The 60,593-nt window shown below is 44.2% G+C and overlaps 1 pseudogene; it reads left to right on the top strand.

Annotated features, from left to right (window-relative positions):
• The first annotated feature begins 659 nt into the window (after nucleotides 1–659).
• Nucleotides 660–41,335, top strand: LOC143799637 (piwi-like protein 1; annotated as a pseudogene).
• Nucleotides 41,336–60,593: the final 19,258 nt, after the last annotated feature.

The raw sequence follows: 60,593 nt of genomic DNA, 5'->3' as shown, positions 1-60,593 counted from the left end.
TGCCTCTGTTTTTTAATGATACTCACCTTTTTAAACTTCTTTCACCCCATATCCAAAGGACTTTGACTAGTCAAAAAGGCATGCACTAGTCTACCAAAAAAAAAACACCTAAACAATGGTGCCCTCTCGGCCAGCAGGGGGCATACCTCTAAGCCTAACCATATGAACCTAAAACAACTTTGAACGCACCAGACTAATCAAATAATACCTTGATCCCAAGGATCATGTTAGAAATGGTCATAGACCAAGGGTCTGTGCTTGAGAAATAGAGGTATAGAGAATAATATATGCAAAAATTAGTTTATTAGAGTATTAAATATACAAAAACGTACTATAGAGTATAACAATACATGAACAAAAGGTTGTAGCGAAAAACAGCTAAAAGATAGCATGTAAAGATGGCAAAAAAACAATGCTAAAGATAACATGAAAAACAGTTTTGAGCGTCCTACTCTGACTGCAGACCAATAAATGCTAGATAGTCAGAAATGGGGTAACACTCCTAAATGTGCGCAGGATATAAAGTTGAGTGAGCCCCCATAATCATCCCCTAAGTATGATAAGGTGACAGGGAATGTATGACGTAATCTAGGTAACGCAATTACATATGCAATGTGTATAGTAAGAACGTTGTACCGTTACCTTGAGACATGTTCGCAATGAATAGCAGGTACTGCAGGCAGAGAGGAAAGCCTCGACGCGCGTTTCACCTGAGTGGCTTCGTCAGGATTATGATTAATCCTGATTATGATTATGATATCGTGCTATGCTCCTATTCACTTCTCAGAAGGCATTGCAGGTGACGCAACCACCCACAAGTTATGCCCTAGTGCACCTCTATATCCCACATACTAAGGTGCCACCAATCATAGGCCCCACCATAAGCTTGATCCTATGCACATATGCCTCCGGTAATGGTCCAAGTTATCCAGCAGGATATAGCTCTATGCAGGTTACATAATAGGCTTTTCTGAGAAGGCATGTATAAAACAGGAGGGAATCAACCCAAAAAGGTTGGGTGTAAAAAACAGGACCATATATATAGAGAAGGTTTTTGTAACTGATGTTTGCCCATGTTGCTAAATAAATAAATAGTTGGGCTAAAACTAAATTGTCTTATTAAGATACTGTAATGATCCCATTAAAAACGCTTAAAGAGGTTGTCCACTACATTCTACAATGCCCCCATCTATTTAAACCTTGTAAAGAAGTATTTTTGTAAATACTTCTTGTTGTCGTCTGTGACTGTGAGCGGTGCTATCGTTGACTGCTCACTCGGCATCACGTGACTCCGGCTGCAGGCTGCACTGATGTCATGTTAGGCTCCAGAATGCCTTGCATCACCCGGGCATGACCCAGTGACATGCATCCCTCCTGACTGACTGGGCTGCTGCAGCCGGAGTCACATAATGCTGAATGAGCGGTCAGAAATAGTGCCGCTCACAAGCACAGATGACAACAAAAGCTATTTACAAAAATACTTTTTACAAGGTTTAAATAATTGAGGGCTTTATAGAATGTAAAGGACAACATCTTTAAGCTGGAATCCTATATGTTAAGAGTTATATACAAGTAAAAGTGACCAAAGGATTCCTGATTAAATGAAACTGAGAAAGCTTAGATGTTCATTTAGTCCCTTAGAAAACACTGCATCAAGCCAAAAAGCCCATCTGGCTTCTCACTGTAAGATTTTCTAATCCCAATCCCCCAAGCACACTGAAGAGGGGGACAACTTCTATTACCTTAAGCAAGATAGAAATTAATTCAACATTATGTTTTTATATAACATGGCATGCTAACGGTGTGTTCCTGCAGCTTCTGATGTCCCCAAAATGCTCCATGTACCCATGGGTTCAGGGCAGCAACAGGTGATCCTTCAGCAATTTACCCCTCCTAAATGTAACTGATGGTGCATGTGAAATAGAGTTTCTGATATATGGATCATCTTTTAAAATACAATAATATCGCCTTTAGATATACTTCACCTAGTCCACATGGTCATCATATGTCCCTGTTACACGAGTAAGAGACTCATTTGTTGTTCTAGGTTTTGGTTTCAATAAAATTGTCCTATCTTCTGAGCAGGCATGATGGTAAGCTGTGTGACTATGACTGTACACGAGTAACCCCTTTCATGAAACCTCCTTTTTAGCTCTCTACTTTCAACATGGAAGTCCCCCAGACTACAGCTGTCTTTTAGGGATGCATTTTTTCTCTTTGGGTGGTGACTCTCTTGGCGCAATAGATTAGTTGTGGTCCTTGGTTTTCTAAAGATAGATGTATCAAGGGAACCATCATCATCCTTAGTGACTAGAACATCCAGGAAGGAGAGCTTGTCCCCCCAACTTCACATGTGAAAGAGAGACCAATGTCATTGGAGTTCAGATGTAACACAAAGGACTCAAATGATCCATTAATTCCTGCCCATATCACAAACACATCGGCGATACATCTGCCCCAATAGGTGACTTGGGGACACCAGATTGCCTCCTCATCACTGAACACAACTGTGTCCTTACACCGACTCAGGAGCAAATTCGCATAGGCGGGAACACAAAGGCTCCCCATTGTCATGCCCCTGAACTGGTGGTAGTACCATCCATTAAAAATGAAAAACTTATGGCATAAGATGAATTCCAGTAATTTGAGGATAATCCTGTTGTGGGGCTTTAGATGTAGGCCTTTGGTGTTTAAAAAGTATTCCACAGCCTTCATGTTCGACCGATGTGGTATGCTGCTGTACAGCGACTCCACATTGATCAAGACAAGTTTGGCTTCTTTATCAACCACCATATTCTCTAGCTTATTGATAAGATCCATGATGTCAAATAAATTCGAAGGTAATGCAGTCACGAATGAGTTCAATATTTGATCTAAATAAAAGCTGGAGTTCTGGCAGAGGGCATCGATTCTGGATACTATCAGGCTTCCTCACAGAGGGCTTAGTACTTTATGAATTTTGGATAATAAATAGAAGGTGGCAGTCATCAGATGTTTTGGATAATGGAAATTAAACTCTTTTTTATATATATAAGACCCAGTTGTAATGCCTCATCCATAATTTGTAAGACTTTCTGCTCCTGGATTCTTTTTTTGGATCTCATTGGTGGTATGATCCGATAGGATTGAATGGCACATATTATGATATTTATCATTATCCATGATCACAATGTTTCCACCATTATCAGGGGGCTTAATAGTATTCTGGGTGTTTTTCTCCAGACAAAACATTTCATCTCTTTCCTCCTTGGATAAATTTGGATGGGTCCCATTTTTGGGGTTGATTTTAGAAATCTTTTCAGTAACTAATTTGAAAAATTAGCAATCCCACCAAAGTCCCCAGGAAGAGGAATTTTTGTGCTCTCAGTTTTCAAATCGGAAAACGGACCCTCGCCAGTATCCCTTTGTCCTTCATCCCAAAATTTTCACATCAGGTAGATCTTCCAATGTTATGCCCAATTGCTCACACCTTTGTTTATCATTATTGATAAATATTTTTGCCATTTTAGTTTGCATATAAAAAGATCCTTTATCCAGTTGAATGAGTCAAATCCGGTGGTTGGTACGAAAGACAGCCTTGAGCCCAGGACTTTCTTTTCCACCTCTGTGAGGTATATGTTGATAAATTAAATATCTGGTTTGTGTTGTCTTCCTCTCCATCCCAGGTCCAGTTGTGAGTTCTTTCATTTGATAATTTACACAAAAATCTTTCCATTAGATCGAAGAACATTGCATCCCTATTCTCTAATAAAGAAGCCAATGAACAGGCAAATGGTGAAGTAGAGGGCATACGGAAGCCTCCCCCCTTTGTTCATGTTTACCTGCCATCTTTAACTTATATTTGCCCCCAGCCAGTGGGTGCAGCCTCGCTCCATGCACTTGTATTGAGCCGAGGCTGCGCACCGACCGGTGACACGGATGGCCAGTGAGCATGTCCGACTAGAGGGCATGATGTCGCTTCATACAAATGTATGAAGAACAAGGCCGCGCCCACTGGCCGGGGGTATGTATAACTTTTACATACCCTCTTTTCACGCTGGGGGGAGTCATGTGTCACACAGTCACTGCAGACTTATCGGTTTTCCAAAATGCATCAGGCTTATTTAGATGTTCTTTTGCATACTTCTGATGCTGAATTTTAGGGTGAGGATGCAGGAGAGGTTTTCTTTGATGACTCTTCCCTGAAGGCCATATTTGTGCAGGTGAACAGTGTAGCGAAATATATTACTATTTCAGAGTCTGGTAAATATTTCTGAAGGTCTTTTCAGTCAATTGGGGGTTCTTGTTTGCCTCTTTAGCAATCCAGCAAGCAGCTCTCACTAAAATGTAGCTTGGTCTTCCAGACCCTATCTTAACCTCCACTGTTCCTGTTAACTGCAAGTGTATTTTAAGTGTTTTTATGCATTTTTTTCCCATTTTTGTAAAGTAGGTGAAAAATGCTGCAAAAACACTGAAATAATTGACGTGCTGCAGATATTACACTGCTTCAAGTATGCAAGGAAAAAATAATAAGTGCATGAGATTTCAGAAGTCTCATTCACTTTGCTGGTACAGAAAAATGCTGCTTTTGTCATGGTAAAAACGAGTGAAAAATGGCAAAAATGCAGCATGTGAACATATCCTAAGGCATTAAAAGGATTGCTAAACACAGAAAATACACACAAAAAAATTAAATTTCCATCAATTCCTCACATAATCTGTGCATTTTCTTTAATCATATTATATCTCATATCAGAATTAAATCTGAGAAAAACGAAATAAATTTTCTCACTTTGTTTCCGGGGCTCTTCTGTTATGACCCCAATGGCAGAGGGTCTCAGAAATAAATACCAAGTCTGCAAACACAAAAAACCAGCTCATAGGGCAGTGGTAACTGGGCTGACCGTATATCTAATCCTAGCACCACAAATAGCAGCAGCCGGGGAACGTGCCTACGTTGGTTCTAGATGTCTCGCGCCAGCCGGAGAACTAACTAACCCTAGAAGGGAAAAGATAGACCTTTCTTGCCTCCAGAGAAAAGACCCCAAAAGTTGGATACAAGCCCCCAACAAATAATAATGGTGAGGTAAGAAGAAAAGACAAACGTAAGAATGAACTAGGTATTTAGCAAAGAGAGGCCCACTGACTAATAGCAGAATATAGTAAGATGACTTATACGGTCAGCAAAAACCCTATCAAAATTTCCACGCTGGATATTCAAGAACCCCCGAACCGTCTAACGGCCCGGGGGGAGAATACCAGCCCCCTAGAGCTTCCAGCAAAATCAGGAATCACATTTAGTACAAGCTGGACAAAAAATAAGAGCAATGCAAATAACCAAAAGACAAGGAAGCATGTTGTGAATTTGGTTTCTGGGCTCCCCCGGTGGTCACTGGTGGTACTGAACTTGTGTGCTTCATCGCCTCTGTTCACCTGTTTCCATCAGGATGTGGGAGTTGTCTATTTAGCCTTGCTCCTCAGTCATTTCTATGCCGGCCAACAATGTTACCAGAAGCCTTTCTGTTGCATGTTCCTGCTCCTAGACTACTATCAGCTAAGTTGGACTTGTAGTCCTAAGTTTGTTTTGCATTTTTGTTCCAGTTCTCTGTGATTGTTTATTTCTGAGGCTGGGAGCTCTTGTGAGCTGGAATTGCCACTCTGGTGTCATGAGTTGATATTAGAGTCTTAAAGTAATTCCAGGATGGTGTTTTGAAAGGGTTTTCAGCTGACTGTGAAGTTCCCTTTTCTGTCTTCCTACTATCTAGTAAGCGGACCTCAATTTGCTAAACCTATCTTCATACTTCGTATGTCAATTTCCTCTGAAATCACCGACAATATATGTGGGGGCTACTGTCTGCCTTTTGGGGAAAATTTCTCTAGAGGTAAGCCAGGTCTGTATTTTCCTCTGCTAGGGTCAGTCAGTTCTCCGGCTGGCGCTGGGCATCTAGGGATAAAACGTAGGCACGCTACCCGGCCACTGTTATTTGTGCGGTAGGTTTAGCTCACAGTCAGCTCTAGTTCCCATCTTCCAAGAGCTAGTCCTTTTTGTATGCTTTACTACGTTCTCTTGCCATTGAGAACCATGACAGTTTGGCCGGCCGAAGGTTAAAATTATTGGCAGAAGAAAGGAGAGAAAAGAAGTCTGCAGAGAATTTTTTTTTTTTTTTTCTGAGTTTGCTCATTAGTTGATTTACTAGCTTCTCTGCTTACTGCAGCCTTCGTCTCTCTCTCCTTCTAATCCTTGAATGGTTCTGACTTCACCTGATGAAAATGGATCCTCAGGGTTTAGCTACAGGTCTGAACAATCTCGCTATGAAGGTTCAAAGTTTACAGGATTTTGTAATTCATGCTCCTATATCTGAACCTAGAGTACCTTTGCCTGAATTTTTCTCCGGGGATAGATCTCGCTTCCAGAATTTCAAACATAATTGTAAATTATTTTTGTCTCTGAGATCTCGCTCCGCTGGAGATCCTGCACAGCAGGTCAGGATTGTAATATCCTTGCTCCGGGGCGACCCTCAGGATTGGGCATTTGCTTTGGCACCAGGGGATCCTGCGTTGCTCAGTGTGGATGCGTTTTTCCTGGCTTTGGGGTTGCTTTATGAGGAACCTCATTTAGAGATTCAGGCTGAAAAAGCCTTGATGGCCCTGTCTCAAGGGCAAGATGAGGCTGAAATATACTGCCAAAAATTTCGTAAGTGGTCTGTGCTTACTCAGTGGAATGAGTGCGCCCTGGCGGCGAATTTCAGAGAGGGTCTCTCTGATGCCATTAAAGATGTTATGGTGGGGTTCCCTGTGCCTGCAGGTCTGAATGAGTCCATGACAATGGCTATTCAGATTGATCGGCGTTTGCGGGAGCGCAAACCTGTGCACCATTTGGCGGTGTCTACTGAGAGGGCGCCAGAGATTATGCAATGTGATAGAATTCTGTCCAGAAGCGAACAACAGAATTTTAGGCGAAAAAATGGGTTATGCTTCTATTGTGGCGATTCAACTCATGTTATATCAGCATGCTCTAAACGTACTAAGAAGGTTGATAAGTCTGTTTCAATTGGTACTTTACAGTCCAAGTTTATTCTATCTGTGACCCTGATTTGCTCTTTATCGTCTATTACCGCGGACGCCTATGTCGACTCTGGCGCCGCTTTGAGTCTTATGGATTGGTCCTTTGCCAAACGCTGTGGGTTTAATTTAGAGCCTCTGGAAGTTCCTATACCTCTGAAGGGTATTGACTCCACGCCATTGGCTAGTAATAAACCACAATACTGGACACAAGTAACTATGCGTATTAATCCGGATCACCAGGAGATTATTCGCTTCCTTGTGTTGTATAATCTACATGATGTGTTGGTGCTTGGATTGCCATGGCTGCAATCTCATAACCCAGTCCTCGACTGGAAAGCTATGTCTGTGTTAAGCTGGGGATGTCAGGGGACTCATGGGGACGTACCTTTGGTTTCCATTTCGTCATCTATTCCCTCTGAGATTCCGGAATTTTTATCTGATTATCGTGACGTTTTTGAGGAGCCTAAACTTGGTTCACTACCTCCGCACAGAGATTGCGATTGTACAATAGATCTGATTCCGGGCAGTAAGTTTCCAAAGGGTCGTTTATTTAATCTATCTGTGCCTGAACACGCTGCTATGCGGGAATATATTAAGGAGTCCTTGGAAAAGGGACATATTCGTCCTTCGTCATCTCCCTTAGGAGCCGGTTTTTTCTTTGTATCTAAAAAAGATGGCTCTTTGAGGCCGTGTATTGATTATCGGCTTTTGAATAAAATCACGGTTAAATATCAGTATCCTTTGCCACTGCTTACTGATTTGTTTGCTCGAATAAAGGGGGCCAAGTGGTTCTCTAAGATTGATCTTCGTGGGGCGTATAATTTAGTGCGAATTAAGCAGGGGGATGAGTGGAAAACCGCATTTAATACGCCTGAGGGCCATTTTGAGTATTTAGTAATGCCTTTTGGTCTTTCAAATGCCCCTTCAGTCTTTCAGTCTTTTATGCATGACATTTTCCGTGAATATTTGGATAAATTTATGATTGTGTATCTGGATGATATTTTGATTTTTTCGGACGACTGGGACTCTCATGTCCAACAGGTCAGGAGGGTTTTTCAGGTTTTGCGCTCTAATTCCTTGTGTGTAAAGGGTTCTAAGTGCGTTTTTGGGGTTCAAAAGATTTCGTTTTTGGGGTACATTTTTCCCCCCTCTTCCATTGAGATGGACCCTGTCAAGGTTCAGGCTATTTGTGATTGGACGCAGCCCTCTTCTCTTAAGAGCCTTCAGAAGTTTTTGGGCTTTGCTAATTTTTATCGTCGATTTATAACTGGTTTTTCTGATGTTGCTAAACCGTTGACTGATTTGACTAAGAAGGGTGCTGATGTTGCTGATTGGTCCCCTGCTGCTGTGGAGGCCTTTCGGGAGCTTAAGCGCCGCTTTTCTTCCGCCCCTGTATTGCGTCAGCCTGATGTTACTCTTCCTTTTCAGGTTGAGGTCGACGCTTCAGAAATCGGAGCTGGGGCGGTTTTGTCGCAGAAAAGTTCCGACTGCTCCGTGATGAGACCTTGCGCGTTCTTTTCTCGTAAATTTTCGCCCGCTGAGCGAAATTATGATATTGGTAATCGGGAGCTCTTGGCTATGAAGTGGGCTTTTGAGGAGTGGCGTCATTGGCTTGAGGGGGCTAGACATCAGGTGGTGGTATTGACTGACCACAAGAATTTGATTTATCTTGAGTCTGCCAGGCGCCTGAATCCTAGACAGGCGCGCTGGTCGTTATTTTTCTCTCGGTTTAATTTTGTGGTTTCTTACCTACCGGGTTCTAAAAATGTGAAGGCGGATGCCCTTTCTAGGAGTTTTGAGCCTGATTCCCCTGGTAATTCTGAACCTACAGGTATCCTTAAGGATGGAGTGATATTATCTGCTGTTTCGGGTCTTGCAGGAGTTTCAGGCGGATAGACCTGATCGTTGCCCGCCTGGTAGAATGTTTGTTCCTGATGATTGGACCAGTAGAGTCATATCGGAGGTCCATTCTTCTGCGTTAGCTGGTCATCCTGGAATCTTTGGTACCAGGGATTTGGTGGCTAGGTCCTTCTGGTGGCCTTCCCTGTCGCGAGATGTGCGAGGTTTTGTGCAGTCTTGTGATGTTTGTGCTCGGGCCAAGCCTTGTTGTTCTCGGGCTAGTGGATTGTTGTTATCTTTGCCTATTCCGAAGAGGCCTTGGACTCACATCTCCATGGATTTTATTTCTGATCTCCCTGTTTCTCAGAAGATGTCTGTCATCTGGGTGGTGTGTGACCGTTTCTCTAAGATGGTCCATTTGGTTCCCTTGCCTAAATTGCCTTCCTCATCCGAGTTGGTTCCTCTGTTTTTTCAAAATGTGGTTCGCTTGCATGGTATTCCGGAGAATATCGTGTCTGACAGGGGAACCCAATTCGTGTCTAGATTTTGGCGAGCGTTCTGTGCTAGGATGGGCATTGATTTGTCTTTTTCGTCTGCTTTCCATCCTCAGACTAATGGCCAGACCGAGCGAACTAATCAGACCTTGGAGACTTATTTGAGGTGTTTTGTGTCTGCGGATCAGGATGATTGGGTTGCCTTTTTGCCCTTGGCGGAGTTTGCCCTCAATAATCGGGCTAGTTCTGCCACCTTGGTTTCTCCTTTCTTCTGTAATTCGGGGTTTCATCCTCGTTTCTCTTCCGGTCAGGTGGAGTCTTCGGATTGTCCTGGAGTGGATGCTGTGGTGGAGAGGTTGCATCAGATTTGGGGGCATGTGGTGGACGATTTGAAGTTGTCCCAGGAGAAGACTCAGCATTTTGCCAACCGCCGTCGTTGTGTTGGTCCTCGTCTTTGTGTTGGGGACTTGGTGTGGTTGTCTTCTCGTTTTGTCCCTATGAAGGTTTCTTCTCCTAAGTTTAAGCCTCGGTTCATCGGCCCGTACAAGATATTGGAGATTCTTAACCCTGTGTCCTTTCGTTTGGACCTCCCTGCATCTTTTTCTATTCATAATGTCTTCCATCGGTCATTGTTGCGCAGGTATGAGGTACCGGTTGTGCCTTCCGTTGAGCCTCCTGCTCCGGTGTTGGTTGAGGGTGAGTTGGAGTACGTTGTCGAGAAGATCTTGGACTCCCGTGTTTCCAGACGGAGACTTCAGTATCTGGTCAAGTGGAAGGGCTACGGTCAGGAGGATAATTCTTGGGTGACAGCCTCTGATGTTCATGCCTCCGATTTGGTCCGTGCCTTTCATAGGGCTCATCCTGATCGCCCTGGTGGTTCTGGTGAGGGTTCGGTGCCCCCTCCTTGAGGGGGGGGTACTGTTGTGAATTTGGTTTCTGGGCTCCCCCGGTGGTCACTGGTGGTACTGAACTTGTGTGCTTCATCGCCTCTGTTCACCTGTTTCCATCAGGATGTGGGAGTTGTCTATTTAGCCTTGCTCCTCAGTCATTTCTATGCCGGCCAACAATGTTACCAGAAGCCTTTCTGTTGCATGTTCCTGCTCCTAGACTACTATCAGCTAAGTTGGACTTGTAGTCCTAAGTTTGTTTTGCATTTTTGTTCCAGTTCTCTGTGATTGTTTATTTCTGAGGCTGGGAGCTCTTGTGAGCTGGAATTGCCACTCTGGTGTCATGAGTTGATATTAGAGTCTTAAAGTAATTCCAGGATGGTGTTTTGAAAGGGTTTTCAGCTGACTGTGAAGTTCCCTTTTCTGTCTTCCTACTATCTAGTAAGCGGACCTCAATTTGCTAAACCTATCTTCATACTTCGTATGTCAATTTCCTCTGAAATCACCGACAATATATGTGGGGGCTACTGTCTGCCTTTTGGGGAAAATTTCTCTAGAGGTAAGCCAGGTCTGTATTTTCCTCTGCTAGGGTCAGTCAGTTCTCCGGCTGGCGCTGGGCGTCTAGGGATAAAACGTAGGCACGCTACCCGGCCACTGTTATTTGTGCGGTAGGTTTAGCTCACAGTCAGCTCTAGTTCCCATCTTCCAAGAGCTAGTCCTTTTTGTATGCTTTACTACTTTCTCTTGCCATTGAGAACCATGACAGAAGCAGGACTTAGCTTAATTTTGCAAGAACCCGGAACAGCAGACAGTAGCAAACAGAAAGGACTGATTACAACGATGCCAGGCAACAGACTGAGAATTCAGGAAGTTCATATAGCAACACCCCTGGACTAACGACCCAGGTGGGTGCCAAACTAAGGAAAGACAATCCCAGAGTCATATCACTAGTGACCACAAGAGGGAGCCAAAAAAGTCTAATTCACAACACTCTTCCTTTTGGTTTTCAGTGTGGCTGTAAGACAACTGACAACAGCACAAACCTCCCTGCCGGGGCCTGTCTGCAGTAGAACAAATGTTTGCAGAACGTGTGGTCTCTGTACTTTTCACGGATAACACACATACCCATTATAACCAATATCCATTTACCACATATATATGGAGCTATGTACATGTCCGTGTATTTACACATACCGTGGATCCATGTAAATCTCATGGGGAAAGGTCTGTTTTTTACGTGCAGCACGGATAACAAAGGTCAATACAAGTTTATGGGTCCATGTAAAACACATGCAGCACTCGGATGGAATCTGTGTGTGCTGTATGTGTTTAACTTTGTAAAGAATAAGAGAAGCTTTGTAATTTCATTCTTTCTTTATCCATACTGAAAAAACACTGCTGGTACACTGAGTGATGACACACTGATTCAAAACACCAATGACACCGGTGTAACAGGCCAAGCTATCATGATGCTTTGAAGATAAACAGATGTTTTTTTAAATATATTTTCTTAGCACATATTATAAGGAAGTACCTTCAAACTTGGATATGATAATATTCAGTCTACATTATCTCTATTTACTGCACAGCTAAATATTATCTTATCTTGTTTTGAAGCAGCCATTCCGGACTTCAGACAGCCAATATTTAGTTCTGTGATCAACACTTTACTTTATATTTCTACAGTTGTTTGAAATTGCAGAGACAGTTGCTGTATATATATATATATATATATATATATATATATAGGGTTGAGCGACTTTCATTTTTTTAAGATCGAGTCGGGTTTTGTGAAACCCGACTTTGTCCAGAGTCGAGTCGAGTGCAGTCGGCCGATTATCGCTAAAAGTTGGGGATCGACCGAAACACGAAACCCAATGCAAGTCAATGGGGAAGCATAGTCGGCAGTGAGTGGAGGCCAGGAAAACACCTACAGTGCCCATTTTAATGCCAAAAACATCCATTCTTGTTTCTGAAGCTTGTCAATCTTAATTAACTTTATAATAATAGTTGTTCAATGGAACTTGGGGGTCATTTGGCAAATTTGTGGGGGGTAGGGCTGGTTCAAGGTTTTAGTGGGCCCAGGAATCGTGGACTACGTCACGGCGGTGGAGCAGGGAGAGGTAAGTATTTCAACGTTGCAAGTGCTGTGATCCTGAGCAAGCAGGGGGGCACACTTGTTCACATTGGCACTGGCACAGGGCCCCTCAAAGTACAGCGGTGTGTTTGCACGGCGGGGGCGCCTCCCACCAGCAGCGACACTTTTGCGTACTCTGAGGGGCCCTGTGCCAGTGACGTCGCCAACGAGTATGCCCCCCCCACCTGATGAAGGAACCTGCACTTTCATCTGCCCCTTCCTCTTTGTCCCTGTGTAAGGTGGTATAACATGCGGGAAGGAGAACCTTACTTTCAGCAGGGTCAGATTCTGGCTGTGTAGAGTGCAAGGGGAATGTAGTGGTCTAGGTCAATGTACCAGCAGACTCATCTAGCAGTGGCTGGGCAATGGGCAGGATGAGGAGGAAACAGATATAAGGCCAAAGAATAAAGTAGGCTAAATGCAGTTCAAAATTGGTAACAGGACAGGACTAAACAGGCGGCATTGCTTTGTTCAGTGGAGTAGCAAACCCAGGAGCAGCAGACACTGTTTTAAGGGCCCAACCACACTAGTAGGCCAAATGCAGTTTAATATCTGATACTATAGGCCCAAAGCCAGAAGGTTGAAGCTCAGCTTTATTCAGTTGAGGGCAAACACCAGGGAGGGGCAGACACCGTTAGTAGGCCCTAACCACCAATTTTTAAAAACACAGCACTTAATGAGAGCCAGAAGGTTGAAGCTCAGCTTTATTCAGTTGAGGAAAAACACCAGGCAGGGGCAGACACCGTTAGTAGGCCCTAACCACCAATTTTAAAAAACACAGCACTTAATGAGAGCCAGAAGGTTGAAGCTCAGCTTTATTCAGTTGAGGAAAAACACCAGGGAGGGGCAGACACCGTTAGTAGGCCCTAACCACCAATTTTTAAAAACACAGCACTTAATGAGAGCCAGAAGGTTGAAGCTCAGCTTTATTCAGTTGAGGAAAAACACCAGGGAGGGGCAGACACCGTTAGTAGGCCCTAACCACCAATTTTTAAAAACACAGCACTTAATGAGAGCCAGAAGGTTGAAGCTCAGCTTTATTCAGTTGAGGAAAAACACCAGGGAGGGGCAGACACCGTTAGTAGGCCCTAACCACCAATTTTTAAAAACACAGCACTTAATGAGAGCCAGAAGGATGAAGCTCAGCTTTATTCAGTTGAGGACAAACACCAGGCAGGGGCAGACACCGTTAGTAGGCCGTAACCAAAGTTAAAGGCCAAATGCAGTTTAATATCTGATACTATAGGCCCAAAGCCAGAAGGTTGAAGCTCAGCTTTATTCAGTTGAGTAAAAACACCAGGGAGGGGCAGACACCGTTAGTAGGCCCTAACCACCAATTTTTAAAAACACAGCACTTAATGAGAGCCAGGAGGATGAAGCTCAGCTTTATTCAGTTGAGGACAAACACCAGGCAGGGGCAGACACCGTTAGTAGGCCGTAACCAAAGTTGAAGGCCAAATGCAGTTTAATATCTGATACTATAGGCCCAAAGCCAGAAGGTTGAAGCTCAGCTTTATTCAGTTGAGGAAAAACACCAGGCAGGGGCAGACACCATTAGTAGGCCCTAACCACCAATTTTTGAAAACACAGCACTTAATGAGAGCCAGAAGGTTGAAGCTCAGCTTTATTCAGTTGAGGAAAAACACCAGGGAGGGGCAGACACCGTTAGTAGGCCCTAACCACCAATTTTTAAAAACACAGCACTTAATGAAAGCCAGAAGGTTGAAGCTCAGCTTTATTCAGTTGAGGAAAAACACCAGGCAGGGGCAGACACCGTTAGTAGGCCGTAACCAAAGTTGAAGGCCAAATGCAGTTTAATTTCTGATACTATAGGCCGAAAGCCAGAAGGTGGAAGCTCCGATTTAGACAGTGGAGGACAATTTGAATTAGGGACTGCAGACAGACTTAGTAGGCTGTCCCCTGTGGACCATGCATCCAACACATTAACCCATTGCGCCGTAATGGACACGTAATCTTCCGTGGCCATGCCTACAGGTCCATGCGTCTGTTGTCAGGTGCACCTTTGTACTCACAGATTGCCAGAGTGCATGGACAATGCGGTCTTCTACATGCTGGTGGAGGGTTGGGATGGCTTTTCTCGCAAAAGAAGTGTCGACTGGTTAGCTTGTAGCGTGGTACAGCGTAGTCCATCATGGCCTTATTAATAGTAAATAAAATATATAACTAGGTTCTATGAACTTTTAAATAGGTTCCAGGGGTACACGGGCAGCATTGGTGTGGTCAGTGGAGGAGTATTGCAAGTAGGGGCCGCAGACAGGCTCACAAAGGCCTAAAATAACAAACAGTAGGCAGTCATGGCAGTTTGAAATCGGTTACATGGATACACAGGCAGGCAGCATTGTGGTCAGTGGAGGAGTATTGCAAGTAGGGGTCGCAGACAGGCTCACAAAGGCCTAACATAACAAACAGTAGGCAGTCATGGCAGTTTTACATCGGTTACATGGATACACAGGCAGGCACTCCAGGCAGCATTGTGGTTAGTGGAGGAGTATTGCAAGTAGGGGCCGCAGACAGGCTCACAAAGGCCTAAAATAACAAACAGTAGGCAGTCATGGCAGTTTGAAATCGGTTACATGGATACACAGGCAGGCAGCATTGTGGTCAGTGGAGGAGTATTGCAAGTAGGGGCCGCAGACAGGCTCACAAAGGCCTAACATAACAAACAGTAGGCAGTCATGGCAGTTTTACATCGGTTACATGGATACACAGGCAGGCACTCCAGGCAGCATTGTGGTCAGTGGAGGAGTATTGCAAGTAGGGGCCGCAGACAGGCTCACAAAGGCCTAAAACAACAAACAGTAGGCAGTCATGGCAGATTTACATCGGTTACATGGATACACAGGCAGGCACTCCAGGCAGCATTGTGGTCAGTGGAGGAGTATTGCAAGTAGGGGCCGCAGACAGGCTATCAAAGGCCTAAAATAACAAACAATAGGCTCATGGCAGTTTTATATCGGTTACATGGATACACGGGCAGGCAGCATTGTGGTCAGTGGAGGAGTATTGCAAGTAGGGGCCGCAGACAGGCTCACAAAGGCCTAAAATAACAAACAGTAGGCAGTCATGGCAGTTTTACATCGGTTACATGGATACACAGGCAGGCACTCCAGGCAGCATTGTGGTCAGTGGAGGAGTATTGCAAGTAGGGGCCGCAGACAGGCTATCAAAGGCCTAAAATAACAAACAATAGGCTCATGGCAGTTTTATATCGGTTACATGGATACACGGGCAGGCAGCATTGTGGTCAGTGGAGGAGTATTGCAAGTAGGGGCCGCAGACAGGCTCACAAAGGCCTAAAATAACAAACAGTAGGCAGTCATGGCAGTTTTACATCGGTTACATGGATACACAGGCAGGCAGCATTGTGGTCAGTGGAGGAGTATTGCAAGTAGGGGCCGCAGACAGGCTCACAAAGGCCTAACATAACAAACAGTAGGCAGTCATGGCAGTTTTACATCGGTTACATGGATACACAGGCAGGCACTCCAGGCAGCATTGTGGTCAGTGTAGGAGTATTGCAAGTAGGGGCCGCAGACAGGCTATCAAAGGCCTAAAATAACAAACAATAGGCTCATAGCAGTTTTATATCGGTTACATGGATACACGGGCAGGCAGCATTGTGGTCAGTGGAGGAGTATTGCAAATAGGGGCCGCAGACAGGCTCACAAAGGCCTAAAATAACAAACAGTAGGCAGTCATGGCAGTTTGAAATCGGTTACATGGATACACAGGCAGGCAGCATTGTGGTCAGTGGAGGAGTATTGCAAGTAGGGGCCGCAGACAGGCTCACAAAGGCCTAACATAACAAACAGTAGGCAGTCATGGCAGTTTTACATCGGTTACATGGATACACAGGCAGGCAGCATTGTGGTCAGTGGAGGAGTAATGCAAGTAGGGACGGCAGACAGGCTATCAAAGGCATAAAATAACCAACAATAGGCTCATGGCAGTTTTACATCGGTTACATGGATACACAGGCAGGCAGCATTGTGGTCAGTGGAGGAGTATTGCAAGGAGTGTCTGACACAGTTAGTACTCCAAAAAAATAAATAGATGTTAATGTCTCGCAAAACAACTATAAGTAAAAAAAGGGTGGCATGCTTAGTTACAGGGGTGGGCTCATCTGCAGAGTTTATGACAAAGTAATTTGGCAGTAAATTAGTATTTACTGGTGTCAATATAGGACACTGACCCAGACTACTTTAACTAGCATCATGGATGCAAACAAATTGGTATTGTTTGTCAGTGCCAGGCATTGAATGATGTCGGTGCATAGACTAAACATTGGTGGAGCTGTGCGAGATAATTTTGCACGTGGTACAGCACAGTTTGAGCTGGGGGGGGGGAACTCTCTTGTGGCCGGTGGTACCGCCCCAGGGCCCCTCATGTTACAACGGTGTGTCTGACGTTGGGTGCGCACCACCACCGCCAGAGACACTACATTGTACTATGAGGGACCCAGTGGCAATGCCGTCGACCAAAAGCGGGCACACCCGCCTCTTCAGACAATCAGCACTGTAACGGGTGCTTGCGCCAAGTGGCGAGACAACGGCCCCGTGGGGGGATTTTTCCCATTGGGGGAGGTGTAAACATGTCGTATGCTGGACAAACAGCTGCTGCAAATTAACAGATTGGAACACTCAGTAAGACCAGTCCACAAGCAAGACCTTTTTATAGGAAAGCTAGGTGTCAGCCGGGAAAGGTGGGGCAAAATAATTTGAAATCCAGGAGTGGTTCATTTTAATGAAGGTGAGATCATCCACATTTTGGGTAGCCAGACGAGTCCTTTTTTCGGTTAATATTGAACCAGCAGCACTGAATACTCTTTCTGATAGCACACTAGCTGCTGGGCAAGCAAGCTCCTGCAACGCATATTCTGCCAATTCAGGCCAGGTGTCTAATTTTGATGCCCAGTAATCAAATGGGAATGACGGTTGAGGGAGAACATCGATAAGGGAAGAAAAATAGTTAGTAACCATACTGGACAAATGTTGTCTCCTGTCACTTTGAATAGATGCTGCAGTACCTGTCCTGTCTGCGGTCATTGCGAAATCACTCCACAACCTGGTCAGAAAACCCCTCTGTCCAACGCCACTTCTGATCTGTGCACCCCTAACACCTCTGCCATGTAGCCCCCTGCAGCTTGTGTGAGAACCATCACCGGCGCTGTGTGCTGGGAATGCCTGAATCAAACGGTCTACAAGAGTAGCTTGTTTGGTTGCTAAGATTTGTTCGAGGTTCTCATGTGGCATAATATTTTGCAATTTGCCTTTACAGCGAGGGTCAAGGATGCAGGCCAACCAGTAATCGTCATCGCTCATCATTTTAGTAATGCGTGGGTCCTTTTTGAGGATACGTAAGGCATAATCCGCCATGTGGGCCAAAGTTCCTGTTGGCAAATCTGCGGTTGTGCTGGTTTGAGGGGCAGTTACAGGCAAATCTACGTCACTTGTCTCCCTTAAAAAAACAGAACCCGGCCTTGCAACGCCACTAATTTCTGTTGGCCCAGGAGAAGCTTCCTCATTAAAAAAGTACTCATCCCCATCATCCTCCTCCTCCTCTTCGCCCGCTACCGCGTCCTCTACACGGCCCTGACCAGACAATGGCTGACTGTCATCAAGGCTTTCCTCTTCCTCGGCTGCAGACGCCTGCTCCTTTATCTGCGTCAAACTTTGCATCAGCAGACGCATTAGGGGGATGCTCATGCTTATTATGGCGTTGTCTGCACTAACCAGCCGTGTGCATTCCTCAAAACACTGAAGGACTTGACACAGGTCTTGTAGCTTCGACCACTGCACACCTGACAACTCCATGTCTGCCATCCAACTGCCTGCCCGTGTATGTGTATCCTCCCACAAAAACATAACAGCACGTCTCTGTTCGCACAGTCTCTGAAGCATGTGCAGTGTGGAGTTCCACCTTGTTGAAATGTCGATGATTAGGCGATGCTGGGGAAGGTTCAAAGACCGCTGATAGTTCTGCATACAGCTGGAGTGTACGGGCGAACGTCGGATATGCGAGCAAAGTCTGCGCACTTTGAGGAGCAGGTCGGGTAACCCCGGATAACTTTTCAGGAAGCACTGCACCACCAGGTTTAAGGTGTGAGCCAGGCAAGGAATGTGTTTCATTTGGGAAAGGGCTATGGCAGCCATGAAATTCCTTCCGTTATCACTCACAACCTTGCCTGCCTCAAGATGTACAGTGCCCAGCCATGACTGAGTTTCATTCTGCAAGAACTCGGACAGAACTTCCGCGGTGTGTCTGTTGTCGCCCAAACACTTCATTGCCAATACAGCCTGCTGACGCTTGCCACTAGCTGTCCCATAATGGCACACCTGGTGTGCAACAGTGGCAGCTGCGGATGGAGTGGATGTGCGACTGGGGTGTGTGGACGAGCTCTCGCTTCTGCATGAGGAGGAGGAAGAGGAGGAGGGGGGGCGAACGCCTACAGCCAACTCTTTCCTTGACCGTGGACTAGGCAAAACTGTCCCAATATTGCTGTCCCCTGTGGACCCTGCATCCACCACATTCACCCAGTGTGCCGTGATGGACACGTAACGTCCCTGGCCATGCCTACTGGTCCATGCATCTGTTGTCAGGTGCACCTTTGTAGTCACAGACTGCCTGAGTGCATGGACGATGCGGTCTTTAACATGCTGTTGGAGGGCTGGGATGGCTTTTCTAGAAAAGAAGTGCCGACTGGGTAGCTCGTAGCGTGGTACAGCGTAGTCCATCAGCGCTTTGAAAGCTTTGCTTTCAACTAACCGGTAGGGCATCATCTCTAATGAGATTAGTCTAGCAATGTGGGCGTTCAAACCCTGTGTACGCGGATGCGAGGATGATTACTTCCTTTTCCTAACAAGAGTCTCATGTAGGGTGAGCTGGACTGGAGAGCTGGAACTAGCGGTGGTGCCGGTGGACATGGGTGACTGAGAGAGGGTTGGAGATGGTATTCTTGCCGGTGCCCTACATGCAGTGTTTCCTACTACTAACCTGGTTATTCCCTGACTGCTTTGGCCTGGCGACGAAAGCTGCACAGATACTGCAGGTGGTGTGGGAAATGGTCGGCTTACAGGGAGGGAAGGGATGTAGCGTTGCTGACTAGCTTCATTGGCCGAGGGTGCTGCAACCTTTAGGGACGTTTGGTAGTTAGTCCAGGCTTGCAAATGCATGGTGGATAAATGTCTATGCATGCAATTTGTATTTAGACTTTTAAGATTCTGACCTCTGCTTAAGGTTGTTGAACATTTTTGACAGATGACTTTGCGCTGATCATTTGGATGTTGTTTAAAAAAATGCCAGACTGCACTCTTTCTACTATCGGATACCTTTTCAGGCATTGCAGACTGAGCTTCTTTAACCGGATGGCCACGCTGTCCTCCAACTGGTTTTGGTTTTGCCACGCGTTTTTGGCCAGATACGGGCCCGGTAGATGGAACCTGTTGTGATGTTGATGCCTGCTGCGGCTCCTCCTCCTCCGCTTCAGAACTACTGCCGCCTGCACCCTGTTCCCCCAATGGCTGCCAATCGGGGTCCACAACTGGGTCATCTATGACCTCCTCTTCTATGTCGTGTGCGATTTCGTCTGTGTCACCGTGTAAGCCGGTGGTATAGCGTCTGTGACGGGGCACCATAGTCTCCGCTGGGTTTGATTCTGCCTCAGTACACTGCGAGGGCAATGTTCTGGTCTGAGTGAAAGGAACAGCATAGTAATCTGGCTGTGACTGTGCATCTGTGCACTCCATGTCCGATTCAACTTCTAATGGATATGGCCTGTTAACTGTTTCACTGTCTAACCCAGGAACGGTATGTGTAAAGAGCTCCATGGAGTAACCCGTTGTGTCTCCTGACGCATCCTTCTCTCTTGTTCTGGGTGAAGAAGACAAGGAAGCGATTTGTCCCTGACCGGGAGCATCCACTGACGATGCACTGCTCTGACATTTGGCACTTTCCGAGGAGGAGGCGAAAGAGCTAGAGGCAGAGTCAGCAATGAAAGCCAATACTTGTTCCTGCTGCTCCGGCTTCAAAAGTGGTTTTCCTACTCCCAGAAAAGAGAGCGTTCGAGGCCCTGTGTAGCCAGACAAGGAACCTGGCTCAACAACTCGAGACTTAGGTGCTGTACTGCTTTTACCACGACCACCTGATGCTCCACCACCACTACCATCATTACCAGCTGACAATAACCGCCCATGGCCACGACCTCTTCCACTAGACTTCCTCATTGCTTGCAAAACGTAAACAAAGTAACACTATTTGTTACTGTAAAACAACTTATAAGGTGAACTCAAACTTCTGTAGGATTTATATATACCTTTATAGGTGCCTGACACTGAAAGGAAAATCAGGCCCAATGTTACACACTAGGTTTTCTGTGGCCCAATAATTTGAGACAGATGGCACACACAGGCCTAGCACTCAAGCAGAAATGCCAATCTTAATCTCCCACTATTTTTTTTTTTCTGGGAGAATTTATCCTAAAAAAAAAAAAAAAAGGCCCAGTATTACACAGTGTTTTCAGTGGCACACAATGAGAGAGAGATGCCACACACAGCAATGGCACGGAGGCAGACTTGCCAATATTTATCTCCCACTAATTTTTTTTTTGGAAAAGGGAGAATTTAGAAAAAAAAAAAAAAAGGCCCAGTATTACACAGTGTTTTCAGTGGCACACAATGAGAGAGAGATGCCACACACAGCAATGGCACGGAGGCAGACTTGCCAATATTTATCTCCCACTAATTTTTTTTTTGGAAAAGGGAGAATTTAGGAAAAAAAAAAAAAAAGGCCAAGTATTACACAGTGTTTTCGGTGCCACACAATGAGAGAGAGATGCCACACACAGCAATGGCACAGAGTCAGACTTGACAATATTTATCTCCCACTAATTTTTTTTTTGGAAAAGGGAGAATTTAGAAAAAAAAAAAAAAGGACAAGTATTACACAGTGTTTTCAGTGGCACACAATGAGAGAGAGATGCCACACACAGCAATGGCACGGAGGCAGACTTGACAATATTTATCTCCCAATATTTTTATTTTTTTTTGAAAAGGGAGAATGTACCCCCCCCCAAAAAAATGGCCAACTATTACACAGTGTTTTCAGTGGCACACAATGAGAGAGAGATGCCACACACAGCAATGGCACGGAGGCAGACTTGCCAATATTTATCTCCCACTAATTTTTTTTTTTGGAAAAGGGAGAATTTAGAAAAAAAAAAAAAAAAAGGCCAAGTATTTTACAGAGTGTTTTCAGTGGCACACAATGAGAGAGAGATGCCACACACAGCAATGGCACGGAGGCAGACTTGCCAATATTTATCTCCCAATAATTTATTTTTTTTTTGAAGAGGGAGAATGTACCCCCCCCAAAAAAATGGCCAAGTATTACACAGTGTTTTCAGTGGCACACAATGAGAGAGAGATGCCACACACAGCAATGGCACGGAGGCAGACTTGACAATATTTATCTCCCAATATTTTTTTTTTTTTTTGAAAAGGGAGAATGTACCCCCCCAAAAAAAAATGGCCAACTATTACACAGTGTTTTCAGTGGCACACAATGAGAGAGAGATGCCACACACAGCAATGGCACGGAGGCAGACTTGCCAATATTTATCTCCCACTAATTTTTTTTTTGGAAAAGGGAGAATTTAGAAAAAAAAAAAAAAAGGCCCAGTATTACACAGTGTTTTCAGTGGCACACAATGAGAGAGAGATGCCACACACAGCAATGGCACGGAGGCAGACTTGCCAATATTTATCTCCCACTAATTTTTTTTTTGGAAAAGGGAGAATTTAGAAAAAAAAAAAAAAAAGGCCAAGTATTACACAGTGTTTTCGGTGCCACACAATGAGAGAGAGATGCCACACACAGCAATGGCACGGAGTCAGACTTGACAATATTTATCTCCCACTAATTTTTTTTTTGGAAAAGGGAGAATTTAGAAAAAAAAAAAAAAGGACAAGTATTACACAGTGTTTTCAGTGGCACACAATGAGAGAGAGATGCCACACACAGCAATGGCACGGAGGCAGACTTGACAATATTTATCTCCCAATATTTTTATTTTTTTTGAAAAGGGAGAATGTACCCCCCCCCAAAAAAAAATGGCCAACTATTACACAGTGTTTTCAGTGGCACACAATGAGAGAGAGATGCCACACACAGCAATGGCACGGAGGCAGACTTGCCAATATTTATCTCCCACTAATTTTTTTTTTTGGAAAAGGGAGAATTTAGAAAAAAAAAAAAAAAGGCCAAGTATTTTACAGAGTGTTTTCAGTGGCACACAATGAGAGAGAGATGCCACACACAGCAATGGCACGGAGGCAGACTTGCCAATATTTATCTCCCAATAATTTTTTTTTTTTTTGAAGAGGGAGAATGTACCCCCCCCCAAAAAATGGCCAAGTATTACACAGTGTTTTCAGTGGCACACAATGAGAGAGAGATGCCACACACAGCAATGGCACGGAGGCAGACTTGACAATATTTATCTCCCAATATTTTTTTTTTTTTTTGAAAAGGGAGAATGTACCCCCCACCAAAAAAATGGCCAACTATTACACAGTGTTTTCAGTGGCACACAATGAGAGAGAGATACCACACACAGCAATGGCACGGAGCCAGACTTGCCAATATTTATCTCCCAATAATTTTTTTTTTTTTGAAAAGGGAGAATGTACCCCCCCCCCCAAAAAAAAATGGCCAAGTATTACACAGTGTTTTCAGTGGCACACAATGATAGAGAGATGCCACACACAGCAATGGCACGGAGTCAGACTTGACAATATTTATCTCCCACTAATTTTTTTTTGGGAAAAGGGAGAATTTAGAAAAAAAAAAAAAAGGACAAGTATTACACAGTGTTTTCAGTGCCACACAATGAGACACAGATACCACACACAGCAATGGCACGGAGGCAGACTTGCCAATATTTATCTCCCTGCAGTTATCTCAGAAAAGTATGGCAGGCAGCTGTAAAAGGACTGCTGCACACAAAAGTGTGGACAAACACACAAGATAGCTGTGCAGAAAGGAAGGAAAAACAGGATTTGTGCTTTGAAAAAAGCAGTTGGTTTACACAGCGGCGTACACACAAAGCAACGCAGCTATCAGGGAGCCTTCTAGGGCAGCCCAATGAGCTACAGCGCTGAGGAAAAAAAAATGTAGCTTCCACTGTCCTGCAAACAAAAGGTGGTATTGGACAGTGGAAATCGCTACAGCACAAGCGGTTTGTGGCTTTATGTACCCTGCCTATCACTATCCCTGCTTCCGAAGAAGCTGCAGCAACCTCTCCCTACGCTTAGATCAGCAGCAGTAAGATGGCGGTCGGCGGGAATGCCCCTTTATAGCCCCTGTGACGCCGCAGAAAGCAAGCCAATCACTGCAATGCCCTTCTCTAAGATGGTGGGGACTGAGATCTATGTCATCACGCTGCCCACACTCTGCGTCCACCTTCATTGGCTGAGAAATGGCGCTTTTAGCGTCATTGAAACGCGACTTTGGCGAAAGTCGCGTACCGCATGGCAGACCCCACACAGGGATCGGCTCGGTTTCATGAGACGCCGACTTTGCCAAAAGTCGGCGACTTATGAAAATGAACGATCCGTTTCGCTCAACCCTATATATATATATATATATATATATATATATATATATATATATATATATATACACAGTGGCATGTAAAAGTTTTGGTACCCCTGGTCAAAATTACTGTTGTTATGAACAGTTAAGCAATAGTGATGAGCGAGCACTAAAATGCTCGGGTGCTCGTTGCTCGGATCGAGCAAATTAGAATACTTGGGTACTCGAACCGAGCAACGAGCCTAATGTAAGTCTATGGGAATCCTGAGTATTTTTACTGCGATCCCCCCCGGGGGTCCTTTTAAGGTCTGAAAACATCAGAGAATGATGGAAACACTGCTCAAATGACATGGGAACATCAGGGGGTTCGCCCCTGGAAACCTTTCTGACTCCAAGGTCACAGCTGTAAACAATGTTGTCAGAGTTTCATGCCATTTTTACAGCTGCATCAAAAAACATACAAAATCTAAACCAAAATGGATTTTGCTGGGAAATATGTTAAGCTACATCCTTTACATCCTTTCCAGGCTAATGACTTGCATATAAGGCAAAATAATTTACCCTGGACCGAAATGTTTCTCCACCACTTGGGGTATGTTCACATGCAGTGTTTTTGATGCGTTTTTCAACTTTCACATTGCTTTCAACCCATACAAATGCATTCACTGGGAAATGTCATTGTAACATTTAACAACCCTAGCTGGCCATGTGGTGTATGACACATAAGCAGACCCATCTTGTTTTATTTATGAAGGATGGACTCTTAAAGTCACAAAGCCTATTTTTAGAGGGGCATTGTTAAACAGTGGGTCTCCTATGCTGTTATTACCTATGCAGTGAGTGGCTGGGCTGCCAATAAGTGCAACGTGCCCCAATACCCCTTTCACAAGAGGTACAGGAGGGGTTCCTGAAAAAATGTTGCATTGAATGCAAGGCCTGCCCTGCTATCAAGTCATATGCACCCCAATAAGCCTTTGAACCCAAGTACTGGATGGCCACAGGAAAATCCACTTCACATTATTCAGTTGGTCCTGCCATACTGTTTTCTTATGTATTAACTGCAAGGCCTGCCCTGCTACCAAGTCATATGCACCCCAATAAGCCTTTGAACCCTGTTTCTGGATGGCCACAGGAAAACCCACTTCACATTCTTCAGTTGGTCCTACCATACTCTTTCCTTATGCATTGAATGCAAGGGCCGCTTTGACCCAAATTTGCACGAACCTCAATCCCATTTGGAAGAAAATTGACTGTCTGTAGCAGCACGGAACATGTGAACCCTGGTGATCTAGTGGTGGAGAATGAGGAAACATTGATTAAAAACTAGGCCCAATTTAAAGGAGCTGGTCTCCTAGACATGTAATGCCCATACACGAAGTGCATGGGCTGACAAACATTTCCCGTGGGGGATATATATTTTAAAAATATTTAATGGGGATCACAGACACCCTGGCCAAAAAATTGACTGTCTGTTGCAGCACGGAACACGTGAACCCTGGTGATCTAGTGGTGAAAAATGATGAGAGATGGAGGATGGCCTCATTAAAAACTAGGCCCAATTTACAGGAGCGGGTCTCCTAGACTTGTAATGCCCATACACTAAGTGCATGGGCTGACAAACATTTCCCCATGGGGGTAAATTTAAAAAAAATATTTACTGGGGATCATAGACACCCTTGCCAAGAAATTGACTGTCTGTAGCAGCACGGAACACATTAACTCTGGTGATCTAGTGGCGGAGAATGATGAGACTTGGATGAAGGCCTCATTAACAACTAGGCTCAATGTAAAGGAGCATGTCTCCTAGACTTGTAATGCCCATACACGAAGTGCATGGGCTGACAAACATTTCCCCATGGGGGTTACAGTTTTAAAAAATTATTTATGGGTATCATAGACACCCTTGCCCAAAAATTGAATGGCTGTAGCAGCATACAACATGTTCACCATGGTGATCTAGTGGTGGAGAATGAGGAAACATTGATGAAGGCCTCATTAAAAACTAGGCACAATACACACTAGTGCGTGGTTTGTGTACAAAGTAAAAGATGAGCTGACGAGCAAGACCCCGGGCCCACGGCTTAGCTCGTGTGCAGGTGCAGGCCCCACAAAGACCACCTGGACAGGAACAGCAGCCCCAAGGACCCCGGTCAACAGTCAGATCTCAGCAGCCAGCGGCTGAGTCTTTGCTCGTCGAAAGAGGGCGCCAGAGAGGTCCGCCGGCAGCGGCAGCAGAGAGACCATCAACCGAGGTTCTACAGGTGTCAGCCGGATTTGCAGAAATGACTATCTGGGAATGGGGCGGCCGTAGGCGTGACTTCCATGACATCGGGGTGAACACCCGGCAGACTATTGAACACGTCCAAAAATGAAAAGCTGGCACCTCTGGAACCAAGATTTCTCTTGTGACCAACCACATCAAGCTGGTGTCCCGACCACAGTGGGCCTGTACCAGTATCACGTTGACTTCAACCCCGCCATGGAGTCCAAGCATTTCCGGTATGGCATTTGATGGAACTGTGTTGTTTTTACCAAAAAAACTGAATAAGGTCTTCAAGGTGTTCAGCCAAACTCAAAATGGAGAGAACGTGCGGATAACAATCACCCTGATCAACGAGCTTTCACCGACCTTGCCCACCTGCTTCCATTTCTATAACATAATTTTCCGAAGACTCCAGAAGATAATGGATATGAAGCAGATAGGATGCAACTATTACAACCCGAGCGAAACCACAGACAAAGCCCACTGACTCGCCATCTGCCTGGGGGTTTTCCACCTCCATCCTTCAGTACAAGTCCAGCATCATGTTGAGCATTGATGTCAGCCATAAAGTCATCAGGAATGAGACTGTGCACGACATCATGAGCAGCCTCTACTCCTCGTGTGGCCCTCAGTGGTTCCAGGACGCCTGCTGCAAGGAGCTGATTGGACAGATCTTCCTCACCAAGTCCAACACTAAAACCTACCGTATAGACGAGATCGCCTGGAACATGACTACAGCGTCCACCTTCAAGATGGCAGAGGGAAGGGAGATCAGCTTTGTGGACTACTATAAAAACCAATACAATGAACAAGTGAAAGACATGATCCAGCTGCTAATCGTGAACATCCCCCGGAGGCCCAAGCCGGGAGCCACAGACAGAGCCATTGTACTGGTGCCAGAGTTCTGTAACCTAACAGGTCTGACCGACAGAATGAGAAACGACTTCAACGTCATGAAAGACCAGGCCGTTCACACCCGCTTACCACCAGAACTGAGGGAGCGGCAAGTTGGGAATTTCATGAACTGCATACACAAGGATGAGAGCGTTCAGAAAGAGCTACGTGACTGGGAGCTGAATTTCAATACCGAACTTCTACATTTTGAAGGGAGAATCGCATCTCCGGAAATAAATCATACAAAAAGACAAATCTGCTGAATATAGTCCACAGTTTGCTGATTAGTTGCGAGAGCTGAGGGGTCCCGTCCTGATCAGCCCCCGAGATATGAATAATTGGCTGCTCTTTTACACCCGGAGAAATTAGGACGCGGCGAAAGCTCCTCTGCAGAACCTGTTCAAGATCACACAGCAAATGCGCATCAAGATGAAATGGGTGGTGTTGGTTGAAATCGAGGATTATTTTGGGGGGGGTTTGGTGAATTTTTTTAAAAAAAGAAAAAATTGTAGAACAAGGCTAGCAGACAGAACTATGCAACTTTTTCCTGTGAAGCTACGATTTTTCCACCATAGATACACCAGGCCTCAGCATGACATAACATACTGTATACATTTTTTCTTTTCAGATTTTTTTGAAAAAAAATAAAAATTAGTTGAACAAGGCTAGCAGACAGAACTATGCAACTTATGCCTGGGAAGCTACGATTTTTCCACCACAGACACACCAGGCCTCAGTCTGACATAACAGGCTGTAAAAAAATTTTTTTTGTTTTTGGTGAATTTTTGAAAAAATAAAAAAAGTAGAACAAGGCTAGCATAAAGAACTATGCTATGTATGACTGCGAAACTATGATTTTTTTCACCACAGATACACCAGGCCGCAGCCACAGATAACAGACTGTATAAAAATTTATTTTGTTTTTTGGTGAATTTTTGAAAAAAAATTAAAAAAAGAGTAGAACAAGGCTAGCACAAAGAACTATGCTACGTATGCCTGTGAAACTATGATTTTTCTACCACAGATACACCAGGCTGTAGCCACAGATAACAGGCTATATACATTTTTTTTTTCGGTTTTTGGTGAATTTTTGAAAAAAAAAGAGTAGAACAAGGCTAGCACAAAGAGGTATGCTACGTATGCCTGTGAAACTACGATTTTTCCACCACAGATACACCAAGCCGCAGCCACAGATAACAGACCGTATAGTATTTTTTTTTCGGTTTTTGGTGAATTTTTGAAAAAAAAAATAAAAAAAAGAGCAGAACAAGGCTAGCACAAAGAACTATGCTACGTATGCCTGTGAAACTACATTTTTTCCACCACAGATACACCAGGCCGTAGCCACAGATAACAGACTGTATAAAAATTTTGTTTTTTGGTGAATTTTTGAAAAAAAATGAAAAAAGAGTAGAGCAAGGCTAGCACAAAGAACTATAATACAAATGCCTGCGAAGCTATGATCTTTCCACCACAGATACACAAGGCCTCAGGCTGACATAACAGACTAATTCAACAATTGTGTCTGAAATTATTATATGGCACTTCCAAGCATAGAGACAACAAATTGGAGATTCAGTGGAATTAACCCCTGACTCCAAAGAAGAGATCCATAGGAGACCAAATAAAGAACATAATTTATTTAGTCACATTAATAAAACCATGATTCATAGCACATACAAAACAAAGAAATACCCAGGGGACCAGAAAATACCCTCCCAAATATATATATATATACATCAACAGACACAATGATAATATACCCTCAGACAAAAAGAAAAGAACGGCCCGTATGAATAGGAACATTGTAGACCATTATGAGGTCACATATAGCCCAATCGGCCCAATGTCCACTTTCTGGCCGTATTTCATTACAGGATAGTCCGTACTATATTATTTAAATAGGCAGGTATAGAAATCAAAGCATTGAAATATCTCACCGCTGCAGCACCTCGGTGGGTGACCACAATATATTCAATGGTATCGGGTGGTCCGGCGTTCCCCTGTCGCCCCGACGCGCGTTTCGCCCGTAGCTTCTTCCGGGGGCCTGACGTTATTTAGATAACAGACTGATCTAAATGTGGCCTTGATTTTTTTGGACACAATTAAATTGTGCCAACAAGTTGGCAATGACACAAAAAAAATTTTTTGCTCACTCACATCTGGTTCCTGGGACAAAAAAAAATCCCTGCACTGTCATTGGTGCTCTAAAGAGTGTCAGGATTGCAGGGCGGAGACCCAAGCTCCTGCTGAATAATCTCAGAAATACTCGGTGCTCACCGACTACACTGAGCATAGTGATACTCGGGCGAGTACCGAGTAGTGGCGAGCAAGTTTGCTCATCACTAGTAGTTACACATTAAAGCAGCTGTGTGACTGAGTATGATAGAAAGAGAGCTTCGCACTTTTCATCCACCAAAGATACAGGGTGAGAAAACCAGTGACGTGATAAAATCAAGTTACAATTGCATTCTAAGGTAAAAGCACTTATCCTAATAGACAGCAGTGTAATCTCAGATGTCATGACTGTTCTACGTTACCAGTCACATTGTATTGTAAGATCAATCTTCATCATGTGATTAACAACACAAATATCTTCCCACTGTGTGTAAGTCAGTTTTAAGTTATTAAAAAATGTCATCTAAAATCTATCTCATTTACAATGGCTCATAAAATAGAGGGGTACATTGTAGCGTGGAGGGGTATAGTTTGGCCTAGGCTATTTTACACCGCTGGAATAGTTTGTCCCAGGACAGTTTACTCTATCCTGGGCCAAACTATACCCAGGTTTAATATGGGTTAATTTGCCTGTTGCACCACTACAGTTTTTTCCAGTACCAGTTTTAGACAGACGTGTGAAGGGGAGCTTAGAGTCTTATTTAGCCACAAGCTGAATATGGAACTGCTAAGCAGATTAGCCCCTTGGTTCTCTGTAGGATTTCTACTAGACTGTTTCAGAATCATGTAGAAAATGTTGCAGATTAACAATCTGTGAAGATGACTACATTTCTTCTTTACCTGAATGGTTTTTATACGCTTAAACTTCATACCTATGGTTTTCAGAAATAGCTTGAAATATTAATCACTGAGAAATGTTTTCCAACAAAGAATGTTCATGACAGAATTATCAATAGAAAAGTCATACAATATGAAGTGGGAATTAAAACACTGTTTCTTGGCCACAGATTGGTAAGAAATCTACTGGATACCAATCATTTCATCACTGGGCAGCAAAGCATAAAAAAATAGATAATATTTGAATGTTGTTTTAGGTTTGTAAATAAATATACCAATTGGAATTAATACAAAGGTGTAAAGCACATGGAGATAGATCCCTTTTTTACCGGCAGCATGGAAGACAAATACCAATAGAAGTCTATGGGTCCATGAAAAACATGTACAGCATAATAATTTTAATTTTCACTCTACCCCTGTAGCTATTATGATGCTCTGAATATAATCAAATATTTTTTAAATATATTTTCTTAGCACATATTACAAGGAAGTACAATCAAACTTGGATATGATAATATTCAGTCTAAATTATCTCTATTTATTGCACAGCTAAATATTATCTTATCTTGTTTTGAGGCAGTCATTCTGGACTTCAGACACCCAATATTTAATTCTGTGACCAACACTTTACTTTATATTTCTACAGTTGTTAGAAACTCCAGAGACAGTTGCTGAATATATATGTGTACAGTGGCATGTAAAAGTTTTGGTACCCCTGGTCAAAATTACTGTTATTGTGAACAGTTAAGCAACTTAAGCAAATATACATTGTCTTTTTTTTTTTCGTTTTAAAAATTACAAAAAGGAAAATGGGCCAATGCAAACGTTTAAGCATGCTTGCAGATTTGTGTGCTCAGATAACTTTGACCAAGGTTTTAGACCTTAATTAGCCTGTTAGAGTTATGACTAGTGTTGAGCATTCCGATGCTGCAAGTATCGGGTATCGGCCGATACTTGCTGTATCGGAATTCCGATACCGGGATTCCGATACTCTTGTGGTATCGGGTATCGGGTATCGCAACAACATTAATGTTAAAATGTGTAAAAGAGAGAATTAAAATAAAAAATATCGCTATACTCACCTGTCCGACGCAGCCGGGACTTCAGCGAGGGAACCGGCAGCGTTGTTTGTTTAAAATTCGCGCTATTACTTGGTTACGTGAATTCCCGGCTTGTGATTGGTCAGGTCGGCCACGTTGCCGGGACGCGGACCAATCACAGCAAGCCGTGACGAAATTACGTCACGGCTTGCTGTGATTGGTCCGCGTCCCGGCAATATGGCCGCCCTGACCAATCACAAGCCGTGACGTCACGGGAGGCTGGACACGCGCCCATTTTAAAATGAGCGCATCCAGCCTCCCGGCTTGTGATTGGTTGACCGCGGCGCAACCAATCACAAGCCGTGACGTCACGGGAGGCTGGACACGCGCCCATTTTAAAATGAGCGCGTCCAGCCTCCCGGCTTGTGATTGGTTGACCGCGGCGCAACCAATCACAAGCCGTGACGTCACGGGAGGCTGGACACGCGCCCATTTTAAAATGAGCGCGTCCAGCCTCCCGGCTTGTGATTGGTTGACCGCGGCGCAACCAATCACAAGCCGTGACGTCACGGGAGGCTGGACACGCGCCCATTTTAAAATGAGCGCGTGTCCAGCCTCCCGTGACGTCACGGCTTGTGATTGGTCAGGGCGGCCATATTGCCGGGACGCGGACCAATCACAGCAAGCCGTGACGTAATTTCGTCACGGCTTGCTGTGATTGGTCCGCGTCCCGGCAACATGGCCGACCTGACCAATCACAAGCCGGGAATTCACGTAACCAAGTAATAGCGCGAATTTTAAACAAACAACGCTGCCGGTTCCCTCGCTGAAGTCCCGGCTGCGTCGGAGAGGTGAGTATAGCGATATTTTTTATTTTAATTCTTTCTTTTACACATTTATATGGTTCCCAGGGCCTGAAGGAGAGTTTCCTCTCCTTCAGACCCTGGGAACCATCAGGAATACCGTCCGATACATGAGTCCCATTGACTTGTATTGGTATCGGGTATCGGTATCGGATTGGATCCGATATTTTGCCGGTATCGGCCGATACTTTCCGATACCGATACTTTCAAGTATCGGACGGTATCGCTCAACACTAGTTATGACCTGTTCACTATCATAGTTAGGAAGTGCCAGGTGATGCAAATTTCCAAGCTTTATAAAAATTCAGCCTTCTCTAACCTTGTGCCAAACAGCAGCAGCCATGGCTTCTTCTAAGCAGCTGCCTAGCACTCTGAAAGTGAAAATGGTGGAGGCCTTGCAAGCAGGAGAAGGCTATTAGAAGGTAGCAAAGTGTTTTCAAGTTGCCCTTTTCTCAATTAGAAGAATAATTAAGAAATGGCGGTCAAGATAAGAGCTGGAAGACCAAACAAAATTTCAGTGAAAGCTGCTTGTTGGATTGCTAGAGAGGCAAATCAAAACCCCGGCTTGACTGCAAAAGACTTTCAGAAAGATTTAGCACACTCTAGAGTTGTGGTACATTATTCTACTATTCATAGACCCTTGCACTAATATGGCCTTCATAAGAAGAGTCATCAGAAGAAAACCTCTCCTGCGTTCTCACCATAAAATTCAGCATCAGAAATATGTTATAAATAAACAAGCCTGATGAATTTTGGAAGCAAGTCCTGTGGACAGATAAGGTTACAATAGAACTCTTTGGCCACAATGATCAAAGATTTGTATGGAATAAAAAGGGCATAGAATTTTAGGAATTTAAAACATCTCCCCAACCATTAAGCATTAAGGTGCTTTGGAGTTGTGTTGCAGCCAATGGCACGAGTAAATATTTCACGAGTAGATGGAAGAATGGATTCAATAAAATTTCAATAAATTCTTAATGCAAACACAACACCATCTTAAAAACGATGACGTTGAAAAGAGGATGACGTCCAAAAATGGTTATTGATCCTACAAACAAAATCCAGAATAGACTACCTCAAAAGGAGCAAACTGAAGGTTTAAAAATATCCACTGAAGAGCTGCAAGATTATGTATTTAACAATATTTGGTGGCAATTATTCAATAAATAGTTTACAAATGTTAAAAAAAAAAAAATATCCCTCATAGTTCCTTAATCTGAACATCACTGAAAATCTGTGGCTAGACCTCAAAATACTGTAGCTTTGCATGCAAGACGACCTAGGAATCTCACAGAACTGGAAGAATTTTCCGAGGAAGATTGGATGAAAATCCCTCAAGCAAGAATTAAGACTCTTGGCTGTCTAAAAAAAAACATTTACAAGCTGTTTTAATTTCAAAAGAGGGTGCATCTAGGTACTAATCATGCAGGGTGGCCAAACTTTTCCATCTGCCAATTTTTGTTTTTGTAATTTCTAAAATGTAAAAGATAAAACTATATAGATTTTTTGCCTAAAATACTAAGAAAATGTGTCATCTTTTAGAGATCATTTCATCTTCAACTTGCTTAACTGTTCACAATATATGACACTGTAAATGATAAAGTGTATCCAGTGTTTCTACAAGTTAGCCTAATGTGTATGGAAGCCTTACCAAGGATTTAACATTGTCCAAACCAGTTGTGGTAGAGTGGCTAACTCGACTGAACACAGAGGTATAACTTGAACACCGTCTTCTTAAGAAAATGATTGGTTTATTGTAGACAGCATAAACCAAGCTTGGGAAAATAAAGACGGCCCTCTGGGCAAAAACAGCATAACAAAAAAACCACAGCACATTTCTTAGCAGGGATCAGCCCGTTCACAGGCAGCCATGCCGATGGTTTAGGTTTAGCACACACTTTCCTGGAGTGCTTCCTGTCCTTTTTTTTTTTTGACCACGGTGCCGGTGAGTGCTGCGTTTATCTTCTTGCTTTTCATACATTAAAGACTTCTTTGCTCCCACGCAAGCACCGCTGTTAAATACATCTGTGTGTTTGCCCCACATTGACAGTACACTGTGATATATACCCTCTGATAATAAGCTGTGCCACTTTGTTTTTTTCGTCTTGGACATTTCTTAGCAGGGATCAGCCCGTTCACAGGCAGCCATGCCGATGGTTTAGGTTTAGCACACACTTTCCTGGAGTGCTTCCTGTCCAAACACACACTGAACACTGAAAGCTCTGGCCTTCAGCTATTTAAGTTAAGACTATGTGACTCCTCCATCGTGTGACTGATCACATGATCTTGACATCACACAGGTCCTGTCAGGACTCTGCATGTGGAGATACTGTGGACCTCCTTCCACCCGCTCTATGAAGGTCCACTAAAACCAGCCCATAACATAACTCTCATTTCATCCTTTCAACACATAGTGTGGTGGAGGAAACTACTCTGGATTTACATCTCCCCTCCATATCTCCCCTCCATTACTTCCCCAGTGACTCTGTCACGCCATCAATAGATGTAATGTTTTTTGGGGCATATCCATTGGTATATGATATCGACCAGGAACAGACTGGCTGTCAGACAAATGACAGATGTGACACTATTAACAGTATCGGCATTCTCAGGGCGCGAATACTGTTAACAATGGTGGTGAAGCATGGAAGGTCTAGATCAGGCGAAGTCATTATTGCCCTCTACTCCTCTTTGGTCAGACCTCACCTGGAATGTTGTGTCCAGTTTTGGGCACCACATTTTAAAAAAGACATCAACAAACTGGAGCAAGTTCAGAGAAGAGCGACCAGAATGGTGACCTGTCTGCAAACCATGTCCTATGAGGAACGGTTGCAGGACTTGGGATTGTTTAGCTTGCAGAAAAGAAGACTGAGAGGAGACTTAATAGCTGTCTACAAATATCTCAAGGGCTGTTACATTGTAGAAGGATCATCCTTATTCTCATTTGCACAAGGAAAGACTAGAAGCAATGTGATGAAACTGAATGGGAGGAGACACAGATTAGATATTAGAGAAAACTTTTTGACAGTTAGGGTGATCAATGAGTGGAACAGGCTGCCATGAGAGGTGGTGAGTTCTCCTTCCATGGAAGTTTTCAAACAGAGGCTGGACAGACATCTGTCTGGGATGATTTAGTGAATCCTGCTTTGAGCAGGGGGTTGGACTAGATGACCCAGGAGGTCCCTTCCAACTCTATCATTCTATGATTCTATGAGGTCACTTACTCCGGCAGTGAACAAGATATTTCCAGCCTGCTGGAGGCCAGTGTCACCAGGGAATAATAGTCGATGCAATGACATCACTGCATTGCGACGCCTGCATCCACTGAAAACCAGACAGGATAGAAGAGGAGACAGGGGCTGCGGCTTGATTAGGTGAGTATAAGATTTTTTTTTATGGGCCACCATCATACTATATGGGGCTGTGAGGGCACATCATATAATGTAAAGGCTCTGGGGTTACCATTGTACTATATTGGGGCTTTGAGGGAACATCAGACTGTATAGGGCAACCATCATACAATATGTGGGTCTGTGGAGATCCATCAAAGTATTAGGGCTATGGTGGACCATCATACTGTGTAGAGGTCTGAAGGGGAACATCATATTGTGTGGTGGGACTATCATACTATCTAATGGTTTGTGGGCGATGAACAAGCTGTATTGGGGCTGTGGGGATGATCATACCATATGAGGGGACCATCATACTGTATTGGGGCTGTGGGGAACCATCATACTTTATTGGAACTGTGGGTGACCATCATGCAATATGGATGGCTGTGGTGGGACCATCATACTGTATTGGGGCTGTGGGGACCATCTTACTCTGTAGGGGGACTATCATACTGTATTGCGGCTGTGGGGAACCATCATATTGTACTGTAGCTGTGAGTGAGTGACCGTCATATTTTTCAGGGGGATCATCATACTCTATTGGGGCTTTGGAGGAATCATCATACTATATGAAGTGCTCTAGTGGGACCATCATACTATATTGGGGCTGCGGGAAACATTCATACTGTATTGGAGCACTGGAGAACTATAATACTGTATTTGAGTTGTGGTGAACCATCATACTATATTGGGGCTGTGGTTGACCATCATGCTGTATTGGGGGATATCATACTGTGCTGGGGACTAGCATACAGTATTGGGGCTGAGAGGGACCATCATACTGAATTGGAGCTGTGTGGACCATCATACTGTATTTGAGTTTTGGAGGACCATCATACTGTGTGGGGAACTGTGGTGGAACCATCATAATGTGGGGAGCAGTAGAGGCTATCATGCTGTGGGGGGACCATAATACTTTGTAAGGGGTGATGGCGACCTTCATATTTTGTGGGGTCATTATACTGTGCAGGTAGAAGAACGTGGAAACATTTTACTGTATGCAGTCACTTTTTGGGACGTCATACTCTCTTTTAACCATGGAAGGGTATATGCAATCCTATAAAGAATTTGTTCCAAAGAGCTAAATGAAAAACTATTTTTTTATTAGGTCAACAACCAACAACATGACTAAAATTGAAAGTGCGGGATTTTAAAAACAAAACCACAATGGTCAAAGAGACGACATGGCAAAGATGTGTTGCGTATCCTGGTCGTTTGTATCTGCCTGTAGCCCTGTGCACACTGCAAGCTGTCTGACTGATAAAGGCCAATGTAGGACTGAAACATTTCTTTATATTTTGATTGCCTGCACTAAATTAAATTATCTACTTACAACATTTACCTGAGTGCCAAGTTTTCTACAATATGTGCCCTGAAAGGACTTTTCTATAGCGCCCCATGATTTTTATGTACGGCCCTGCTCTTGGGCATTATTACAATACAAGGGACTGAGAGTCATTACTTTAAGGAGGAACAATGGGGAGTCATTATATGGCAAGCACAGGAGCAATTATTATAATGTGAAAGCACAGGGGGAGTGTTTGTAATATCATACTGTAAGTAGGTTGTACGTCTATTATTGTAAGTGTAAGGGTGGGCCAGTTCTGTAGTCATGACTGGGAGTAATCCCTGTATCACACCCTAGCCTCTCCTCACAGTACAATAGTGCCTTTCCTTCGGCATACCTGCGTTCTGGGTCTCTGCGCCATCGGGTTCCCCTCTGGGCTGCTGAAGGCTCCTTGTCCTCAGTATCACACAAATAGAGAGACAGTCCAGCTCAACTTTAACAACAACTGTTTTACTTGGTTCTTTACACAGCACATCAAAGTTATTTCCAGCATCCACATAAAGTTTAACAACGGGCAGTTCCTATTCTGACCCTGTCCTTTTCGCTCTGTTGCTAACATAGTAACATTGGAAGTAAGGTTGAAGGAAGACTTTATGTCCATCTAATTCAACCCATAGCCTAACCCAATATGCCCTAACATGTTGATCCAGACAAAGGCAAAAAAACACATGTGGCAAAGAGTAAGCTCCACATTGAGGAAAAAAATTCCTTCCCGACTCCACATACGGCAATCTGACTAGTTCCCTGGATCAACGCCCTATCAATGAATCTAATATATATAACTTGTAACATTATAGTTTTCAAGAAAGGCATCCAGTCCCCTCTTAAATTTTAGTAATGAATCACACATTACAACATTATACGGCAGACTTCCATAGTCTCACTGCTCTTACAGTGGTTGGATTAGGGTTGGAATTAGGGTTAGGTTTGTGTTGGGGTTAGGATTATAGTTATGGTTAGGGTTAGGGGTGTGTTGGAGTTAGGGTTGGAGTTAGAATTGGGAGGTTTCCACTGCTTAGGTACATCAGGGGGGTCTCCAAATGTGACATGGCGCCCACCATTGATTCCAGCCAATTTTGAGTTCCAAAAGTCAAACGGAGCTCCCTCCCTTCTGAGCCCTGCCATGTGCCCAAATAGTGACTTTCCCCCACATACGGAGTATCAGCGTAGTCAGGAGAAATTGAAGAACAAATTTTGTGGTTCATGTTCTCCTGATACCCCTGTGAAAATAAAAAAAATATGATTCCAAAGTAATTTTTTTGTGAAAAAAGTAAAATGTTAATTTTTTCCTTCCACATTGCTTTAGTACTCGCTATCAGAAGACGGAACAGCTCTGCAATCAACCAACTCCGACCAGCGGCCGCCTCTGATGACACCGAGAACAGCTCAGCCGGGTGTCGGAAGCCAATCAGACATTAATTATCTATCCTAGGGATAAGTCATCAATGAAAAAGTAGTGGACAACCTCCTTAATTTATACTTTTTCAGGATAAAATAGTAATTGAATTTTACTCTATATGTCTATGTTCATTCACCTATCTTTTTTATTGATACTTGATACACATTTATTGTTTGTCATTCTTTTTGCTTAATTACAGCATAAAATTCATAGATACTGTACATATAAATAATGTTTTTTTTACTGTAATAGAATTGAGAGTTGAACAATTATATGGACACTGCAGTAATACAGGTATTTTAGAAATGTGACTTAATATATAGTAATAATGTTTTTCCCAATTCTGGCAGCAGATGGCACCACTGTTTAACCTTCCTGGGCACTGTCCTTAGCATTAGAAGGAATAGCAGGCAAAACTATACCATATTCTCAATGTCCATGTATCTTGCAGTTGTAACACAGTATACAAAAGTAATTATTGCAATGTCAACAATTGGAACAAAGAGCTATCTGGTTTCTTTCATCTATGTTTCTCAGGATGAAGTGAATATTTACTGTGTCGCACAGCTTTCAGTTATGATATTCTACTCAAGTGGATACATATATAATACTAATGTGAGAAAACTGCCAGCCTGCACAAAATGTAATATACAGTATATTTAAGATACATAACATTAGTAAATATTTTAACACTACTGATATTAAAGGGGTTGTACACTACTAGAGCAACTCCTTCTCAATCTCTATGTTTCTTTCCCCCTAGTAAAATAATAACACTTATACTCACCTCTGGTGTTGGTGAAGTTCCAGTGGTGTTAGCATTGGCTCAGCCGGAGCTCGCGTGAAGTATCAATACTGCAGTCAATCAGCGTTGGCTTCACTCTCCTCTCCTACTGCCACAACAATCATCTGTAGAAATGAACAGATGTCCGATTTGTCAGAAAGAGGAGAAAGTGAAGCAGATAACTTTAAAATATAGCTTTTAATACTTATTCAATAAAATACCCATTAATCAAAACAACTAGAAAACACCTGGCCAAGCCAAAAAATTTTGGTCAATACTGTTTCAAGAAATATAAAGACTACTTCACCCTAACACTCCATAATACACCCCTACCTACCAGCGGAGGTTGGCACCGTAACTTGGTCACAATGTGAAGCCCCCGCTCAAAGATGACTGTTCCTGAAAGAACCCTGTTGGCCCTGTAACACCCCAGGTTCTTGGTCGTTACAGTGGTACTGCTTTCCTCACGGGGAGAGTGATGTCATGCTTGGAAGCAAGGAAGGACCCCTTTAACAGGTATCACAAACATGCAACATGTTCTTAGTCCAGGCCAGAAGGGGGAGCTCTGATCCAGTTTATGAGTGGCTCCCCTATATATATTGTGGCTGGAGGGAAAGTAGAGTCAGTCTGTGAGAGAGACAGAGGAAAGGGGCCGTGCAGATGAGAAGATCTGCAGCTCCTGTGAGGAAAGCAAGGGTCGTGCAGACCGAGCTCTGCAGCTCCTGGAAAGGAAAGAAAAGGATGGAATAAGTTGTAGACAGTATGAAGGAGGAAAAGAAGCAAAGGAGAGTGAAGAGCTAGGGGAAAGCTGCGACTGAGCTTCCTCTACGCTGAAGCGCAGATACATGTAGCCGGAAGACCGAGGTTGTGGGGGTAACTTCATGCCCCACAGCAGAAACCGACGGACAGCTGGATTTCAAGTCGCCTGTCCACCATAAACACCTGAAGGCACAGTAACGCATAGAGCCCGGGTCATGATAGAGATCCTGTAAAAAGGCTCAAGTTACCTGTCATGCGGGTTAGTGTCCTACCTAAAGGGGGACAGAGAGAATGTGAGGACCTTGTGAGGGGCCTAAGGCAGCAAGGGACTACAGCACAGCACTAGAAGGAAGGCTTCCAACCCCACCTGGTTAGGGGATTCCCAATTCACTTCCAAGCCGGATGGACCATACCAGCACCTGTGATCCGGTACCCTGGACTGTGGCTGCCTGAATTCTACAGTAAAGAGGTAAAGAGAGTGCAACTTGAGTCCTCTGTTTCTTTCTATACTATCTACCATCTGTCTCTACTACACTGGGAGCCCTGGGGACCCAGCTTCACCTGTGGGAAGCCATACCATCTCTGCTGCCACAACATCACCCCAGAAGACCCCTTTAAGCAGCGTCGGTCACTCCTGACCGAATACCACAGGTGGCATCATGAACATTTCTTATTTTACAAACTTTATTCATACCCCTTTAAAGACTGTCCCTTTAACATGGGTGCCCTGGCCCTGGCGGGCGTTCCAGCCCCTGTAGTCAGAAACATTGTCTGGTTAAGCCAGTCAGATACTTATCACAGGATTACCAAGATCTACCAAATAACAGCAACAGCAGCGGCAGCAGCAGAAAAAACAGACAGAAGGGGACCTTTCTCATCGCCTTAATCAGGGTGGCAGCGGCAGCAGGCGTTCGGGCTTTCAGCGTAGCATGAGTTCCAGCATGGCAATCGGCGCAAGAGAGAATCCATCTTTGGGAATGGTTTCTCCTCCAAATCCAGTATCATTCCTTCTGTCAGGATGGTAAGCAAGCTTTGTGAAAGTCCACTTTATAATTAGGGTCCCGTTTTCTTCTGTTCTTTTTAGGGAAAGAAATGTACAAGCAAATCTAAACATAGGATATGTGCACTCTCTACAAAAGAGTTACCCACTACGTGGGAAAAGAGGCTCTGTGGCGCTTGTATAGAGCAGACAATTTGTGAGGAGACCCCGAGGTTCACCTCAGATCTTAGATCTTTGATTAAGAATCAGGTAGAAAACACCTTTAGATCTCTTCAGGAATCGGGGAAGAAATGGCGTAAAACCAGACACAGGTCCCCTGAGCCCAGGTCTAGTAGTTTGGAGAGCGAAGAAAGAGACTCAGATTCATCCAGTGCATCATCGTCATCATCATCATCAACTTTCTCCGAGGGTAGAAGAGGTCGCAGCTGTTTTCCGATAGAGGAAACAGACAGCCTCGTTAAGGCAGTCAGAGCCTTAACGGCAGTGGACCCTCGGCCCAAGAAAACAGTTCAGGACATTATGTCTAGTGGGCTAGTGCAAAAAAAGGAGGTCCTTTCCATTGAATGAAAAAATACAATCCATAATTAAAAGGGAATGGAAAAAGCCAGAAAGGAAGGGCCTTCTTACTCCAAAAAGAAAATACCCATTTGAGGACCCTGTTTGCTCGTTTTGGGAAAAGGTGCGATAGACTTGGCACTTGTCAAAGCCTCTAAAAAAGTTGCCCTTCCCTTTGAGGATATGGGAGTGTTAAAAGATCCCATGAATTAAAAAGCAGATTAGTTCCTGAAGAGTTCATGGGAGGCGGCGGGGGATGGGCTAAAACCAGCAGTAACCGCAACTTGTATGGCCAGGTCAATTATGGTCTGGCTGGATCAGCTGGAATCACAGCTAAGAGACAAAACCCCTAGGGACACAGTACTAAATTCCATACCCGTAATGAGGGGGGCAGGTTGCCTTTCTGGCAGATGAATCGGCGGACTCGATCAGGCTAGCCACCAGATCGGCATCCTTCTCTAACGCAGCCAGGCAAGCTCTCTGGCTTAAGTGTTGGCTGAGGGATCTCCAGACAAAGTCGAAATTGTGTTCCATTCCCTGCGAGGGTGAGTTTTTGTTCGGAGCCACGTTGGACGATATTCTGGACAAAGCAGGGGATAAAAAGAAATGCTTCCCTATTCTCTCCAGTCAATCCTATAAATGGCCCTTTCGGAGTAGGAGATTTGTCCAGAGGAAACCCAGCAAAAATCCCCAGGATAAGTGGGAAGAAAGAAGGGGTAGAGAGAAGGGGTTCATGTTCAACAGGGGGCCCATCAACAATAAAAAGCCATCCCAATGAGGGTTTTCTCCAGGTGGGGGGGAGGTTGTCTCTCTTTCTCCCTACCTGGGAAAAAATAATCAACAATGTGTGGATTTTGGACGTGATAAGATCAGGCCTAAAACTTGGTTTCCTCTCCCCTCCCCACGCATCCTTCATAGTGACTCCTCAGAGATCCTCAAGGGAGGAACAACTAGCCTTAGAACAGGAGATTCTGGGTCTAGTAGAGAAGGCTGTTCTTCAGGAAGTCCCGCACCAAGAAAGAGGCAAAGGGTTTTACTCCCCCCTTTATCTAAGGAGAAAGCCAGATGGGATTTTCAGAACAATTATCAACTTAAAAAATCTGAACAGGTGACTGAAAGTGGAATCCTTCAAGATGGAAACAATAAAATCATTTGGTGAAAATGCTATTTCCTTCCTGTTTTATGACTGCTCTAGATCTAGAGGATGCATACTATCAAGTCCTCATACACAAGGACTAACACAAATTCCTCAGGGTGGCAGTCACCATGCAGGGGGAATGTAATAATTATAGGTGATAACTCAGGAGACTCTGCGTGGAACAAGACAACTACAGGACACAGTTTTATAAGTTGTAAAGTCTATATTATCACACAGTGATTCAAACAGGTGCAGAGAGAAACTCAAGTCCACAACACTTGGTGTAAATATTAAACGCAGCTTAGCAGTCTATACGAAACTTAAGAGGAAAATGCAATCACGCAAAAAGTCTATGAAGCACAATTATTCTTGAGGATACTTGACACGAATAAGTCCTTGTTTTAGTCCAAACACAGATAGATATGCTTATAAGGCAGTTCAAATAATATCTTAGCTCAACCAGGGAGGCCTGGGTTAAAGTCTCAGGTTTTTGCAGAGCAGCAACAGCTTACATGTCCAGCAAATGCAGATGGAAGTAAACACATGAGCAGCAGATGAAGGAGGATTACTGGAAACTGGTGTATGCAGCAGGAACTCAGAGCAGAGTAGCAGGATCACCACACAGGTTCACAGGAGCAGGTATATAGCCAGGGAGTCACCAGAGTCAGGAGTTGGATGCAAGGCAGAATACTCTAGCACAGACTGAAGACTGGGGTGGAGTTTTATAGCAGGAAGACCCAGTGCACATGAGACCAAAGACGCCATCTTGGAAAAGGGCAGTAATGCGCAAAAGGTAATAAAAAATGTTCAGAGTCCTGACAGGGGATAAGACATTACCAGTTCAAAGCCCTTCCATTTGGAAGGCCTTCACTCCAGTGGTATTCACCAAGGTAGTGGCAGAGGTGATAGCACACTTAAGGGAGCAAGATACCCTGATTGTCCCGTACCTAGACGAATTCTTGATAATAGGCAATTCCTCCCGACACTGCAAACACCAGTTAGAGAGAATTTTCTAACCAACTTAGTCTGTCTTCTAAACCTATGGAAATCCAGAATCGTGCCGAGTCAGGTGCAAGAATACCTAGGCATCATACTGGACTCAAACAAACAGGAATGTCGCCTCCCAGTAGAGAAGGTTCGAAAGATGATAGAGCTCATATCGCGAGCAAGGGATCTCCCCTCCTCAACCTTGCGGAAGGCAATGTCACTGCTAGGGTCCATGACATCTTGTATCTCGGCTGTTCAGTGGGCTCAGGTGCATACCAGAGAGTTACAGTGGGAAATATTGTCAGCAGAAATTTCTCTAGCAGGAAATTTAGAAGGGCGGCTAACCATATCATCAAAAATAACTCTCTCGCTAGAATGGTGGATGAACATAGACAATTTAACTTGAGGCGTTCCTTGGGTATTACCAATCTCCCAGGACTTGATTACGGATGCAAGCCACAGGGGGTGGGGGGCTCACCTGAATGATCAGATAACCCAGGGGGGTCTGGACAGGAGAGTAAAGATCAGTATCCTCAAACATGAAAGAACTGTTAGCAATGAAGTTTACCCTCTTGGAGTTCTTGAGCACCCTTCAGTCATACCATGTGAGAGTATTCTTGGATAACCGAGTACCCGGTCTCGCCCTCTTGGATGTAACAAGGTCGGACCAAGCTGAGGCTGGGTAAGTGAGAGCTGAATCAGGCGGTGTTCATTAAGATCATGGAAAAATGGGGGTACCCAGCCACAGATCTGTTTGCCAACAGTTGGAACTGGAAGGTAGACGCCTTCTGCTCAATAGAACCCTTGGGGAATCCAGTCGCTTTAGACGCATTCATGATTCCATAGAGATACCATCTGGCATACGCCTTCCCGCCAATTGCCCTGATTCTGGCAGTCCTGAGGAAAATACGGGAGGACAGGGCAAGAGTGATTCTAATAGCCCTCTTCTGGCCAAGGAGGCCATGGTTTTCTTGGCTGAGGAAGATGTCTATCTCCGACTCTTGGGTTCTCCCGGACCTTCTTTCCCAGGGGCCGGTGGCTCATCCACAGGTAAAAACTTGCACATGACAGACTGGAAATTGAAAGGTTGCTCCTGAGCAATAGGGGGTTTTCACAAAATCTAGTCACCACTTTGCTACAGAATAGAAAGCCTGTGACCACCAAACTATGCAGAAAAATCTGGAAAAGGTTTCTTTCAGTTTTGGGCGCCAAGTTAGACGAGGGGATACCACTTACTGCCATTTTAGAGTTTCTGTAGAAAGGGTTGGAACAGGGGCTGGCCACCAGCACTTTGAAAGTCCAAGTCACAGGTTTAGGGACCCTGTTCAATTATGACCTAGCTGGGAATTGCTGGATATCTAGGTTCATCAAAGCATCCAACAGGTCTAGACCCATCCCCTCTCGGTGTACTCCTCCTTGGAACCTAAACTTGGTCCTTTCAGCTCTAACTAAGGCCACTTTTGAACCCCTGTCAGAAGCCTCACTAAAAGTCTTATTTCTCAAAACATCACTTCTTGTAGCTCTTACATCAGCTCTTAGAGTCAGTGACATCAAGGGTCTATCGGCCTACCCACCTTTCACACAGATTTCGGAAGATAGGGTTGTTCTTCAAAGTGACCTAGCCTATCTTCTGAAATTAGCCTCATGTTTTCACAGATCTGAGGAGATATCCCTCCCTTCTTTTTGCCCCAAACCCAAAAAAAGGGGTGAGGAAGTCTTACATACTTTAGACGTCAGGAGGTGCCTAATCTAGTATCTAGCAGCCACACGGGAGTGTAGGATGGACAGGTCTCTCTTTGTATGCTTCCAGGGTCCTCAGAAGGGGCAGAAAGCATCCAAGGGCATGCTAGCAAGATGGATAAGAGATGCCATCACCCTGTCATATCCAACACATGGGGCAGCCATCCCAGAGAAAATAAAAGCCCACTCAACAAGAGCGGTAGCGACCTCCTGGGCAGAAAGAGCCGGCGCCTTAATAGAACAGATATGTAGAGCCGCTACCTGGTCTTCCCCCTCTACATTCTTTAATCATTATCAGCTGGACCTAGCCTCTTCTTCAGACCTTACCTTTGGGAGAAGAGTTGTTGAAGCAGTGGTCCCTCCCTGACGTACAAATCTCTGCAATTCTCTCCGTGGTGCTGTCATGGGGGAGGAGAAAAACGTAGTTACTTACCGATAATGGTATTTTTCTGAGCCCATGATGGCACCCGTACATTCCCTCCCTTCACGTGTGGGTGTGCACAATTAGTTTAGTTAACATTAGAATTTGAGGTTGCCACGCGGTGTCTCTATTAAGCTTCATAGTAATATTAAATATTTTCTGTTATTTATGTTATTAATCTAAAGTTTCTCTGGTGCTCTGTAGACAACTGATGCAGGAGAGAGGCACTGCCTTTTTATCTGTAGGTTTCCTGTCCCCTATGGGCGGATCCCTTTCTCCGTGTTGCTGTCATGGGCTCAGAGAAATACCATTATCGGTAACTAACTATGTTTATCAACGTTACCAACATCTTTAACCCCTTAACGACCGCCGATACGCCTTTTAACGGCGGCCGCTAAGGGTACTTAAACCACAGCGCCTTTAATTAACGGCGCTGTGGAAAAAGTGAATAGCGCCCCCCAGAGTCGGATTTTCTCTGGGGTCTCGGTTGCCGGGGGTAGCCGAGACCCCAGAGAACATGATTCGGGGTTTTTTTACCGACCCCCGAGTTGCGATCGCCGGTAATTAACTGTTTACCGGCGGTCGCAACAAAAAAAAAAAAAAACGTGATTTGCCATTTAATTTCTCTGCCCTCCGATGTGATCGCACATCGGAGGACAGAGAAATGTGGTCCCCGATAGCCCCCGATAGCCCCCCAATACTCACCTACCTCCCCCGGTGCTCCTCGTGGCTCCCGATGGGCGCCGCCATCTTTTTCCGGGGAAATAATGGCGGGCGCATGCGCAGTGCGCCCGCCGCCCGGCACCCGGATGTTCTTTGGGGTCTCGGCTGCCGGGGGTAGCCGAGACCCCAAAGAACATGATCGGGGTCGTTTTTTACCGACCCCTGTTTTGCGATCGCCGGTAATTAACTGTTTACCGGCGACCGCAAAAAAAAAAAAAAAAGCGATGTCAGTCTCTGTCCTCTGATGTGATCGCACATCAGAGGACAGAGAAATAGGGGGATTCAGGGACCCTGTTATACTTACCGGTGTCCCTGGGTCCTCCTGCTTCTTCTGCTGGCCGCCGGCTTCTTGCTCCGGTAAGAAAATGGCGGGCGCATGCGCAGTGCGCCCGCCATGATCTGCCGGCCGGCAAAAGAAAATTCTTCCTCTTTTTTTATTTTGGTCACTGTGAGATCCTATCACAGTGATCAAAATAAAAAAAATAGTAAATAACCCCCCCCTTTATCACCCCCTTAGTAAGAAAAAAATAATAAAATAAAAAAAATGTATGAATTTCTATTTTCCAAATAGGGGTAGGGTTAGGGGTAGGGTTAGGGGTAGGGTTAGGGGTAGGGTTAGGGGTAAGGTTAGGGGTAGGGTTAGGGTTAGGGTTAGGGGTAGGGTTAGGATATGTGCACACATAGAATGGTTCTGTGCGAATTTTTCCGCAGCGGATTTGATAAATCCGCAGGACCAAAACGCTGCGTTTTTCCTGCGGATTTATCGCTGATGTACCGCGGGTTTTGTGCGGATTCCACTGTGGTTTTCTATTATGGAGCAGGTGTAAAACCGCTGCGGAATCAGCAGAAAGAATTGACATGCTGCGGAATGTAAACCGCTGCGTTTCCGTGTGGTTTTTTCCGCAGCATGGGCACAGCGTTTTATGTTTCCCATAGGTTTACATTGTACTGTAAACTCATGGGAAACTGCTGCGGACCCACAGCTGCGGAAATGCTGCGGATCCGCAGCAAAATCCGCAACGTGTGCACATAGCCTTAGGGTTAGGGTTAGGGCTTGGGTTAGGGTTAGAGCTAGGATTAGGGTTAGGGCTAGGGTTAGGGCTAGGGTTGGGGCTAAAGTTAGGGTTTAGTGTTGGGGCTAGGTTTAGGGCTAAAGTTAGGGTTTGGGCTAAAGTTAGGGTTAGGGCTAGGGTTGGGGCTAAAGTTAGGGTTAGAGTTGGGATTAGGATTTGGATTAGGGTTGGCATTAGGGTTACATTTGGGATTAGGGTTAGGTTTGGGATTAGGGTTAAGGCTAGGGTTGGGATTAAGGATAGGGGTGTATTGGGATTAGGGTTAGGTTTTGAGGTTAGGGTTGAGATTAGGATTAGGGGGGTGTTGGGTTTAGGGTTTTGATTAGGGTTATGGTTAGTTTTGGGATTAGGGTTAGGGGTGTTTTGGGGGTTAGGGTTGTGATTAGGATTATGGATCGGGTTGGGATTAGGGTTAGGGGTGTGTTGGGGTTAGGGTTGGAGTTAGAATTGGGGGGTTTCCACTGTTTAGGTACATCAGGGGGTCTCTAAACGCCACAGCCAATTTTGTGCTCAAAAAGTAAAAAGGTGCTCCCTACCTTCTGAGCTCTGCCGTGCGCCCAAACAGTGGTTTACCCCCACATATGGGGCATCAGCTTACTCGGGATAAATTGGACGGCAACTTTTGGGGTCCAATTTCTCCTGATACCCTTGTGAAAATAAAAACTTGGGGGCTAAAAAATCTTTTTTTGTGGAAAAAAAAAATATTTTTTATTTTCACGACTCTGCATTATAAACTTCTGTGAAGCACTTGGGCATTCAAAGTTCTCACCACACATCTACATCTAGATAAGTTCCTTGGGGGGTCTAGTTTCCAAAATGGGGTCACTTTTGGGGGGTCTCTACTGTTTAGGTATATCTGGGGCTCTGAAAATGCAACATAACGCCCGCAGACCATTCTATCAAAGTCTGCATTCCAAAACGGCACTCCTTCCCTTCCGAGCTCAGCCATGCACCTAAACAGTGGTCCCCCCACACATGGGGTATCAGTGTACTCAGGACAAATTGGACAACAACTTTTGGGGTCCAATTTCTCTTGTTACCTTGTGAAAATAAAAATTGGGGGGCTAAAAAAAATCTTTTTTGTGAAAAAAATATTTTTTTTTGTTTTCACGACTCTGCATTAAAAACTTCTGTGAAGCACTTGGGCATTCAAAGTTCTCACAACACATCTAGATAAGTTCCTTGGGGGGTCTATATTTTCCAAAATGAGGTCACTTGTGGGGGGTTTCTACTGTTTAGGTACATCGGGGGCTCTGCAAACGCAACATAATGCCTGCAGACCATTCTATCAAAGTCTGCATTCCAAAACGGCACTCCTTCCCTTCCAAGCTCAGCCATGCGCCCAAACAGTGGTCCCCCCCACACATGGGGTATCAGTGTACTCAGGACAAATTGGACAACAACGTTTGGGGTCCAATTTCTCTTGTTACCCTTGTGAAAATAAAAATTGGGGGGCTAAAAAAATCTTTTTTGTGAAAAAAATATTTTTTGAAGTTTTCACGACTCTGCATTATAAACTTCTGTGAAGTACTTGGGCATTCAAAGTTCTCACAACACATCTAGATAAGTTCCTTGGGGGGTCTAGTTTCCAAAATGAGGTCACTTGTGGGGGGTTTCTACTGTTTAGGTACATCGGGGGCTCTGCAAACGCAACATAATGCCTGCAGACCATTCTATCAAAGTCTGCATTCCAAAACGGCGCTCCTTCCCTTCCAAGCTCTGCCATGCGCCCAAACAGTGGTTTATCCCCCACATATGGGGTATCAGCCTACTCAGCATAAATTGCACAATAAATTTTGGGGTCCAATTTCTCCTGTTACCCTTGTGAAAGTAAAAATTTGGGGGTGAAAAGATCATTTTTGTGGAAAAAATATGATTTTTTTTATTTTCATGGCTCTACATTATAAACTTCTGTGAGACAGTTGGGGGTTCCTAGTGCTCACCACACACCTAGATAAGCTCGTTGGGGGGTCTAGTTTCCAAAATGGAGTCACTTGTGGGGGGTTTCTACTGTTTAGGTACATCAGGATCTCTGAAAATGCAACATGACACCTGCAGACCATCCCATCAAAGTCTGCATTCCAAGCGGCGCTCCTTCACTTCCGAGCCCTGATGGGTGCCCAAACAGTGCCCTCCCCCCACATATGGGGTATCAGCGTACTCAGGACAAACTGGTCAACAGATTTTGTGGTCCAATGTCTCCTGTTACCCTTGATAAAATAAAAAATTGCAGGCTAAAAAATCATTTTTTGAGTGAAAAAAAAGGATTTTTTATTTTCACGGCTCTACGTTATAAACTTCCGTGAAGCACCTGGGGGTTTAAAGTGCTCACCACACATCTAGATAAGTTCCTTAAGGGGTCTAGTTTCCAAAATGGTGTCATTTGTGGGGGGTTTAAACTGTTTAGGCACATCAGTGGCTCTCCAAACGCGACATGGCATCCGATCTCAATTCCAGCTAATTCTACATTGAAAAAGTAAAACGGCGCTCCTTCTCTTCCAAGCTCTGCAGTGAGCCCAAACAGTGGTTTACCCCCACATATGGGGTATCAACGTACTCAGGAGAAATTGCACAACAACTTTTGTGGTCTAATTTCTCCTGTTACCCTTGGGAAAATAAAAATTTGGGGGCAAAAAGATCATTTTTGTAGAAAAAATGCGACTTTTTTATTTTCACGGCTCTACGTTATAAACTTCCGGGAAGCACCTGGGGGTTTAAAGTGCTCACCACACATCTAGATAAGTTCCTTAAGGGGTCTAGTTTCCAAAATGGTGTCATTTGTGGGGGGTTTAAACTGTTTAGGCACATCAGTGGCTCTCCAAACGCGACATGGCATCCGATCTCAATTCCAGCTAATTCTACATTGAAAAAGTAAAACGGCGCTCCTTCTCTTCCAAGCTCTGCAGTGAGCCCAAACAGTTGTTTACCCCCACATATGGGGTATCAACGTACTCAGGAGAAATTGCACAACAACTTTTGTGGTCTAATTTCTCCTGTTACCCTTGGGAAAATAAAAATTTGGGGGCAAAAAGATCATTTTTGTAGAAAAAATGTGATTTTTTATTTTCACGGCCCTACGTTATAAACTTCCGTGAAGCACCTGGGGGATTAAAGTGCTCACCACACATCTAGTTAAGTTCCTTATGGGGTCTAGTTTCCAAAATGGTGTCACTTGTGGGGGGTTTCCACTGTTTAGGCACATCAGGGGCTCTCCAAACGCGACATGGCGTCCGATCTCAATTCCAGCCAATTCTACATTGAAAAAGTAAAACGGTACTCCTTCTCTTCCAAGCTCTGCGGTGCGCCCAAACAGTGGTTTACCCCCACATATGGGGTATTGACGTACTCAGGAGAAATTGCACAACAACTTTTGTGGTCTAATTTCTCCTGTTACCCTTGTGAAAATAAGAATTTGTGGGCGAAAATATCATTTTTGTGTAAACAAATGCGATTTTTTATTTTCACGGCTCTACGTTATAAACTTCTGTGAAGCACTTGGGGGCTCAAAGTGCTCACCACACATCTAGTTAAGTTCCTTAAGGGGTCTAGTTTCCAAAATGGTGTCACTTGTGGAGCGTTTCCACTGTTTAGGCACATCAGGGGCTCTCCAAACGTGACATGGCATCCGATCTCAATTCCAGCCAATTCTGCATTGAAAAAGTAAAACGGCGCTCCTTCTCTTCCAAGCTCTGCGGTGCGCCCAAACAGTGGTTTACCCCCACATATGGGGTATCAGCGTATTCAGGAGACATTGCACAACAAAATGTATGGTTAAATTTCTGTTTTTACACTTGTGAAAATAAAAAAATATGGTTCTGAATTAAAGTGTTTGCAAAAAAAGTTAAATGTTCATTTTTTCCTTCCACATTGTTTGAGTTCCTGTGAAGCACGTAAAGGGTTAATAAACTTCTTGAATGTGGTTTTAAGTACCTTGAGGGGTGCAGTTTTTAGAATGGTGTCACACTTGGTTATTTTCTATCATATAGACTGTTGTGGATTCTGTTTGCGGGCTCCCTCTGGTGGTTACTGCTGGTACTGGGTGACTTTGGTGGGTTGCGGCCTTTGGTTTCCATCTGTCCATCAGAGGCTGGGTGTTTCCTATTTTACCTGGCCTCTCTGTCATTTCCCTTGCCGGCTATCAATGTGTTCAGATGTGCTCTGTTTGGTTCCTGCCTACCTGCTCCCAGATCTTTCAGGATAAGCTAAGTGCTGATTTTCAGTTGTTTGGTTTTTTGTCCAGCTTGCTTAGAATGTCTCTTTGTTAGCTGGTTGCTCTAGTGGACTGAGGTTCTCCCCATGTGCCATGAGTTGACACATGGGTTCTTGTAATCTCAGGATGGTTTTTTTGATTAGGGTTTTTTTGCTGACCGCTCAGTCCCCTTTTGTGTTATTCTGCTTTCTAGTTTTCAGCGGGCCTCTATTTGCTAAAGCTATATACATCATCTCTATGTATGTGCCTTCCTCTCATTTCACCGTCAATACATGTGGGGGGCAACTATATCTTTGGGGTTAATTCCTCTGGAGGCAAGTGAGGTCTTTGTTTTCTCTGCAGTACTAGTTAGCTCTTAGGCTGGTGCGTGGCGTCTAGAACCAACGTAGGCACGCTCCCTGGCTATCTCTAGTTGCGTTTGTCAGGCGTAGGGCAGCGGTCAGCCCAGGTTCCATCACCCTAGAGCTCGTCCGATATTTATTATACTTTGCTTATCCTGTGCTATCCCTAGCCATTGGGGATTCATGACAGTATAGCCGGCCCACAAAGTGTTAATTGTTTGGGCTGAAGCAGGAGGAAAAGAAGTGTTCAAGGAAAAAATTTTTTTTTTTTTTTTCCTTCAGAGTTTTGCTGCCTAGCCCTTAATTGCTGTCTAGCTGCTTCTTACCTCCTCTTAACCCTTGAATGGCTCTGATCTTAGCTGTTTATCATGGATGTCCAGAGTTTGGCTTCCAGCCTGAGTAATCTCGCGGCAAAGGTTCAAAACATACAGGATTTCGTTGTTCACACTCCCATGTCTGAACCTAGAATTCCTATTCCAGAGTTTTTTTCTGGAGATAGATCTACCTTCCTGAATTTCAGGAACAATTGTAAATTGTTTCTCTCTTTGAAATCTCGCTCCTCTGGAGACCCTGCTCAACAGGTCAAGATTGTTATATCGTTCCTACGGGGCGACCCTCAGAATTGGGCATTTGCATTGGCACCAGGGGATCCTGCATTGCTCAGTGTGGATGCGTTTTTTCTGGCATTGGGATTGCTCTATGAGGAACCTAACCTAGAGATTCAGGCTGAAAAGGCTTTATTGGCCCTCTCTCAGGGGCATGATGAAGCGGAAATATATTGTCAGAAATTTCGGAAATGGTCGGTGCTTACTCAGTGGAATGAGTGCGCCCTGGCTGCAAACTTCAGAAATGGTCTTTCTGAGGCCATTAAGGATATTATGGTGGGGTTCCCTGCGCCTACAGGTCTGAATGAGTCTATGGCTATGGCCATTCAGATTGATCGGCGTTTACGGGAGCGCAAACCCGTGCACCAGTTGGCGGTGTCTTCTGAACAGGCACCTGAGACTATGCAATGTGATAGAATTCAGTCCAGAAGTGAACGGCAAAATTATAGGCGGAAAAATGGTTTGTGTTTTTATTGTGGTGATTCAGCTCATGTTATATCAGCGTGCTCTAAACGCACAAAAAGGGTTGATAAATCTTTTGCCATTGATACTCTGCAGTCTAAGTTCATTTTGTCTGTGACTCTGATTTTTTCACTGTCTTCCATTTCCGTCGATGCCTATGTGGATTCAGGCGCTGCCCTGAGTCTTATGGATTGGTCATTTGCTAAACGCTGCGGTTTTAGTCTAGAGCCTCTGGAAGTTCCTATTCCTCTGAAAGGAATTGATTCTACACCATTGGCTATGAATAAACCGCAGTATTGGACACAAGTGACCATGCGCATGACTCCCGTTCATCAGGAGGTGATTCGCTTCCTTGTACTGTATAATTTACATGATGTACTAGTGCTTGGTCTGCCATGGTTACAAACTCATAATCCTGTCCTGGACTGGAAAACAATGTCTGTGCTAAGCTGGGGATGTCACGGGGTTCATGATGATGCACCTCCGATTTCTATAGCTTCATCTACTCATTCGGAGATCCCTGCGTTTTTGTCGGATTATAGGGATGTTTTTGAGGAGCCTAAGCTCAATTCGCTCCCTCCCCATAGAGAGTGTGACTGTGCTATAGAATTGATTCCTGGCAGTAAGTTCCCTAAGGGTCGTTTATTTAATCTGTCACTGCCAGAGCATACTGCTATGCGGAATTATATTAAGGAGTCCTTGGAAAAGGGACATATTCGTCCATCTTCGTCCCCTCTGGGAGCAGGTTTTTTTTTCGTGGCAAAAAAAGATGGTTCCCTGAGGCCTTGTATAGATTATCGCCTTCTGAATAAGATTACAGTCAAATACCAGTATCCATTGCCATTATTTACTGATTTGTTTGCTCGCATTAAGGGGGCTAGGTGGTTCACTAAAATAGATCTTCGTGGTGCGTATAATCTGGTGCGGATAAAACAGGGTGATGAGTGGAAAACCGCATTTAATACGCCTGAGGGCCATTTTGAGTATTTGGTAATGCCTTTTGGACTCTCCAATGCTCCGTCAGTCTTTCAGTCCTTTATGCACAATATTTTCCGTGAATATCTGGATAAGTTTATGATTGTGTATTTGGATGATATTTTGGTGTTTTCTGATGACTGGGAGTCTCATGTTCTACAGGTCAGGAAGGTGTTTCAGGTTTTGCGGGCCAATTCTCTGTTTGTGAAGGGCTCTAAGTGTCTCTTCGGAGTCCAGAAGATTTCTTTTTTGGGGTACATTTTTTCTCCTTCTACTATTGAGATGGATCCCGTTAAGGTTCAGGCTATTTGTGACTGGACACAACCTACATCTGTTAAGAGCCTTCAGAAGTTCTTGGGGTTTGCTAATTTTTATCGTCGGTTCATTGCTAATTTTTCCAGTATTGTTAAACCTTTGACTGATTTGACTAAAAAGGGTGCTGATGTTGCTGATTGGTCTCCTGCGGCCGTGGAGGCCTTTCGGGAACTTAAGCGCCGGTTTTCTTCTGCTCCTGTGTTGTGTCAACCAGATGTTTCACTTCCTTTCCAGGTGGAGGTTGATGCTTCCGAGATTGGAGCGGGGGCGGTTTTGTCACAGAGAAGTTCTAATGGCTCGGTGATGAAGCCATGTGCTTTCTTCTCTAGAAAATTCTCGCCCGCCGAGCGCAATTATGATGTGGGTAATCGGGAGCTTTTGGCCATGAAGTGGGCATTTGAGGAGTGGCGTCATTGGCTTGAGGGTGCTAAACATCGCGTGGTGGTCTTGACTGATCACAAGAATCTCATTTACCTTGAGTCTGCCAGGCGTTTGAATCCTAGACAGGCTCGTTGGTCGTTGTTTTTTTCTCGTTTCAATTTCGTGGTTTCATACCTGCCAGGTTCAAAGAATGTGAAGGCAGATGCTCTTTCCAGGAGTTTTGTGCCTGACTCTCCTGGAGACACTGGGCCTGCTGGTATCCTTAGGGATGGGGTAATATTGTCCGCCGTATCCCCAGACTTGCGACGCGCATTGCAGGAGTTTCAGATGGATAAACCGGATCGATGTCCACCAGAAAGACTGTTTGTTCCGGATGATTGGACCAGTAGAGTCATCTCCGAGGTCCATTCTTCTGTGTTGGCTGGTCATCCTGGAATATTTGGTACAAGAGACTTGGTGGCCAGGTCTTTTTGGTGGCCTTCCTTGTCTAGGGATGTGCGTACCTTTGTGCAGTCTTGTGAAGTGTGTGCTCGAGCTAAGCCTTGCTGTTCACGGGCTAGTGGGTTGTTGTTATCCTTGCCCATCCCGAAGAGGCCTTGGACGCACATTTCCATGGATTTTATTTCTGATCTCCCGGTTTCACAGAAAATGTCCGTTATCTGGGTTGTGTGTGACCGCTTTTCTAAGATGGTTCATTTGGTGCCCTTGCCTAAGTTGCCCTCCTCCTCTGAGTTGGTTCCTTTGTTTTTTCAGAACGTGGTTCGTTTGCATGGGATTCCGGAGAATATCGTTTCTGACAGGGGATCCCAGTTTGTGTCTAGATTTTGGCGGACGTTTTGTGCCAAGATGGGCATTGATTTGTCTTTCTCGTCTGCATTCCATCCTCAGACGAATGGCCAGACGGAGCGAACTAATCAGACCTTGGAAACTTATTTGAGGTGTTTTGTTTCTGCTGATCAGGATGACTGGGTTGCTTTTTTGCCACTGGCCGAATTTGCTCTTAATAATCGGGCTAGTTCGGCCACGTTGGTCTCTCCTTTTTTTTGTAATTCGGGGTTTCATCCTCGTTTTTCCTCTGGTCAGGTGGAGTCTTCGGATTGTCCTGGAGTGGACGTGGTGGTGAACAGGCTACATCACATTTGGAATCAGGTGGTGGACAATTTAAAGTTATCTCAGGAGAAGACTCAGCAGTTTGCTAATCGCCGTCGCCGCGTGGGTCCCCGACTTCTTGTTGGGGACTTGGTGTGGTTGTCTTCTCGTTTTGTCCCTATGAAGGTCTCTTCTCCTAAGTTCAAGCCTCGGTTCATCGGTCCTTATAGGATCTCGGAGATTCTTAACCCTGTATCTTTCCGTTTGGATCTCCCAGCATCGTTCGCTATTCATAATGTGTTCCATCGGTCGTTGTTGCGGAGGTATGAGGTGCCTGTTGTTCCTTCGGTCGAGCCTCCTGCTCCGGTGCTGGTGGAGGGAGAATTGGAGTATGTTGTTGAAAAGATCTTGGATTCTCGTGTTTCCAGACGCAAACTCCAGTATTTGGTTAAGTGGAAGGGTTATGGTCAGGAGGATAATTCCTGGGTGGTCGCCTCCGATGTTCATGCGACTGATTTGGTCCGCGCCTTCCATAGAGCTCACCCTGATCGCCCTGGGGGTTCTCGTGAGGGTTCGGTGACCCCTCCTCAAGGGGGGGGTACTGTTGTGGATTCTGTTTGCGGGCTCCCTCTGGTGGTTACTGCTGGTACTGGGTGACTTTGGTGGGTTGCGGCCTTTGGTTTCCATCTGTCCATCAGAGGCTGGGTGTTTCCTATTTTACCTGGCCTCTCTGTCATTTCCCTTGCCGGCTATCAATGTGTTCAGATGTGCTCTGTTTGGTTCCTGCCTACCTGCTCCCAGATCTTTCAGGATAAGCTAAGTGCTGATTTTCAGTTGTTTGGTTTTTTGTCCAGCTTGCTTAGAATGTCTCTTTGTTAGCTGGTTGCTCTAGTGGACTGAGGTTCTCCCCATGTGCCATGAGTTGACACATGGGTTCTTGTAATCTCAGGATGGTTTTTTTGATTAGGGTTTTTTGCTGACCGCTCAGTCCCCTTTTGTGTCATTCTGCTTTCTAGTTTTCAGCGGGCCTCTATTTGCTAAAGCTATATACATCATCTCTATGTATGTGCCTTCCTCTCATTTCACCGTCAATACATGTGGGGGGCAACTATATCTTTGGGGTTAATTCCTCTGGAGGCAAGTGAGGTCTTTGTTTTCTCTGCAGTACTAGTTAGCTCTTAGGCTGGTGCGTGGCGTCTAGAACCAACGTAGGCACGCTCCCTGGCTATCTCTAGTTGCGTTTGTCAGGCGTAGGGCAGCGGTCAGCCCAGGTTCCATCACCCTAGAGCTCGTCCGATATTTATTATACTTTGCTTATCCTGTGCTATCCCTAGCCATTGGGGATTCATGACAATAGACCCCTCAAAATGACTTCAAATGTGATGTGGTCCCTAAAAAAAAATGGTGTTGTAAAAATGAGAAATTGCTGGTCAAATTTTAACCCTTATAACTCCCTAACAAAAAAAAATTTTGTTTCCAAAATTGTGCTGATGTAAAGTAGACATGTCGGAAATGTTATTTATTAACTATTTTGTGTGACATATCTCTCTGATTTAAGGGCATAAAAATACAAAATTTGAAAATTGCAAAATTTTAAAAATTTTCACCATATTTCCATTTTTTTCATAAATAATCGCAAGTAATATCGAAGAAATGTTACCACTAGCATGAAGTACAACATGTCACGAAAAAACAATCTCAGAATCAGCAGGATCCGTTAAAGCGTTCCAGAGTTATAACCTCATAAAATGACAGTGGTCAGAATTGTAAAAATTGGCTCGGTCATTAAGTACCAAATTGGCTCTGTCACTAAGGGGTTAATGTATATCACAATTCACATTATACATCGCAGTTCACATTACGTCACAAAACGTTATACTTGTTTCTTCAAGGGGAACGTGAGCTGTATGTCAATCTCTTTACAGTACTTCCATCTGAAGCTCTGAAAAAGATTCACGAATATCCACCAACAGGGCCGTTGACTTTACCCTGAAATTACACGCTGTGATCTCCAGGTAACATACCAGATTTACAATTTATTCATGGTGTAAACTGTGATTTTTATATCCTGCTATTTGGGGAAATAATTTGAAAGTTGTAAGTGCATAGCAGAATTTATATAACTACATAGACCTTCTTAATGACTACAGTGTCAAACATTATTAAAACAGTTGCTGGCAAAGTGTGCAATAAAAGGATAATGATTCCCGCTTTGCCCGGTTCTCACCAACTTGCCTTGGTGCGGTTGCAAGGGGAAGTAATACTAAAAATGCAAACTTGTACTCACTTTTCCGTCGATAATCCATTAATGGCCATGTCCCCGATGTTCTCATTCTCTGCTCAATGTGTTCCGGCTGGTGTGGACAGCGGTCACTTGACTGATGTGACTGCTCCCCAAACCATCTAGATCATCATGGGACGATCTACACCATGTTCCAAATTATTATGCAAATTGGATTTAAGTGTCATAAAGATTTCATTGTTTTGTTTTTCAAATAAACTCGTGGATGGTATTGTGTCTCAGGGCTCAATCGATCGCTGAAATCAATCTTCAGCACATGTGATAATTAGTTTTCCAGGTGATTCTAATTAAAGTAAAACTACTTAAAAATGATGTTCCACATTATTAAGCAGCCAACAAGTTTGAAGCAATATGGGAAATAAAAAGAATCTCTCTGCTGCTGAAAAGCTTTAAATAGTGCAATGCCTTGGACAAGGTATGAAAACATTAGATATTTCACGAAAACTTAAGAGTGATCATCATACTGTGAAGAGATTTGTGACTGAAACAGAGAACAGACATAGTTCATGCAGATAAAGGCTTAATGAAGAAGGTTTCTGCCAGACAAATTCATTGGATTAAGAGAGCAGCTGCCAAAAAACATTACAAAGCAGCAAACAGTTATTTGAAGCTGCTGGTGCCTCTGGACTCCCTCGAACCTCAAGGTGTAGGATCCTTCAAAGGCTTGTGGTGGTGCATAAACCTACTATTCGGCCACCCACAAACAGTATTCACAAGCAGAAACGGTTGCAGTGGGCCCAGACATACATGAAGACTAATTTTCAAACAGTCTTGTTTACTGATGAGTGTCGAGCAACCCTGGATGATCCAGATGGATGAAGTAGTGGATGGTTGGTGGATGGCCACCATGTCCCAACAAGGCTGCAATGTCAGCAAAGAGGTGGAGGAGTCATGTTTTGAGCCGGAATCATGGGGAAACAGCTGGTAGGGCAATTTAAGGTTCCTGAAGGTGTGAAAATGACCTCTGCAACGTATATAGAGTTTCTAACTGACAACTTTCTTCCATGGTATAAAAAGCAGAAACGTGCCTTCAGGAGCAAAATCATCTTCATGCATGACAATGTACCATCTCATGCTGCAAAGAATACCTCTGAGTCATTGACTGCTATGGGCATAAAAGGAGATAAACTCATGGTGTGGCCACCATCTTCCCTTGACCTCAACCCTATAGAGAACCGTTGGAGTATCATCAAGCAAAAGATCTATGAGGGTGGGAGGCAGTTCACATCAAAACAGCAGCTCTGGGAGGCTATTCTGACTTCATGCAAAGAAATACAAGCAGAAACTCTCCAAAAACTCACAAGTTCAATGGATGCAAGAATTGTGAAAGTGATAACAAAGAAGGATTCCTATATATGTTAACATGTAACTTGGCCTGTTAGGATGTTTTGGAGTTAAATAGCTTTTTTGTTCAGTGAATGTGACCTCCTAATGCTGCAAATTCCACAAATGAGAATTTTCAGTTCTTTAAAACATATCAAATATTTAGAAATTCTACTGTGCCTAATAATTTGGAACAGTGCATTTTGAGTTTATATTCATTTTGGAGATTATACTGTTATTGTTGGGAGGTTTCTTCAATAAAATTCGATGTATACTCTAACGGGTGCTGACTTTTATTAGAATGACTGTGATTTGCACTGACCATTTAGGAAAATCTGAGAAAAATGTCATTTGCATAATAATTTGGAACATGGTGTAGATGGTTTGGGGAGTACCGGGCAAAGCGTCCGAATTGGGAGGGGTGGGAAGGGAGGAGTTACCTACAATAGAGCTGGGCTACAGGAAGACAGACAGGACAAACTTCAAAATGCAAACTGATTGCATAGCAATAATACAATCATAATATGATACTGTATAATTCTCGAGTCATGGGACATTACAGTTTCCATACATTGTCTTCATCTGCATTACATAACTCCGCATCTTTTCTATACACAGGCTCCACCTGAAGAACAATGCTCCTCAGCTCCTCTATACACTGTCTACATTTATAGTACATCACTGCTCAGTCCCCCTTAACACAGTCTGCATCTGCGAAACATCGCTCTTCAACCCCTCTACATACAGCCTGAATCTATAGTACATCGATCCTCAGCCACTCTATATCCAGCCTCCATCTGCCATACATTACTCCTCAAGCCCCTCTATACACAGCCTGAATCTACAGTACATTGCTCCTCAAACCCTCTATACACAGCCTCCATCTGCCATACATTACTCCTCAATCCCCTCTTCATCGCTATCTACACCGTCCTTCTCTCGTATATGCTCCTTTAATGTACTGTAGGTAGTAAGAGGCATGTCTTCAGATAAGCACAGTGTACTGCTGAATGTGCGCAGCATACTAAAGATCCTGTCACAATCACAGATTTATAGGTATGGTATCACAATAACATGCAGTTACCTGGAAGCCCTAAACAATTGCTATCTTAGTAAGAGTATAAGGTCACCGGGTGTCTCATCAAAGCTGTAACTTGCATTAAATCATCTGCTTTGTGCCTGTTA

Source organism: Ranitomeya variabilis, chromosome 1 (genome assembly GCF_051348905.1).
Source record: "Ranitomeya variabilis isolate aRanVar5 chromosome 1, aRanVar5.hap1, whole genome shotgun sequence".
In the NCBI taxonomy this organism is placed as follows: domain Eukaryota; kingdom Metazoa; phylum Chordata; class Amphibia; order Anura; family Dendrobatidae; genus Ranitomeya; species Ranitomeya variabilis.
This window is presented reverse-complemented; position numbering and strand designations above follow the sequence as displayed.